This window comes from Sphaerodactylus townsendi, linkage group LG03, assembly GCF_021028975.2.
Source record: "Sphaerodactylus townsendi isolate TG3544 linkage group LG03, MPM_Stown_v2.3, whole genome shotgun sequence".
NCBI lineage: Eukaryota > Metazoa > Chordata > Lepidosauria > Squamata > Sphaerodactylidae > Sphaerodactylus > Sphaerodactylus townsendi.
This window is the reverse complement of record NC_059427.1, coordinates 10,883,445-10,955,117: the sequence shown is the minus strand read 5'-3', so window position 1 is coordinate 10,955,117 and position 71,673 is coordinate 10,883,445. Positions and strand designations below refer to the sequence as shown.

General features: G+C 46.5%; 1 protein-coding gene across 1 annotated transcript; it reads left to right on the top strand.

Moving 5' to 3' along the window:
• The first annotated feature begins 13,888 nt into the window (after window positions 1–13,888).
• On the top strand, window positions 13,889–63,798 carry LOC125430056 (zinc finger protein 850-like). The gene is made up of 15 exons (XM_048491743.1): window positions 13,889–13,916; window positions 15,868–16,036; window positions 16,667–16,774; window positions 18,986–20,680; window positions 20,822–20,892; window positions 24,518–24,558; window positions 24,768–24,824; window positions 25,767–25,914; window positions 26,211–26,305; window positions 31,844–31,956; window positions 33,929–34,036; window positions 35,633–35,740; window positions 39,575–39,664; window positions 42,591–43,911; window positions 62,019–63,798. Exons 2-15 carry the CDS (start codon window positions 15,883–15,885, stop codon window positions 63,796–63,798), a joined length of 5,889 nt encoding a protein of 1,962 aa, XP_048347700.1. The 5' UTR covers window positions 13,889–13,916; window positions 15,868–15,882.
• The last annotated feature ends 7,875 nt before the right edge of the window (window positions 63,799–71,673 follow it).

The following is a 71,673-nucleotide window of genomic DNA, read 5'->3' as shown; positions in this document are numbered from 1 at the left end:
ATCATTAGCATATCTCTGAATACCGCAGGGTAGAACCAGCAACAGCAGAAAACATATTTCTGTTTCCTAAAAAGCATCTCCCTGGCCACCAGAAATGGGATCTTGGATTTCTGTCCAGCATGCCATTGATGAAAATTATGTAGCTAAAATGATGTGGAGTGTCCCTGAATCAAGTCACAATTTTTTTTTTCATTCTGGCAGGTGTTGGATACATAAATGAAAACGAGACTCTTCATCTGGAAGGACTTGAGCAAATCTATTTCACCTGGACATCAAGAGGTAAAGAAATGATGATTCTCCAGGCACCAGTGAAGCAAGATTCATATGGAAGTCAACTGGGACTCGAAGGAGGGGCACAATTTGATCCAATGAGAAGAGACTGTCTCTTAGAAGAACAAAGTTTCAGAAAAGCAATTTCCTTGTGGAGAAAAATGAGGAATCCAGAATGTGGCAAAAGTTCTGGCCTTCTCACTAATCTTCCTGCCCGAAGAAAAAAGGAAACATACGTATGCTCTGTGTGTGGGAAAAGCTTTAGTTACAAAGGTAATCTTATTAAACATGAAAGAATTCACACAGGAGAGAAACTGTGCACATGTTCGGAGTGTGGAAAGACCTTCTGTGACAGAAGCTATTTTCTTGTTCACCAAAGGAAGCATGTGAGTGAGAAAGGCCATCATGGTCAGTAGCTTGAAATATGGCAAAAGCCTCCTTTAGAAGAGGACCCAGATAATTGACCAAACAAGCATCCACAGCAGAAAGAAATTATATAGATGCTTAGAGTGAGGAGAGATTAGTGGTGGTCTTAGACAATCAACAAAGAGGGCAGCTGCCCAGGGTTCTGTTCTGGGGCCCTACTGCCCACAACCTCACCCCTGATGGAGGGGGAAAGACGAGAGAGATTTCTGGCTCCTGTCACTACCCCTTATGTTCACCCTGTCTGCTTGGGCCAACTCTGTTTTAGACTTGGGCAGCCGGCTTCTGGCAGTGGCTCCCATCTTGACCCACATGGGGCAAGAGATGCACCTTCATTGACCCCAGAAGGGTGGTGGTGGCAGTGATTCTTGGGCACCTATTATTATTATTATTATTATTATTATTATTATTATTATTATTATTATTATTATTATTATTATTATTATTATAGTATATTTCACAGATCTTTAGCTAGTTGTTGGCTTCATTACAATTTATTACAACTCGAGCCTCACCCAGAGGCCTAGGAAGTTGTAATGTATCGGCGTATCATTATTATTATTATTATTATTATTATTATTATTATTATTATTATTATTATTATTATTATTATTATCATCATCATCATCATCATCATCATCATCATCATCATCATCATCATCATCATTATCACTACTACTACTACTACTACTACTACTACTACATTAAATTTATAACCTGCCCTCCCCCTAAGGGCTCAGGACGGTGAACAACAGAAGAAAACAAAAATTTAAGCATAATAACAAGATAAACAATTAAAATAATTTCAGCATATATACAGTAAAAACCAGGAACCATAAAACAACTGATGGCGTCAGATATCCCTCGCCCCTGCACCCACGGGAGGCCAGATGAATTGGGTGTGATGCTCAACTAGGTTGGCCAAACACCTGGCGGAACAGGTCCGTCTTGCAGGCCCTGCAGAAACTCTGAAGGTCCCGCAGGGCCCTGGTTTCTCTCGGGAGCCTGTTCCACCAGGAAGGGGCCAGGGCCGTAAAAGCCCTGGCCCTTGTAGAGGCCAGCCTAATCACTTTCGGGCGGGGGACCTAGACTCAATGCATGGAAAATCACCTGGTATGGTTCCGTTCTCTGTCCTCCTCATGTTGCTTCTGCTCTGCCCCTAATTCAAAAGGCGTGAAGCAGGTCAGGAAGTTACACAGAACTCAACAGGGCCATGCACACGTTTGCGAGCTCCAAGGAGGGAAATTCCCGGGGGTTTGGAGATGGAGCCTGCAGGGGGAAGGGTTTGGGAAGAGAATGGACACCAGCAGGGTACAGTGTTACAGAGTCTGCTCTCCAAGGCAGCCATTTTTTTCTAGGGGAACCGACCTCTGGAGCCTGAAGATCAGTTGCAATTCCTGATCTCCAGGTGCCACCTGGAGGGTAGCATGACTTATGCATAATTATGCACAGAAAGATTCCCTGTAACTTGATCAGGATCAGTTTAGTAGCTTAATACCGGCCAGGAGACAACACAAGGCAGGAATCTTAACACCAGGTTTTATTTTTTTGCCCTCCCCCACCCCCCCCTTATAGCCCCCTGCTTTACTTTTTCTCTGTTCCACTCAGCTTTCCCCCTTTAGTGTACAAGGACCTTGTCTACTCAGCAACAGATTACGGTCTCCCTAATGGAACAAACTTCTAAACTTCAACAATAAGATAACTTGCAAAACAGCTAATAGAAACACAACTTCCAAACTTTCATTGAGTAGCCAAGGGCTAGAGTTGCAGTTTCTGATCTGCTTTGGTTCTTTATGAAATAAAGTAAAATTATGCATTTCTAGAATACTATCAGTAAGAATTAATAGTATCTAATAATTAATTGTATGGTGGACCAATCCTCTCTGTGATGTTTTGCTTTTCAAGATTGTCATGTAAAATACTGTTTAACCCTGGATTTATTGTTGTTGTGGGTCATGGTGGTGGTGTTGAAAGAAGAGATGTAGTTCTTAGCTGAAATAAATGTTTAATTTTATGTTTGTTCATGCCGTGTCTTTACTGTACTTCCTCCCCCCACCCTTTGAAGATGTTAAGAAGAGCCTGTTAACCTAAGACAGAGGTTCCCAAAATGAGCGGTACACCACCCCTGCAGGCATACCTTCAAATATTTAAACATAGCTATCATGTTCCCCCTTAACCTACGCTTCTTCAGACTAAACATCCCCAGCTCCCTAAGCCTCTCTTCGTAGGGCATGGATACCAGACCTTTTACCCTTTTGGTTGCTCTCCTCTGGACCCGTTCCAACTTCTCAATATCCTTCTTGAATTGCAGTGCCCAGAACTGTACACAATATTCCAGGTGAGGTCTAACCAATGCAGAATAGAGAGGTACAATTACATCCCTCAGTCTAGATACTATACTCCTATTGATACATCCGAGAATTGAATTGGCTTTCTTCTTCACACTGCTGACTCATGTTCAGTTTGTGGTCTACTGAGACTCCCAGATCCATTTTGCATGCAGTGTTGTCAAGCCAAGTATCCCATCCTATATTTGTGCGTTTCATTTTTTCTGCCTAAGTACAGTATCTTATATTTATCTCTGTTGAAATTCATTTTGTTTGTTTTGGCCCAGATCTCTAATGCATCCAGGTCATTTTAAATTCTGACTCTGTCTTCTGGGGTATTATCTACCCTTCCTAATTTGGTGTCATCTGCAAATTTGATTAGCATGCCTTCTATTCCATCATCCAAGTTGTTGATAAAAATATTGAATAGCACTAGGCCCAGGACAGAACCCTGTGGCACCCCACTAGTCACTTCTCTCCAGGATGAAGATGAGCCATTGATGAGCACTCTTTGAATTCAGTCTGTCAACCAACTGCAAATCCATCTAACAGTAGCATTGTCTAGTCCACATTTCACTAGCTTACTTGCAAGAATATTATGGGGCACCTTGTCAGAAGATTTACTAAAATCAAGTTACGCTGTGTCCACAGCATTCCCTTCATCTACTTGTCACTCTATCAAAAAAAGAGATAAGATTAGTCTGGCATGACTTATTTTTGAGAAACCCATGTTGACTTTTTGTGATCACAGTATTCCCTTCTAAGTTCTGGCAGACTATCTGTCTGCTCCAGAATCTTCCCTGGTATCGATGTCAGGCTGACTGGACGGTAATTATTAGGGTCCTCCTTTTTTCCCTTTTTGAAGATGGGGATAACATTAGCCCTCCTCCAGTCCACTGGGACTTCTCAAAGATTAGAGCACAGGAGTCTCAAAGATTAGAGCAAGTGGTTCTGAGAGTACTTCTGCCAGTTCTTTCAATACCATGGGATGTATTTCATCAGGCCCTGGAGATCTGAATTAGTCTAAAGTACCCAGGTGTTCCTGCACTGCCTCTTTATTTATTCTGGGCTGAATTTCTCCTACGGTACCTTCTGTTTCATTTTCTCCTGGATGAGCACCATTTCCTTTTTGGGAAAACACTGAGGAAAAGAAGGTGTTGAGCAGTTCTGCCTTTTCTCCATCCCCTGTTAGCATTTTGCCATCTTATCTCCATGCAGTGGTTTAATTAACTCAAGTTCCCCTCATACCCTCTCTCAGCAGCCCCTTCTAGCTCTGCCCAAAACTGGATTTTCTCTCCAAAATTCAAACCTCAACTGATATCAATTTTGATTGGGCCACCCTTGGGACTCAGACATCAACTTGAGACCAGGCAAGAACTCTGTCCCTTCAAGAACTCTTCCTCCCCCCATCTGTAAGGAGTAAAAAAAAGACCCCTCCTCATCTGACAGGAGAGTTTAACATTCTTGCCTTATATTCCCCTTTCAGGCAGCACCCCTGCCCCTAAGAGTATCTTTCCACTAGACGGAGTTACTAGCTGCTTTTGTGCTTAGATGATATTCTACCTTGTTTTGAATTGGCTGAATCCCTCCCTTTTTCCTAATGTTGCCCTTAAATTCTAAACAAAAGTGTATTTCAATGCAGTGGCGTAGGAGGTTAAGCGCTCGTGTATCTAATCTGGAGGAACCAGGTTTGATTCCCCGCTCTGTCGCCTGAGCTGTGGAGGCTTATCTGGGGAATTCAGATTAGCCTGTGCACTCCCACACATGCCAGCTGGGTGACCTTGGGCTAGTCACAGCTTCTCGGAGCTCTCTCAGCCCCACCTACCTCACAGGGTGTTTGTTGTGAGGGGGGAAGGGCAAGGAGATTGTAAACCCCTTTGAGTCTCCTACAGGAGAGAAAGGGGGGTATAAATCCAAACTACTACTACTACTACTACTCCCCCCCTCCTCCTCTTTGCCTCCTTCTGCTTCCGGGAATGGAGTGCCAGGTTTGACTCCCATCTGTCCAAAGACCCCAAACTACCAAAAGAATCCCAGACTGCTTTAGGTGCACTTAAGAGCAGCTGTGTCCAAACAACAGGGAGCACGTTGTGTAACAAACTCGTTAAGCACCAGCTTGATACATTCAACGATGCAGAAACCCCATAGTAAGCTCATATTTAGAACAACAGGCAACACGTGCTATGTACAAAATTATACCTCACAATCCTTATCCCTTTACTAAAACATTTCTTTATAGTATGAAAAGCCTCCGATCTTCACGAGGCCATTGAAGATGGTCTCATTTAGGAATACATTTGGTTAAGTTTACCAGCAGTCCTGAGTTGGGATTTTCAAATTCTAGTTTTATGTTTTCGATATATTTTACTATGTTTTATTTATGTTGTAAGCCCCCTTGAGCTCCGTAAGAAGGAAAAATGGCTTCAGCAACTCTTCTGAAAGACACCCCGGGGCTTGTACCCCATCCCCATTTCAAAAAGAGAACTGCAACCTCCCACCTCCCCCCAAAAAACCCCACCTTTATCTGAATCTTTAATTGTGCTCCTGAATTCCTAAGAATGGGTATAAAGACCACCCACCGCAAATTCCTGGATGTAGAAGAAAAGTAAGAAAGGAGGGTCAGGAAAGATCCTAAAGCCAACAGATACTTTTGGTTTCATTGCTGCCTTGTCTCCCGGTTGCGGGGAACTACAATTCCCAAAAGCCCTTGCAAGAAAGCGGGCGGGGGGATTAAACAAACAAAAACCACATGGCTGAGCGGGTATTCACGTGTCTTGGGCGGCGCCTGGAGAGGGCGGGAAAGTGGAGACGCGTGGTTTGAATCTGCCGCTCGTGCTTATTAGGAGGGACGTTTGAGCCACTTTCGCCTGGAGCTGTTCCGCAAGTCGGAGGAAGAGCTTGGCTTTGGGGCGATTGCAGGAAAGGTGCGGTGGGGATTTCTTAAGGGGAAGTTGGGCGCGAAGGGGGTGAAGAAGTGGGGATGAGTTTTGGGGGCTCCTTGGAGGGAGCAGCAGAGAGCGAGAGAAGCTTCCAGGGAAAGATCCCATTCCCGGCACAGGGAATGGGGGACTTCGATCCACTCCGCGGGTGTTTTCATGATTTGTTTTTCAGTCTCCCGGTTGTCCAGAATAAGTCCTAAGCTCAGCCTTTAAACCAGAAGGTGTTAATATTGCAGAAAAGAAGCGAGCAGGAATTGTCCCAGACCCCCTTTTTCGCTTCTTTCCGTTCCTGATGATGAAGAAGAAGAGTTTGGATTTATATCCCCCCTTTCTCTCCCGCAGGAGACTCAAGGGGGCTTACAATCTCCTTGCCCTTCCCCCCTCACAACAAACACCCTGTGAGGTAGGTGGGGCTGAGAGAGCTCCGAGAAGCTGTGACTAGCCCAAGGTCACCCAGCTGGCGTGTGTGGGAGTGCACAGGCTAACCTGAATTCCCCAGATAAGCCTCCACAGCTCAGGTGGCAGAGCTGGGAATCAAACCCGGTTCCTCCAGATTAGATACACAAGCTCTTAACCTCCTACGCCACTGATGATTGCAACCAGCCTGTCCTGCCTTCTCTTCCCCGCCCCCCCATCTCAGCTGGCTGGATCCCCAGGCAGGGTTGCCAATGTCCAGGTGAGTCCTGGAGATTTGCTGCTCCTCACACTGTACCCCACTAAGGTCCCTGAGCGCAATCCAGCCCGTTGCCTTGAAAGTTTCTTCGGCCAGAGGGAATCTCCCAATGCTAAACCCTCACCCTCGCTCCTCCTAAGCCAGTGGTGGCGAACCTTTGGCACTCCAGATGTCGTGGACTACAATTCCCATCAGCCCCTGCCAGCATTGCCAATTGGCCATGCTGGTAGGGGCTGATGGGAATTGTAGTCCATGACATCTGCAGTGCCAAAGGTTCGCCACCACGGTCCTAAGCCTTTCCTGCTTCCTTCATCTCTGTCTCTCAGACAGTTGGGTTCCTTGGAAGGGTTGCCAATCTCCAGCTGGGGCCTGGGGATTTATTTCCCACAGTTGCAACTAAATCTCCAGGGATTTACCAACCCAGAACTGGCAACTCTCCCAGTCCTTAAACTGCCTGAGGTGAAGAATTTGCGCCAGGGATCACGCCCATTGCCAGAAACCTTTATTGGGGAGGGGGGACGTCCATCACTATTTACTATATTTATAGTAAATAGTATCCCACAAGTCTACTTAAGACTCGTGGGATAAAAGCAATGGGGAAAAAATAGCATGAGAGCTCTCTAAAGCAATGCAACAGGACTAGGGTTAGAATTTTTTAAAAAAATATATCACACATCCTATTTTAAGCAATGCAGAAAATGGAATCACAAAATAAAAACAGGCCATGGTGGGATAGCATACACTACATGGCATAGGTTGCAGTCCTGTCCTCTATTAGCCCTATAAAAATGTTCTCCCAAACAACCATTTTACATAGTTTGCAGAATTAAAGAAGTGTGTGAGCTTTTCTTCCAGTAATTGACATCTGAAGCTGCAAATACAACTTTCTTTTCTCCTTAATTTTCTGCAAAGGAAACAGAAAGTACAGTCACTCAAAATAGTTTTCAGACCAAAAACACCAGTCTGTTCATCTGTAGCTAACTGGTCAGAGTTCTTATTTTGTTTTGGGGTAGACAAGCTGAGGTTATGATTTTCTGTACCTAAGTCTGTAGAACAGATTAGTTCAGTTCTCTGAAAACTGTTGGCCTCTGCTGCAGTTCTGTGCTATAATCCAGGTCTTATTGCATTGCTTATTAGATAGCTCATCTGATGGATTGCATTGGCCAGTTCTGCACAGGATAATATTGGGCTGCAGCCGTTATTTTTTAATCAGAGTCCAGGTTTGTTTGTTTTTTGCTTCACACGAGTGCCCATTTTTGAGGGAAGTAATGCATTTTCTTTCTGCCCCCTTGCACAAAACCCATTTATTTATTTATTTATTATTAGCCATTTGCATGTAGCTACACAGGCGCAAACATCCCATTTTTCCTGCATACTGATTGGCTGTTTCTGTTTGTCTGCAGCTTGCTTGATAGTTTCCAGCTTCCAGTTCCTCCTGCCTTTTGATTGGTTGTTAGTGGCCTGGGCCATTTTCCTTGGCTTCCGTCCTCCTGTCTCCCAGCCAGCATTATACCTGCTTTGCGCTTCTCTGATAGGAACGCATTTTCAGAGCCAGGTTTGTTTGTTTTTTTGCCTCATTTCAGTAAACATGGAGATGGAAAGGCTGCTGAGTTTGTTTCTGGTGCTGTGCCTGCAGTTTCTGATCCAAACGCAGGTGGCCGTCGCTGTGTGTGCCTGGTATGACGAAGAACTCAAGCGGACTGCCCCTTCCAAGACCAGAAGCTCTCGGGCGGCTGACAGGAGCCGTGCCAGCCCTTATCGGAGAACGAGAAGGGGACGGGTTGCCCTGGCAACCACCCGCACCCTGCCTCATTACTGGGTTTATCCCAGGAGTGGGGACTGGTGGAACAACTCTGTCATGTCTTCCTGGGATGACGAGGAATGGCTCAGGAACTTCCGCATGACCAAGGGGACCTTCATGTGGATCGCCAGCAGCCTTAGACCCCAGCTGCAACGCCAGGACACAAACACGCCGGCTGCGTTGCCAGTGGAGAAGAGGATGGGCATTGCCCTCTGGTACCTGGCCAGCGGAAACAGTTTACATGAGGTGCAGCACCGGTTCGGGGTCGGCCTGACAACTGTTGCGGAAGCCGTGCAGGAGTTCTGCCGGGCCATGGAGAGTGTGCTCCTCAATACGGTGGTCTGTTTTGAAGGAACTATGGAACAGGTAGGTGGATTCTCATGTCTATCCAGCCTATCCAGGAGCAGCAGTGGCGTAGGAGGTTAAGAGCTCGTGTATCTAATCTGGAGGAACCGGGTTTGATTCCCCCACTCTGCCGCCTGAGCTGTGGAGGCTTGTCTGGGGAATTCAGATTAGCCTGTACACTCCCACACGCCAGCTGGGTGATCTTGGGCTAGTCACGGCTTTTCGGAGCTCTCTCAGCCCCACCTACCCCACAGGGTGTTTGTTGTGAGGGGGGAAGGGCAAGGAGATTATAAGCCCCTTTGAGTCTCCTACAGGAGAGAAAGGGGGGATATAAATCCAAACTCTTCTTGTTCTATTCCGCCTACGCTAAAATCCTGATTTATTATTATTATTATTATTATTATTATTATTATTATTATTATTATTATTATTATTAATTTAATATACCGCCCTATCCCCGAAGGGCTCGGGGCTGTGTACAGTATAAGATATCACACATAAAAACATACATACAATTTAAAACAATTAAATCCTAAGCACTCTTCCACAAAGTGATGCTTTAATCTGTATTTCCTGATTTCACCCTGCCCCTGCTGTGTGTTAATGAGGGGAAGGGGGGCAGAATGTGAGCTGAAGGGGGCCTCCTGGAAGGATCTGGAAAAGTGGAGGGAAGGTCACTTTCGAAATAGAAAGCGTTATGAAGCACATTTATCAAGCCTGTTTTTACTTTATGTATTAATGCTATTCGTCTCCTGCATGTGGTGGCCCACCTTAAACTGTCCACATTGAACTGTCCACAGGTGGCCCACCTTAAACTGTCCACATCACAACCCCCCACCTGCAGTGTAGGACAATGCCTTGAGGAAGTGTTCAAAAAATTAGTTCTCCCACTGGAGTAGCAACTGGAGTGGGAGAACTAATTTTTTGAAGTCTTCATTGTTAGCCTGTGGGTACAAGTTTTCTTCATTTTCACTTTTGTGTGTACCTTCCCCTCTTGCTTAGCACTGAGGAAGTGTTCACACATCACCTCCTTTTCTGCCTTGCACTACAGGCCTCCCAGCATCAGAGAAATCATCACGCGATGCTCAACCCACGCAGCTAGCCTGCAGTATTGGGTGCCCACTGGGAAAAGGAAGATCTTGCTTTGTGTAGTAATGATTGTTTTTCCTTCTCTCTACAGGTCATGGCGGGATTTGCTCACCTGGGCTTCCCCCAATGCATAGGAGCCATAGATGTCTGCTATATTCCGATCCAGAACCCGGAGGGTGCCCCAGGGGAATTATTTAATCGGAGGAGGACCTATCCTATGCTCCTCTTGGCGACCTGCGACCACAAAGGCAGGTTCTACAATATGGAGGTCGGATACACTGGTAGTTACAATGCTTCCTGGGCCTTCGTGAACTCCCACTTCTGCAAAGCTATGGACAGGGGTGTGTACTTTCCTGATAATCCGACACTGACTGTAGATGGGGTAAACATTCCAGCTGTGGTTCTTGCTGATAACACCTTTCCAATGAGAAGGTGGCTTGTGAAAGAATATGTTCCAGAGCGTAATGCGAGGGAAAAGCACTTCAACCGCAGACACTGGCTGGCCAGGTGTGTGGTGGAGCAGGCGTTTGACAGACTAAAGGCCAATTGGCGTTGTCTTCTGTCAGAGTTCAAGGAGTTCCGGGGAAAGCCTGACAATGTGTCCCAAATCGTGCTCGCTTGTGTTGTGCTGCACAACATCTGCGAGAGCGAGGGCCATGATGCTCCGGAGAGCGAATGTGGGAGTGGACCACTGTTTTCACAGCTGCCAGAGCAAGAGGAGATTGTGGTGAGGAGAGAGGAAAACCGCAAGTGCAGCCCCCAAGATGACACCGATCTCAGGGAGGGCAAGGCCGTGCGAGACGCTCTGTCCTGGTTCATGCAGGGGAGCAGAGACCGATGAAACCTGTCCCATTTCTGGACACCGGCGGTATTGAACAGTGGATTGTGGCATAACGCTAACTTCCTGCAGTCCCTTGTCTTACTGCCACCTGTAGACAGTTTCAATAGTTACCTGTTCTCGTTCCATATTTTCTAGTTTTTTCCTGTTTTTGGTGTTTTACCGTGTTGCGTTGCAATAAAGTTTATTTGGTCTGTTCGTTCACATTGGTCTGTTCATTCTCTCTAGAGGTGGAACATTGGTCATAGGGTGCGTGGGAAGTTGGAGTACCAACCACGGTCCAAACAGCTGTGATTACAAATCCCATTTGAGAATCATGGGCCTGTGGTTGGCGGGCTGGGGGCATGTGGAATGGACAAGGATGCGAGGAGGGGGATGCCACTGTCAGTTATAACAGCTTCCCAGCACACACCTGGGTCTGAACTGGCCACAGATTTCCCTGGCAGAAAGTGCGGGAAAGGAGGGAAAGCGGCACCAGCACAAAGTTCAGAGGTGCAGGGATCCCCCATGGAAATTCTCCATTGACAGACCCGGTGTTGATGGGGCACTTTGGGATGGAAAGGATGCCGCCTCTTCTCTGCCCGCGGCCCAGGAGGTCCTGCACGTGGACGTCAGCCAACCTCCCATAGCACTGAGTTTCAAGATGCAACATCCTCCAATTCTACCTCCACTTTTTCCCCCAAGCAACACTCTCTCTGGCCACTCACAATGCATGTATCCATGACATAGGGCAGGACTCCATTCTCAGACAGCATCCGTATCTGCTCTAAGGTTTCGTGGAGGGCTCATCTGCCAGGAAAGCCTTGCAATCGAGCCCACATTCACGCACAACCCAACCATAATCCTAGCAAGGTACCACCCCAAACGCCACCCTCAAACTCATCCGCTGTGCTCAAACCCAAAAAAGTCACGACAGAACCTTGGACACCTGTTCTTCCAGCTAGGCATCCAGATGGTGTGCAGTGATGCATTGGAGCAGCACCAACCCCGCCTCCTACCCAAGGGAAACCAAGCCGGCCTTATCACATATCTTGCTTGTTGAATGTCTTAACACAGCAAATGAAAGCATGCAACTTTAAGTTTTTTTCTGTCTTGTGCAAAGAAGGGTTGGGAGGCCAATTATTTTTATTTATTTATAATTTAAATTGAATAGACCGCCCACTCCTGAAGGGCTCTGGGCAGTATGCAACATTTTTAAAACCAACAGTATAACAGTTAAATAATATAAAACCTTAAAACCATCATTTAAAATCCCAAAGTACTAATTTTAACATATAATAATAATAATAATCAGATGGCACTGATCATACAGTATGTTACGGGAGCTGGTTAAGATGATATTCCAGCATGTCAATTGAACAACAGGAATGGCAACCTTTCTATGACTGCCCCCCCTTCTCCCCCCCACCACCAAAGGCCTGCTGGAACAAAGCCATTTTGCAGGCCGTGCGGAACTCCTTAAGGTCCCACAGGGCCCTAATGGAAGATAGTAGTGAGTTCCACCAGATGGGGTCCAGAGCACTGAAGACGCTGGAGGGTGGAGGCGGGCCATATTGTAGAGGGGTCAGGTACCACCATTAAATTGGTTAATTATTGCCTGTGGCCTCACCTTGGCCCCTTAGGTGACTGACTAGCATACTTTTGGAACCAGGAACCAAGCATACTTTTGGCTAGACCACCAGTGTTGAAAGAAGCAGGTATATTCTGGGTACTTCTTATTTATTGACAGATTCATCCTGGAAGGAGATACCAGGGATGCTGCCAGTTGGTTTTTAATTTGGCTGCCCTTAGAGAAAGTTTCGGTCCCCAGACTTGATGCCTGTCTGGGGAAATCTTTGTGGTCTGCCCCTTTTGCAACTAGAACAGGGGTCTGCAACCTGCAGCTCTCCAGATGTTCATGGACTACAATTCCCATCAGCCCCTACCAATTGGCCATGCTGGCAGGGGCTGATGGGATTTGTAGTCCATGAACATCTGGAGAGCTGCAGGTTGCAGACCCCTGAACTATAAGAAGAAGAGTTGGATTTATATGCCCTCTTTCTCTCCTGTAAGCAGACTCAAAGGGGCTTACAAACTCCTTTCCCTTCCCCACCCAACAAACACCCTGTGAGGTAGGTGGGGCTGAGAGAGCTCCAAAGAACTGTGACTAGCCCAAGGTCACCCAGCTGGCATATGTTGCAGTGCACAAGCAAATCTAGTTCACCAGATAAGGCTCCGCAGCTCAAGGAGCCATCTCAAAACTTCACAGCCTGAAGTTGGCGAGCCTAATGGGTGACCCTTCATGAACTTGGTTTGCAACAGGCTCAGGATAGCCAGAAATAAATCCTACAGTTCCACTTCACCTATTGTGTAGCCAGTTTAACAACCAGATGTGACAGCCCCTTGGTGATAGTTCTTTAAGAAGGGAATGAGTCAGAGCCGTGAAGGTGCCAAGATCTGTGAGTGGCTGTTAGTTAGGGCCATGCTAGCAGGGGCTGATGGGAATTATAGTCCATAACATCTGGAGTGCCAAAGGTTCGCCACCACGGAGTCAGGACATCTGATGAAAACCTCCATGTTCAGAGGCAGTCTACCACTTGGCCGTTGCGTGCTGGGGCAACTCTGCGAGATGGTTGTCGTTTCCTTCCTCTGTGGTGGACTTCCTGGATGTGGCCACAACACGATGCTGGAGGAGACGAGCGTGGCGTTTGACCAAGTGGGGCTCCAGTGATCTTGCTGAAAGGCACCTGGGGCTTCCACCCCATCCACATTTCAAAAAGATAATTATGTGCCTTCCCCCCCCCCCCCAAAAAAAAACCCCTTTATCTGAGTCTTTAATTGTGCTCCCTAATTCCAAAGAATGGATATAAAAAAGGCCGGCCACCGCAAATTCCTGGAAGCAGAAGAGCAGTAAGAAAAGAGGGTCACGAATGATCCTAAAAGGAAAGGATACTTTTGGTTTCACCGCTGCCGTTTCTCTTGGTTCCGAGGAACTACAGTTCCCAAAAGCCTTTGCAAGGGGGCGGGGGCGGCATTGAACCACCAAAAAACCACATGGCCGGGAGGGGCGTGTCTTGCTGTTTGCAGCTCCTGGAGAGGGCAGGGAAAAAGAGACACGTGGATTGAAGCCGCCGCCCCTCATCTATCCCGGGCGGGACGTTTGAGTCTGTCTCGCCTGGATCCCTTTCTGAGGTTGGAGGAAGAGTTTCGCTTTCGCTCGATTGCAGGAAAGGTGCGGTGGGGATTTCTTCTGGAGATGCTGGGCACGAAGGGGGTGGCGGAGGAGAGGTGGGCATGGACTTGGGGGGCTCCTTGGAGGGAGCAGGAGAGGGAGGGAGAGAGATCCTTCCAGGGAGAGATCTCGGCACAGGGGTGAGAGATCCCCGAAGCACCGGGGGCGGGGAAGGGGGATCCTGGCACGCGGGGTGTTTTCGTGATGTATTTTTCACTCTCCCGGCTGTCCAGGATAAATCTTCCAAAAAGCAGATTAGTCAGAAGGCTTAATATTGCAGAAAAGAAGCGACCAGAAGTTGCCCCCCAGTCTCTTCAGTTGGGGTGAGATTTACCAGTATTAAATATTCCCTTTTTTTGCCTCTTTCGGTGCCTAATAATTGCCGGCAGCCTCTTCCTCCGCCTCCCCTTCCTCCCCCCCCTTTGCTTCACATCTGGCTCGGTCTCCAGTTCCGGTTGCCAATCTCTAGACAGGACCTGGAGATCTCCTTGTGCTACAGTTGGAGCCCACTGAGGCTGGGGCCCTTAGCCACGATTTGTTTTACTGGGAGGTTGGGGGCAAGTGAGTATATCTGCGGGGGACCATCCATTACTATTTACTATGTTTATAGACCCATTTTCTACTTGAGATTCAAGGTGAATTACATGGGATAAAGTAATGTAATCAAATAGCACAAGAGATCTCTTAAGCAATGCAACAGGACTGGGGGTACAAGAATTCCAAAAGTGCAGAAGCCAGGATCACAAAAAATAAATACTCTTTCAGGAAGGCTAGATTGGAATCCTCTTCCTTGAGCTTTTCACTTTTCAACAGCCAAAAATAAAATCCCATCCCTAGTTCCCCTGCATTGCTAAGGGAAAACTTTACTCTCCCTATTTTCAAATGAGCATAATTTGCTCAGTTTAGGTAACCAAAGAATGTTCTACTCTCTTTTGAAACTTATACCCTTCACATTTTCAGCAACCCCCAAATTTTTCTGTTCCTAAAAATCAAAGCGTGGTCTCTAGCGATTTTTGAGGGCTGGAAACTTTTGTTTCCCTTTTCTCTAAAGAATAGAACTTGTTCAGTTTAGAAATCAAAGCAGTATCTAGAATTATGTTAATAGTCATCCTTTTGATATTTGCATTCTTAACATTTTCAGCAAACCCTATTTTGGCTGGTGTATGGCCCAAAGGGACAAACTCAGTTACAAGGTTCAATAAAATAGCATTGGGACCTTCAGAAATTTTTCAAAAAGTCATGTGATAGATTTCACTACTAACAATATCCTCCAAATTTTGAACAGAGCTATTGCTTGTTTGTTTTCTCTTCCTTTTTGTAACCTTGTCAGGCCTTTTGCTTTTCCTAAATGAAATTCTCCCATCATAAACAGCTAGTGGATTTTACAGCGTTGGCGACAGGCTCAGAGTCACCCAATGAGTTTCCATGGCAGTGCGTGTATCCAAACCCAGATTTCCCAAATCCTAGTCCAGCAAATTGATTGCATCACTACGCTGGCTCTCAGTCATGCATACACACTCTTGTTTCTGTGAGGCCGAGTCACTTCATGCAGGTTAAAAAAACCAGAGCAAAAATGCAGCAGATTTGAAGCTGTAATGGGAAGGGGGAGCTCCTGTGCTTGATACATTATGCAGGTGCTTTTCTTCGTGTTTATTCTGGAACTGTTAACCCGTATTGTTGTGGGCACAGTATCTATCAGTCTGTAGCAGCTTGCATTGAATTCCAGGCAGGTTTTAAGGAAATTGGACCCAAAAGAAGCCTGGTTAGGAACGTTTTCTGAATGGTGTTCATAGGTGGCCCCCCTCTGATTTTCCATGATTACCTGTGACTTGTGGGATATTTTTCAGAGTCTAAAAATACATATTTAACTTTTCTTGCCATTCATTTGATGTATTCCCCCCCACCCAATTGACTCACCTATTGGATTCTGCTTCCTCGTATGAATCCCCAGGGACAGCGAGAGAAGATGAACGGTGGAAATCCTCCTTCAGGACCCCCCAAGTCCTTTGTGGAGGTGGCCGTCTTCTTCACGAAGGAGGAATGGACTCTGCTGGATCCAGCCCAAAGAGTCCTGTACTGGGAAGTCACGCATGAGAATTACGAGACAGCAGCCTCTCTGGGTAAGGATCTTGCCCCTTTTATCCTGTGGGTGGGAGAGGGGGGAGCATCTGTTGCATGCAGTCCTTCATTAATGGGGCATGACATTACTCAGGTTTTCAGGGTCGTGAGTTACTGGTTGGAAGTTGTAAGGAGGGGAAGGGGTTAATTTACCAGGAGTGGAATTTATGAAGTCTTCTGGAGGTACCAAACTTTGGCTGATTGGGGAGCCAAGTGTACTGAGACATTACACAGTGAATGCAAAAGAACTCCCTCCTAGAATAAGCCACATTGAGTATACTTGAATAGGATTCTGAGGAGACGTACTTTGTAGTGTCTGCCAGGTGTAATGGATAACCAAGTTGCAGCAGGGTGCTGTGTTGATATGTTGGAAACCTGTTGGACAGAATTGAAGACCTAACCTCTCGCAACTCCTGCTTGATGGGTAGTACTGACCTCAGAGCTTTTGCTGAGTAAACTATGGGCCTGGTATTTTTTTTCCTAATAATGTTTGCATTGTGTCTGCATCAATCTGGAAACAAAGTTCTTATAGCTGATTGAGTGCTCCGCCATCCCCCAAAGCCTAGATGTATTCTCAGCTGCTGGAATATTCTTGGAAAGTACCTTCATGTTATCTTCGGTTCTCTTTGAAGGACTTTGGGTTCCTGGACCATTTGTTGGTTCTCAGCACCATCCAACAGGAAAGTGGTTCCTCCAGAGTGATGAAGAATCGGACAGGTGTGCTGTCGTCCCCTTGTCAGGTAAGGGGCAGACAGCAATGTATGCAACAGGGGCATTTATGTTTAGTTTGCAGGATTTTTTTCTGTGGGCACCCCACATATTTCCATCTTGCCTAATTCGGTACACCATCCATGCAGTTCTGTTCCCACTGTGCTCATCCTCGTGGGTGAAGCCTCCCAGACCAGTAGCCAACTGAGGGCCAAACTAGATTTGATAGAAAATGTACAGCAGCTCCAAGAAACAGCTGCCACTCATCTGGTTCCTTCTTCCTCCCCATCTGATGTTCAGCCATACAGTAAGCATGTCTTGACTGAATCGGGCAGGAGCTACTCTAGGGAGCACTGGGAGTCCATCCAACGAGTTGTGTAACAGTGGAATCAGTGGAGTTGTGTAACAGTGGAATTGGTACCTAGCGAGGTAATGAACTCTACCTCACTGGCAGTGTTTAAGCGGGGGCAGGTGGGACAAATACTTGTCTGGAAAGCTCCAGGCTGTTGCTGCATTGAACAGGATTGGTCTAGATGGCCTGTATAGCCCCTTCTAACTCTATGATTCCTCAAGCCCTTCTGACCCCGCCCCAGTTCCCCGTGTTTCTCAGTGGATCCCATCTTGTTACCACAGAAGCAAAATAGGCCAACTCTATGATGTAATTTGGTAGTGTTTCTTGATTTTTGGGGATGCCTCTGAAAACAATCCAGAGACTTCAGCTAGTCCTAAATTCGGCAGGCAGGCTACTGTCAGGGTAAGGATACAGGGATAATATCACCCTTGTGCTGAAAGATCTGAGCTGAGTGCCTATTCTGGGCACAATTCAGAATGCAAATTCTTGCTTATAAGGCCCTAAAAGGTTTGGGGGCAGGTTACTTGAACAAAGCTCCTCCCCACCCGTCCTGTCCATCCCTCCAGCTAAGATCTTCCTCACAAGCCCTGCCTTTCCTTGCGAGGTGTGACGGGGTGGTGGCCAGAGTGATGGCTGGTAGCCTATTTGTCCCTTTGATAGAGAGGATAAAGAGGCCTCATTGAGGAAAAGTAGGAGGTTATTTTCTGTACAGAGAATGTTCCAATGTGTATAAGAGCTTATACTCTCAAGGTCTCCCAAAAATCAAAATACAATTCAGGCAATTGTAGAAAGTTTGACATCATAATAAGGTGGTGACATAGAGACCAATACATTTGCATATAACCAATAACTATTAAGCAGGGTGAGAAGAACCAATTACAGAGGAACACTAGAAGTACTGTTTTCTTCCATTGGGATTGTGGCAACCATTAAAATAGGCTAGCTGACTATAAAGTAAACAACCTTCTTCAAAGAAGTCACTGTTCCCAAAACCAAGAAAATAGAATGCTGTTAAAGAGACTCTCTTTCAGAAAGATATAGCCGGGCAAGGTACCCAGAGTTGCTGTAAACACTCTCCTGAGCCATAAAAATAGGTCATATAAATGCTGTCATTTAGTTAAACGATGAAGTTTTAGTACTGTAGTTTTTCCATGTCAGTATTGCTGTGTATATTAGTTGTATTTCTTCCACCTCACCCCAGCAAGTAACAGGCCTTTTTCGTTGCTTGATTGCTCTTCCCTTTGAGGTTAATCTGGTGCTTATACTACTTTCCGTTATGTTCTCTTTACCCAAGTTTTAGTTAAGAGTTTAAATCATTGTGTTATAGTCTACTTTTAGGCAGGAGAATCTTTAAAATCCATTTTCAGCTGCTGCTGTTTGAATTGATGGCCTACCTGTGTTTTTGAAAGGCTGTTTTTAAGATCTTCTCTATTTTTGTTACATTTGATTTCACAAACTATCTTGGGAAGGTTTCCTGGGGTAGCAGTATAGATATTTTCAAAATTAATAATATAACATTTGCAAATGTATGTCTCCTAAAGAGGCAGAAAAAAGGGCAGACCTCCTCCCATGTCTCAAAGGACCAAAAACTACTTAAACTAGGAGCATGAAGAAACTAAGTTTGGGCTGCCATGGAGTTCTTGGAGCAAAAGGCCTGTCCAGTAGCCACTTCATTGCAGAGAAGCAGTTCCCCTTTTGTCTTCCCTTCTTGTCCCCTCTGACCCCCTAATTTGTTTCCCTGCTCTTTCCCCTTACTGGTAGTTAGAGATAACAGACGCTTTTCCTGGCCTCCAGTTCTCACTGGGGAAAATACCATTTGGTAATGATAGACCGTTCTAAGTGGTTTGTTTCCTGGAGCTCTTATTTGATTTCACTCTTTCTGTTCCAGCAGGAGATGCACCAGAGACTGAGAGACGGGGGCTACTAGGAGGAGTGTCTTTAGAAAGAGACCACGATCTGGAAGTGGAACGTTGGGATGGAGGTGGACCACAGGGGCAGCTGACAGTAAAGAGGGAAGGAAAACAGAAGCGGGGGAAGGAATTGGTTGCTTGTCAGGGCAGAAACATCTACAAAATCCCAGTGCAAAGCAAAATACAAAAAGAAAAGAAAGGGGATAAGTGCCCCATGAGAGGGAAAAGGTTCAGCCCCATATTCAGTATTAAGGTAAAACAGAAAATCCACACAGGCAAGAAACCACATAAATGCTTGGAGTGTGGCAAGAGCTTCTCTTGGAATTCTCACCTAATGATACATCAAAGGGTGCACACAGGAGAGAAACCATATGAGTGCTTGGAGTGTGGGAAAACATTCTCTGACACAGGATCCTTTATTAAGCATCAAAGAGTGCACACAGGGGAGAAACCATATAAATGTCTGGAGTGTGGGAAGAGCTTCAGTCAGAGTAGCAACCTTAGTTTACATCAGAAAATTCACACAGGAGAGAAGCCATATAAATGTCTGCAATGTGGGAAGAGGTTTTCTACTAATAAGTACCTAACTGCACATCAGAGGATTCACAAAGAGGGGAAGAAACATAAATGCTGGCAATGTGGAAAGAGCTTCAGTCAGAAAGGAGAACTTACTTCACATCAATGTGTTCATACTGGGGAGAAACCATTTAAGTGCTTGGAGTGTGGGAAGAGCTTCTCTCACAGTAGCAATCTAACTAATCATCATAGGATTCATACAGGGGAAAAGCCATATAAATGCTTGGAGTGTGGGAAGAGCTTCAGTCAGAGCACACATCTTTCAACACACCTCCTGCTTCACACAGGTGAAAAACCGTATCAGTGTTCAGAATGTGGGAAGAGCTTCACTTGCAGAGGCAACCTCACTAAACATCAAAGGATTCACACAGGGGAGAAGCCATATAAATGCTTGGAGTGTGGGAAGAACTTCAGGCACAGCACAAGACTTTCATCACACCTCCGGCTTCACACAGCGGAGAAACTGTATCAGTGTTTAGAATGTGGGAAGAGCTTCTGTCAGAAATACCACTTTACTTCACATCAACGTATTCACATTGAGAAGGGTCCATTTCAGTGCTCTGATTGTGGTAAGAACTTTTGTAATAAATCAGTCCTTAATCAACATAATAGGATCCATACAGGAGAGAAGCCATATACATGCTTGGTGTGTGGGAAGAGCTTCTCTTATAGTGGAAACCTGAGTAAACATCAGAGGATTCACACAGGGGAGAAATTGTATGAGTGCTCAGAATGTAAGAAGAGCTTCAGACAGAGAGACCATCTTACTTCACATCAATACATTCATACTGGGAAATACCCATTTAAATGCTCTGATTGTGGAAAGAGCTTTTCTAGTAAATTTAGTCTTAATCAGCATAACAGGATTCATTCAGGAGAGAAGCCCTTTACATGCTTGGAATGTGGGAAGAGCTTTTCTGCTAATAAGTACCTAACTGTACATCAAAGGGTTCACACAGGAGAGAAGCCATATACATGCTTAGAGTGTGGGAAGAGCTTTTCCCATCGTGGTCACCTCACTAGACATCAGAGGATTCACACTAGGGGGGGAAATATCTCATCTAGACGAGTTGTTCACACAGTAGAGAAGCCATCTAAATGCTGAGATTGAAGCAAGTATTTTCTCATAAATCTGATGTTACTGTCATTGGAAAGGTTCCTGCAAAGTCTAGATGTCTTTCACACTGTTCCCTCTTCCTCCCAACACGATCTTGTCTCCCCCTCCTCCTGTGCCCAAACAGTTAATCAATTTACGATGGAATGGAGAGGGATAGAAGTTTTAGGTTGTGTTGGGGTCTGTTATGGATACTCGGTTAGTCGCCCTCAAGGATGGAATGTATGTTGTGTTTTTAAAGTTTTAATGTATAATAAGTTATGTATATAAGCCACCCCGAGCCCAGCTTTGCTAGGGAAAAGGTGTGTGTTCAATTTAATAAAATAAATAAAGAATAAAATCTGCTCAGCCAATCAACTGTTCAGTAGTGAATCAGAAGCCTCTTGGGCAAAAGCTCTACATAGACTAACCCACTTCCCAAACACCACGGTGGATAAAAATCAATGATTTTTTTAAAGTCAGAAATCAAATTTCAAAAAATTAAATTTGATTTTTTAAAATGTAAGTTGGATTTTTTAAATAAAATGCTTTTTGAGGAAAAAACTTTATAAAGATAGTTTAAATAGTTTTCTGTTTAAGATACATTAGTGTCCAAAGGAAAACCATAATGAAAACTCAGTTTTGGAATATTTTTCTAAAAGTTCCTCTACCAATCGATAAGGCAGACACATGTGCAAGATGCAGCCACTGAAACAAAACTAATGCAAAAAGTTATACTAAAAATGAAACATTCATTTGGTTGGAAATATCAAGATTTTACCAGCAAAATGAGTTCTTTAATGTAGAAACCCATGATTTAAATCAAGTCTTAAGCTGTGATTTAAATCACCCTGTTAAATACACTTGGAATGTGTCATAAAATGTCTCGCCGGGTTACATGGCACCCCTGGGTTCCACGCCCTGGTTTTCAATAAATATTCAAGCTAGGAGTAGATTTTTCTGTGCACACCTGAAAAACAATTCTTGTCTCCAAACTGCCGCTGTAAGTGGGAAGACATTGAAGTTTTTAGACAAGAAGCTGCACTGGCGTAATGCCCATTGGGCAAGGTGGGCAGCTGCCCAGGGCATCACCTTGTGGGGGGCATCAAAATGCTGGGTTCGTTTTTGGGTATTTTAGTGGTTTTCCATTTTTGGCCTGCAGGGGGCACAGTTTTTAGGCTAGCCGCACCAAAATTTCAGCATGTCATCAGGAGACTGTCCTTATGCTTTCTCCCAAGGGTTGGTGAGGTTTGGTTCAGGGAGTCCAAAGTTATGGACTCCCAAAGGGGGTGCCCCCATTCCCCATTGTTTCCAATGGGAGCTAATAGGAGATGGGGGCTACAGTTTTGAGGGTCCATAACTTTGGCCCCCCTCAACCAAACTGCACCAAATCTGTGGGGTATCATTGGGGCAGTCTCCTGATGAGACCATGAAAGTTTTGAGACTGTGCCTTCAGAAACGTGCTCCCCCAGCCTGCAACTCCCATTGACAGCAATGCAGAAAACTCAATGCAGAACAAAGATTCTTGGGCAAATTTCTGGGAAGTTCCTGCAGGGGGTGCATTTTTGGATGTATCAGCACCAAAATTTCAGGGTATCATTTGGAGACTGTCCTGATGGCACCCCCCAAGTTTGGTGCAGTTTTGTTCAGGGGGTCCAAAGTTATGGACCCTCAAAAGGGTAGCCCCCATCTCCTTAGCAAAGAATGGGGGATGGGGATCCCCTTTGACCCTAAACCAAACTGCACAAAATTGACTGATACCCAGAGAGATTCCATGAGGTTTGATGGGGGGGGGGGGGCAGAGGTGGCATCATCTTCTGGATGAGCCCTTGGCATGCCAGAGAGGCCACCAATATAGCTAGAGAAGCGGTTCTCAACCTGTGGGTCGCAACCCCCTTGGGGGTCGAACGACCCTTTCACAGGGGTTGCCTAAGACCATTGGAAAACACATACTTCCGATGGTCTTAGGAACCGAGACACAAATAATGTTATGGTTGGGGATCACCACAACATGAGGAACTGTCTTAAAGGGTCGCGGCACTAGGAAGGTTGAGAACCACTGAGCTAGAGGCTTTGTGGCACTTCAACAAGTAGCCATCAAATTACTGTGGCATAAGTCTTCACGGACCAGAGCAGGCTCCATCAACTACACAAACCGTGTACTATAATACACTGGTATTTGATTGAATCCACCTTACAGAATATGACTTACAAAAATGTTAATTAGTAGAGTTGTTCCCCTGATGTAGCTGTCTCAGGGTAGCCCAAGATCTCCTCAGATCTTGGAAACTAAGCAGTGTTGGCCTGGTTTGTCTTTGGAAGGGAAACGACCAAGGAAGTCCAGGCAATAGTAAACCACCACTTTCTCTGGCCTTGAGTCGGCTATGACTTAACAGTGCTTTCCATCACCAGCAGAACCATTAAGAAAAATGTACTTTTATTTCTGGTTGTTGTGGGTTTTCCAGGCTGTGTGGATGTGGTCTGGTAGATGTTGTTCCTAACGTTTCGCCTGTATCTGTGGCTGGCATCTTCAGAGGGTGTATCACAGAGAGAAGTCTGTTTCACACTGTGTCTGCTGCAGACCCCTGCTCAGTGTAACAGACTTCTCTCTGTGACACACTCTGTGATATACACTGATATCACAGCCCGGAAAACCCACAACAAGAAGTTTAATCCAGCCGTGAAAGCCTTTGGCTAATTTTATTTTGTTTAAAAGAACTTCCTGCTCCAAATAAATGATCCCTCTTTGTTAAATTCTGCATTTTAATGCTGTTATGTTAAACACCAGGGGCGTAACGCCCATTGGGCAAGGTGGGCAGCTGCCCAGGGCACCACCTTGTGGGGGGCATCAAAATGCAGGGTTCATTTTTGGGTATTTTTAGTGGTTTTCCATTTTTGGCCTGCAGGGGGCGCAGTTTTCAGGCTAGCGGCACCAAAATTTCAGCGTATCATCAGGAGACTGTCCTTATGCTACCCCCCAAGTTTGGTGAGGTTTGGTTCAGGGAGTCCAAAGTTATGGACTCCCGAAAGGGGTGCCCCCATCCCCATTGTTTCCAATTGGAGCTAATAGGAGATGGTGGCTACAGTTTTGAGGGTCCATAACTTTGGTCCCCCTGAACCAAACTGCTCCAAACCTGGGGGGTATCATTAAGGCAGTCTCCTGATAAGACCATGAAAGTTTTGAGACTGTGTCTTCCGAAATGGGGCTGTTTTCAAAATGAAACACTTTGTTAGCCTTTAAAGCACTGCTGGACTCTGATCTTGATCTTCTACTACAGACTAGCATGGCTACTCACCTGAAACTAAACTTATTATTACACAAGAGGTTATATCTTCTAGAATCCCATTTTGGAAAGCATATTCTTTGCCTTTAAAGGCACCTTCACAAGTAGCCCACATAAGCAGGGGAAATAAAAAGCCAAACAAACCCAGAAGAGCCCCCAGGCTGTGATTATTTGAGTCCTACCTTGGTAATCACTTCAGCTCCACCCAGCCAATAGCTAGGAATGCACCCCTCCCAGAGTGGTAATTCGATCAGCTGCAGCAGAAAGAAAGCAGGAATCCTGCCTTGCCCAAAGAAACCGGACCTTCCCTAGGCCAATTTCAGCCACCTCTCAAGCCAATCCTTTGTCTTTTCATTTTAATTCAATTTAATTGTCTTTCCATTTTAATCCAGGTCCCCACATTCCCTCTCAGCAGCCCCTTCTAGTTCTGCCAAAAATTGGATTTTCCCTGCAAAATTCAAACCTCAGCTGTCCAACAGACAGCAGCTTGGATTTGACCACCCTTGGGACCCAGGCAAGGACTCTGGGCCCCCAAGAACGGTCTCCCCCCAATCTTTAAGGGATCCTTGAAAGCCGACCCCCTCCTCTTCTCATCAGACAGGCAAGTATATCTATATAGAACTACATTCATCCCTTTTATTACCTTTCAGACTGAGTGACTGTTGCCTCTGCGCATAAATTATATTCTGCTGGATCAATTGCTTAGTGTTGAGTTGAGTGTATCCCTCCGCTGTTCTTTATGCTGCCCTTTTACTCTAAACAAAAGTGTATTTAAATGTTCTTTGTCTGCTTCTGGGACTGCGCTGCCAGGTTTGACTCCCATCTGTCCAAAGAACCCCAAAGAATCATTGACTACTTTGGGTGCATGTAAGAGAACCTGTGCCCAAACAACAGGGAGCAGTTTGCGTAACAAACACATTAAGCACTAGTATGATACATTTAGTGATGTAGAAACCACGTAGTAAGGTCATACTTAGAACATCAGACAGCATGTGCTATACACAAAACTGCAGTTCACAATTTACTAAAGTGGTCCATATTTACTAAAACATTTCTTTATGGCATAAAAGGTGTATGAGGCAAGCATTTGGTTTGATCCAGGGGAGCTCTGTTAATTCTTCTGAAAGGGATGAGGCTTGTAACTGGATCCTCAGGTTTGCAAAGAGAATTCAGTGCCTCCCCCCAAAAACTCCCCTTCGGCCTTCCCCTAAATCTTTAAGTAGGCTCCTGAATCTTTATATGTGGGGATAAGGACCAGCCACCTAGCTATTCCTGGACGCAGAAGAGAGATAAGAAAGGAGGGTCAGAAAATACCCTGAATAAAACGAGCAGCAGTGGCATAGGAGGTTAAGAGCTCATGTATCTAATCTGGAGGAACCGGGTTTGATTCCCAGCTCTGCCACCTGAGCTGTGGAGGCTTATCTGGGGAATTCAGATTAGCCTGTGCACTCCCACACACGCCAGCTGGGTGACCTTGGGCTAGTCATAGCTTCTCGGAGCTCTCTCAGCCCCACCTACCTCACAGGGTGTTTGTTGTGAGGGGGGAAGGGCAAGGAGATTGTAAGCCCCTTTGAGTCTCCTGCAGGAGAGAAAGGGGGGATATAAATCCAAACTCTTCTACTCTTCTTCTTTTTTGTTTCATTGCTGCCTTTTCTCCTCGTTGCGGTGAACTACAATTCCCAAAAGCCCTTGCGAGAGGAGGGAGCGGGAGGGTTGAACGGGGTGTGTTTCTTGGTGTTCCGGTGGCTCTTGGAGAGGGCAGGAAAGTGCACGCGCATGGTTTGAGCACGCGCTCCTCATTTTTCCTAGGAGCACTCTGGGCTGGAGCCTGTTGCCAAACTTCAGGAAGAATTTGGCTTTTTCGGCGGTTGCAAGAAAGGTGCAGTGCAGATTTCTGAAGGAGATGGCGGGCACGGGGGAGGGGGCGGGAACTGGCGTCCTTGAAGGGGTCTGGAGAGTGCGGAGGAGTCCTCCAGGGAGAGATCCGCGAAGCACCTGGCACCAGGCGCGGAAACACCAGGTGTTTCCTTGATTTATTTTGCTATTTTCCCTGTGCGGTTGGCCATGATAAGTTGGCCGTACTCAATAGATAACTCAGAAGGCGTTGCACTCCGAAAGAGAAGAACATAAGAAAGAGCCTGCTGGATCAGACTAGAGTCCATCTAGTCCAGCACAAGAGAGCAGAGATTGCTCCGAAGTCCCAATCCAGTGGCTATTCATATTTTCACTTTTCCCCGTTCCTGATCATTGCAGCCAGCCTGTCCTGCCTTCTGCACCACCCTTTCTTCCTTTCCCCCGTCTCTGCTTCTCATCTGGCTGGATTCCCAGTTAGGGTTGCCAATCTCTAGGTGAGGCCTGGAGATCTACTGCTCCCTCGCCTGTACCCCACTGAGCCCTCACAAACGTGCCCACAACTGGAGTGTGGCTCAGCCTGTTGCCTTGAGAGTTTCCTTCTTGGGCCAGAGGGCATCTCTCAGTGCCACGCACGCACGCGCACACACATTCCCGTTTGGGGTTCTTTTTGCCCCTGAGAAGTGCAAACCGCCTTTGCAGTTTGCATTTGAAGGGATCAGGAGCAGCAGTGGCATAAGGGTTAAGAGCAGGTGCATTCTTATCTGGAGGAACCGGGTTTGATTCCCCGCTCTGCCGCTTGAGCTGTGGAGGCTTATCTGGGGAATTCAGATTAGCCTGTGCACTCCCACACATGCCAGCTGGGTGACCTTGGGCTAGTCACAGCTTCTCAGAGCTCTCAGCCCCACCTACCTCACAGGGTGTTTGTTGTGAGGGGGGGAAGGGCAAGGAGATTGTCAGCCCCTTTGAGTCTCCTGCAGGAAAGAAAGGGGGGATATAAATCCAAACTCTTCCTCCTCTTCTTCTTCTTTGTCGCCTCACTTGTCTCCTGGTTGGCTCACTTCCATCTCAGCTTCTCAGCTGGTGGGTTCCAAGGCAGAGTTGCCAACTTCCAGGTGGGGTGGTGACCTCCTGCAGTTACAACTTAGGTCCCTTTCCTGGACCCCCCCCCCACTTAAAACTCCAGGAAGTTGCCAACTCAGGGGTGTAGCACTGATGGGATGTCCCTCCAAGCCAAGGGTTTCCTCAGGACAGGAAACTTTTTCAGGAAGGCTACATTGGAATCTTCTTTGTCATTGACCATCCAAACCAATCAACCATTTATAATACACATGCTATATCGCCCCCTGTTATTTCCTTTTCTACTTTTATACATCCTTAAATGTTTCTGTTTCCAAAAGAGCTTTCTCAAAAGAATGGCACTTCCTCAGTTTAGGATATCAAAGCATTTTGTAAAAATATGTTACTAGTTTGTGTAGTCATGCCCGCGAGGTCAGCGCAAGAACGAGACGGGACGCGGTGATAACATCTGGTGGAGAGCGCCAGCAGCGGGAGCGCGGAGGTCCGTGATCCTAGCGACTCTGCCGCGTGCTGGTTCCTGGCACCTTTTATTATGATTCTAGCGGGGGCGTGTAGAAGGGCGGATCGGGGGGAGAGCGGGAGAGCGGGAGACTGAGAGATGATCATGTGATGCATGATCTCATCTGGCTGCTACGTGCGGAAAGGAGCATCAGCGTCTGGGCCTAATCCTCACCTGGGGGCAAGCATGACCTGTGACTCATCGGGGGTGCGGGGCAGGGGAGCAGTGCGACCAGAAGATCGTAGGAGCGCTGGCATCCCGGCGCTCTACGTACGGTGCTGCTGGGTCAGCAGCTCATCCCTACATCTCCTCCTTTTTTACATTTTAGAGGGGAGGCCGAATTGTTAGGGGGCGATTTAAAGGGACGCTTACCTCCTCCGCCGTTTGGCCAAGCTGGCCGAGTTGCTTGTGCAACATTAGAACTTGGTTGCGATGTAAGGGAAAGTCGAGGGGTTTCTTACACACGTTACAGGCAATATTGGAAATACATTGAATAAGACAAGATCCGATGATAAGGCACACAATCAAACCAATGCAGAGTTGAACAATATAACTCAACCATCCTCCCGGTAGCCAGCTCCAGAGGGCTGACCACCAATGGGGCAGCACGTCATATTTCAGATTGGATACAACTTCTTGCAGCTCACGCACTTTCATATGAATCAAATGGGAATTATCAGAAAGATTAAAACAACACCTATTATGTACATTCTCACAACCTTGGTGATGCAATAACAATAAGTAACATACAGTACTCAAGGATTCCTTTGGAGGTCGGCTCCAAAGGGCATAAATGGGGCAAGGCATAAATGGAAACAATAAATATTGATAAACAATACATAAGCTAGATGATGCAATGAAGGGAGGCAGCCCGTGGCTGCATAATTGTCCAATGCATGGCTCTTGCTGTTTGACTACCAAAGCTACGGAGCAATGGCGTTAGTCCATGGATTTCTCAAGAGCGTAGGGAGAGCTACTGATAGTCTCTAGCATTGCAGGTCCAGTGATTCTCACGAGCAAGGTTGTGAGAGAAGGCGTGTTCCAACGATATTCAAGCGGCTGAAAACAGCGGAGAGTTCCAAGGGTTAATCTATCAGGAATGTTTCTGGCTGCAATTCCAAGTTTCAGCCAGGGAGCGGCAGAGAGGGAGAGAGAATGGCGATTGTAGGTGAGGGGCAGCGACACACAGTATCAAACTCTGAGCCGTAGCTGGCCCAGGCTGCCGTTCCCTCCTGGGGGGGCCCCAGTGAGGGCTGCGATCTCCGTGGAAGAATGGGTGTGCTGGCTCCAGAGAGATCCCTCCCATCTCGGCCCAGGCTGGGGGGCAATCGGGCCCTCTCAACGGGGCGGCTGGGTCGGTTCTTCCAGGGAGGCCCGCTCCATATCCGGGATGGGGCTGGCCTGGCATGGCGAGCTGGATTCCTGCACAGAAGAGAAAAACAGGCAAACGCTTTTCCCCCAGGGGGTTTGTGCGCTGGCTGAGTTAGTTTTTGTTGAGTTATTTTTCATAGATGACAATGGAAAACCTGAGCCCTGAGTGGGGCGGGCTACTCCCCTTTCTTTGTTTGTTTGGCCAAGATTTTCTTAGGTGCAGTTGGCCCATTTGAGAGAATGCAAAAGGCAATGAAAAGGAAAAGGGAGGGGGGGGGGCTTGGAAGTTAACCTTACCTTGCCCTCCTGTGAGGGGGATCGAGCTGGTTGGAATTCGCTTCCTATCTTCACAGTGGAGACTGTGTGAGATAGGTGGGGCTGGGAAACCTGTGCTACGCCAATGTGGCAGTGTAGGCTCGGATAGATGAAAGGAAAGGTTCTCAAGGAAAGGTTTGAAGAAGAGTTTTGAGGGTTTAAACTAAGATGGAGGCAGCCTGAAGCAGGTCCCATCGGCATCCTAGGGAGTATGCACGAGCTGTGCCCCGTTTAAGGTTGACGCTGTAATGGGTGAAGCCTTTCAAGGCATTGGCACACATAATCAAAATGAGAGAAACTTTAATTGAAGCACAAGAGCGTAGCTTAGAAGCAATGGAAAAATCCCTCTTATGAAGGGAAAACTTTAGGGGTCTCTTGAAAGGGGGCAAGACATACAGAACATATATAGGCATACAGAGCACGTATAAAGTAATGAGGAGGATCGCAATTCTGATTTGAGATCTTGCTCTCTGCATCTTGCAGGGCGGTTCCTTTGCAGGCTGCGATCCTGCTCTCCCTGAGGTACTGACGATTTTGCTGCCACTGGGAGCTTTGAGCTTAGGGCTTTGCACAGGCTCAGAGGCTACGAGATCTGGTTTGAACCTTACAGCTGGAGAGGGCCAAGGGGGCTTCTTCTTCATGAAGTACTTTGGGCTTAAGGCCATTGTGCGAGCATTTTTCCCTTTCCATGCCTCATTGTCCTGTAGATTGGCTATGGGGCATTCTGAGGAGGGTTCAAAACGGCAGTCCTCTTGGTTAGTGAGACGGACTGGGCATAGTGCCAGAGTGTTGGCGTTTTCTTCCGTCAGCATCTCTTTCTGCTGCAACTCAGTGGTTATGGATTCTGCAGAGATTTTGAGATGCGCGCCATTCTGTGGCACTGGCGGAGGCATGGTGACTTTGGAAATGGAAGGGGCTAGCAGAGCAGGAAGTATAGACGTAGGGGGGGAGCAAGCAACGAGATTTAGATTAGCTGAACTTAGATTAGACTCGAGGGAAAGCATAGGGGCAGGATGATCGGATGAACTTGGCAGTTCCTGTGGGATGTTTGTCCACACCTGGATGTGGATGGCTTCCTGGTGCTGGGAGTTTATGACTCCTGGGATGATGAACAATCCCCGGCCAGCGGCGGAGGCATGGCGAGACTGGGCCTAATGGTCTCCCCGTGGGGATGGGATCACTATACTTAACTGGAGCATGCCACATCTCGCGGGGAGCTCCGGGGGAAGTGCTTCTGAGGTGCGGGCCTTGGTTCCGGGCTGGGGAGATGCCCAGGTGCGGGCCTCCCCAGCGGGCATTGGGAGCATCCGGTCTTAGACCTCCCTGGGGGTCTTCGCCCTCTGGGGGGAGACCCCCCTCCGCTCGGGCTGTAGGCCCCCCCGCCGGGCAGTCTACAATCCCCTACGGAAGTGTCCTGGCAAGTTGCAATTGAAACACTTGTTTCAAGCTGTCTCATGGCAGCCGGGAGGGCCATGCGGCTAGGGGTTGCTGGTTTGATGTGGGCTTAAAAGACCCGGGATATCCTGGCAAGCTTTGAGCATGTCGGGTCAGTCTCGGGGTTCTTTCCTAGGCCTGTGACCGCTTTTCGGCACTCAGCGGAGGCGCTCTCCTTGGCAAGGCGCTTAATGAGCACGCTCTGGGCCTCTTCGTCCAACCTGCCTCCTGAGGCCCCTCCCTGAGCCTGTTCACAAACTCAGCATAGGGCTCCTGAGGCTCTTGGGCTCGAACGCCAGAGAAACTTTGGGCTGGCTGTCCAGCATTGGGGACTTTCAGGAAACGCCTCAGGCGCACTCCAGAGGCGATTGCAAGGCAGTGGCCTCCGGCAAGTGGACCCATTTAAGCATTGGGGTTGGCGATAGTGCCACAAGAGCCATGCCAAGCTGCATGGCGGTGTAGGCAATCACAGAGGCTGCCCCTCTGCCTATGCACTGTTGGCGGTACGCACAGATTGTGCGGGATTCAAGAGCATGCGAAAGGTGGTTTTCCAGTCCTCCGGGACCATTAGGTGATTCCTCGCGGCTGCTCTTGGCATGCCTCTCACATAGGGGCTGGTGATTCCTACGTCCCGCATCGCCTTGCGGAGCTCAGTGAGGATGTTGTAACCTAGGGGGCGGTACTCAACAACTCTCCTAACGATGCCATCCTCCCCCTCATGATCGGTGTAGTGGATGGGGCACACAGCAAGGAGATCGGCATCGTCTTCCGTCAGGGTCTCCTTTTTTTGCAGATCGTGGCTAATACGCTCTGCTAGGGTTTTGAAACCCGCGCCATTACGTGGCGCTGACGGAGGTGCAGTGGCTTTAGAAAATGAAGGCGGAGCGAGGGGAGGAGGCGGCTGAGCCGCGGGAGAATTTGACGGAGGCGGGGAGGCAAGGGGGGCAGAAGGAGGACAGGCGTCCAATTTAGCGGATAGAGAAAGTTCCGGGGGTGAAACTGAAGCTGAAGGGTCGAAAGGAGGGCGATCTACAGCAAGGGAGCCGTAGACCTGCAGGCTGATGGCGACATAACATTGCCTCCACGTCAGTAGCAGTGACATCGGCGCGCGAGGCTCTGTGTGAAGAGTGCGCCCGATGTTTTCCCAATCCTTAAGATTCAATGTCCCCCTTTCTGGGTACCATGGACATTGAGCTTCAATCTCCTCAACCAATTTGCGCAGCTCCCCTCTCTTTATGGAGACCCTGCCGCATTTCGCTAGCGCTTTCAATTCGCTAACGTGCTTGTCATAAGCCCTGCTTTTGCAAGCTCCCATACTTACCGTTGGTTCGGCCAGAGACAGAGAGTGTCCTGGTAGGAACTTCGAAGTCCCTGGATCTCGCCGATCCAGCCGGACGGGCGGTACCGAGATGAGGGGAGTCCCTGGATGCGCTGATCCAGCGGACGTCGGTACCGGGCCGCGTCCTTTCCCAGGCGACACGGTGCAGCAGGGTGGGAGGTTCGAGGATTCCCGGGTTTACGACACCAGCGCTTGTAGTCGTGCCCGCTGCAGGTCAGCGCAAGAACGAGACGGGGACGCGGTGATAACATCTGGTGGAGAGCGCCAGCAGCGGGAGCGCGGAGGTCCGTGATCCTAGCGACTCTGCCGCGTGCTGGTTCCTGGCACCTTTTATTATGATTCTAGCGGGGGCGTGTAGAAGGGCGGATCGGGGGGAATCCGGGAGAGCGGGAGAGCGGGAGACTGAGAGATGATCATGTGATGCATGATCTCATCTGGATGCTACGTGCGGAAAGGAGCATCAGCGTCTGGGCCTAATCCTCACCTGGGGGCAAGCATGACCTGTGACTCATCGGGGGGTGCGGGGCAGGGGAGCAGTGCGACCAGAAGATCGTAGGAGCGCTGGCATCTCGGCGCTCTACGTACGGTGCTGCTGGGTCAGCAGCTCATCCCTACAGTTTGTCTTTTTATATTTACATTCTTAACATTTTCAGTAATTGCCATTTTGGCCGGTGTATGGCCCAAACTCAATTAAAACATTTGGTAAAATAGCACCAGGATTTTGGAAATTTCAAGATCAGCCATGTCGTGGATTTCAATAAAAACGATATCCTCCAAATTTTGAACACAACCATTGCTTGTATGTTCATCTTCCATTCTGTAACCTTTTAAAGGCCTTTTCCTGTGTGAAATTTTCCCATCATAAAGAGCTAGTAGTTATAAAATGGTGGTATAGGCCCAGGGTCACCCAGTAAGTTTCCATGGCAGGGTATGGATTTGAACTTGGGTCTGCCAAATTGTACGCCATGTTAACTGTCCATTGCGTACACTCACTGTTTCTGGAAGGGCAAATCGCTTCACACAGGTTAAGAATCAAAGCCCAAAGACTTCAGCAGAAATGCATCAGATTTGAACATTTAATCGAAGGGGGAAGAGCTTGTAGTTGATCCATTGCACAGGGTGCTTTTCTTTGTATTTATTGTGAAACTGTTCAACAGTGTAATTATGGGTACAAAAACAGTCAGTTTGTGTCAGCTTGAATTTAGTTCCATGTAAGCTTTAAGGAAATTGGACCCAAGAGACCTCTGGTCAGGCACGTTTCTGAATCTGTACTGCTTAAGAACATAAGAACAAGCCAGCTGGATCAGACCAGAGTCCATCTAGTCCAGCTCTCTGCTACTCGCAGTGGCCCACCAGGTGCCTTTGGGAGCTCACATGCAGGAGGTGAAAGCAATGGCCTTCTGCGGCTGTTGCTCCCGAGCACCTGGTCTGTTAAGGCATTTGCAGTCTCAGATCAAAGAGGATCAAGATTGGTAGCCATAAATCGACTTCTCCTCCATAAATCTGTCCAAGCCCCTTTTAAAGCTATCCAGGTTAATTTGGGCCATCACCACCTCCTGTGGCAGCATATTCCAAACACCAATCACACGTTGCGTGAAGAAGTGTTTCCTTTTATTAGTCCTAATTCTTCCCCCCAGCATTTTCAATGAATGCCCCCTGGTTCTAGTATTGTGAAAAAGAGAGAAAAATGTCTCTCTGTCAACATTTTCTACCCCATGCATAATTTTATAGACTTCAATCATATCCCCCCTCAGACGTCTCCTCTCCAAACTAAAGAGTCCCAAACGCTGCAGCCTCTCCTCATAAGGAAGGTGCTCCAGTCCCTCAATCATCCTCGTTGCCCTTCTCTGCACTTTTTCTGCTTGGAACATTGTTCCAAGATGGCACCTCTCTGATTTTCCCAGGTTATATAAGACTGGTGGGATACTGTTCAGAATTGGAAAAAACACATTTAATTTTTCTTGAAATCAGTTTCATTTATTCAGTTTTCCCCAAATGACCTGCTTTCTTGTGTGAATACTCAGGGATGAGAGAAGATGAACAGTAGAAATCCCCCTTCAGAGCTCGTGATGTCCTTTGCAGAGGTGGCCATATTGTTCACAGAGGAGGAATGGTCTCTGCTGGATACAGCCCAGAGAGCTCTGTACTGGGAAGTCATGCAGGACACTTACGAGACTGTGGACGCTCTAGGTAAGAACCTTGACTGTTCTACCCTGAATACAGAAGAGGATGGAGTATTTTTGATTAATCTAGACCAGGGGGTCTGCAACCTGCGGCTCTCCAGATGTTCATGAACTACAATTCCACCAATTGGCCATGCTGACAGGGGCTGATGGGAATTGTAGTTCATGAACATCTGGAGAGCCGCAGGTTGCAGACCCCTGATGTAGACCATCAGTAATGGAAGATCTTGTCAGTTGGGTTTTGAGTTACTCATTGGATGTCCTAAGAGGTGGAGAAAGGGATGAGTTATCAAGAAGCAAGCCTTTATTGGCATAGACAGCAGCACAACAATAATAAAAACAGATTAAAAAACATATACAATACAGGATATACATGTTAGGACGAAGGAAATCTACTGGCATTTAGTAATTTCCAGGAGAAAGTCTGCCACTATCATGCAGAGAGAAGGATCAGGGTTGTCCAACAAGTAGTGTAATCTAAATAAGTCGGGGAGATCGGGTAAATGTAAAGGAGTGAGATTCACATACTTGGATCTGATTTCCTTGAATCTGAGACAGTGAAGTAATTGGTGGGCCAGAGATTCAACTGAGCCATCATTACATGGGCACAATTTTTTAGCCTTTTCTTGCTTATTAAATCTGCCATGTAACAAGGCAGAAGGCATAACATTGAACCTGGCGAGCATTATGGCTCTCCTTTGAACAGGGTTTATGGGATGAGTTATCCAGAAGTGGCATGTGGAGGTATCAGTCCGTTGGAGGTATCAGTCCATTGCTGAAATTTCTCTGATTTGGGAGCCAAGTACACTGAGGCAGTACACAGTGGATGCCAAATAACACCTTCCCCGAATAAGCCCCATTGAGTAGACTTGAATAGGATTCTGAATGGATGTCTTTAATACTATTTGCTGGGTCTAGCGTATAAGCAAGTTGCAGCACAGTGCTGTGTTTACATATCATATAAACCTACCCAGCTGAAGGTTTTCCTTAAGCTTGCACTGTTTAAGACCTAACATTCAGTGGTGGGATCCAAAAATTTTAGTAACAGGTTCCCATGGTGGTGGGATTCAAACTGTGGCGTAGCGCCAGTGGGGCTGGGCGGGGCACGACAGGGGCGTGGCCGGGCATTCCTGGGGCGGGGCTGTGGCAAGAACACAGCCGCTGCGCCGGTCCTTGGGCGGGAAACGAATGCACGCAGGCGCAGGCTGCCACGCACGCCGGTGAACCTCCTGCTAGACTGCTTCAAGTTCTGCGCACTACTGCTGAGAGGAGGGGCGTAACTAAGGCAAAAATCACGTGGCAAAATCACCAGTTAGTAACCCCCTCTCGGCACACACAGATAATTAGTAACCTACTCTCGGGAACCTGTGAGAACCTGCTGGATCCCACCTCTGCTAACATTTCACAACTACTGACTAATGGTCAACATTTTCCTCATTTCCCCCCCCCCAAATATTTGCTTCCTAGTAATGATTACATTGTGTCTGCATCAAGCTGGAAGCAAAGATCTTGTAGATCCCCCAAACTCTAGGTATATTCTCAGCACAACAAATATTCTTGGATATTCTAAATCCCTTCATGCTGTCTTTTGTTCCCTTTGAAGGACTTTGGACTCCTGGACCACTCCTTGATTTGCAGCACCATCAGAGAGAAATGTGGTTCCTCCAGGGCACTGAAGAATCAGGCGGGTGTTCTGGTGTCCACTTGTCAGGTAAGGGGAAGACAGCCATATAGGGAAAGGGGGGGAGTAAATTTATTTTGCAGTATTTTTCCTGCCAGAACTCCATGTGCTCCCATTTGATCTTATCAGGGACACAATAGATGTAAAAGATATCCTGTTCCCACTGTGGCACTTCTGAGGGTGAAACCCCCAGAAGAGTAGCCAGCTGTGGACCAAATTAGATATGCAGCAAATGTAGAACAACTCCAAGAAACGACCATTGCAGGTCTGGCTCTTTGTGGCAGAGCTGCTCCCGAGTCCATTTACAGGTCCGTTGTTGGGTAGTCCTTCCATTTCAGTTCCACATTTCTCTAACAGACAGTCGGAAGAATGTAGAATCAGGGTCTGAGGGAGGAAGAGAGGTTGCTAATGGGCAATCTTCTGAACAGAAAGAATCACATGATACGTGTGTCAGGACAAAAACTTCTCCCATGAAAGGGGGTGGACTCCCATGAAGGAAGGCCTCCCTCTCCTTGATGATCTCAGCCTATTTTAATTCTCCCAGGATAGATCTCTGGTGCTGTTGGTTTTCCTCATAAGAACATAAGAACTAGCCTGCTGGATCAGACCAGAGTCCATCTAGTCCAGCACTCTGCTACTTGCAGTGGCCCACCAGGTGCCTTTGGGAGCTCACATGCAGGAGGTGAAAGCAATGGCCTTCTGCTGCTGCTGCTGCTCCTGAGCATCTGGTCTGCTAAGGCATTTGCAATCTCAGATAAAGGAGGATCAAGATTGGGAGCCATAGATCGACTTCTCCTCTGTAAATCTGTCCAAGCCCCTTTTAAAACTATCCAGGTTAGTGGCCATCACCACCTCCTGTGGCAGCATATTCCAAACACCAATCACACGTTGCGTGAAGAAATGTTTCCTTTTATTAGTCCTAATTCTTCCCCCCAGCATTTTCAATGAATGCCCCCTGGTTTTAGTATTGTGAGAAAGAGGGGAAAAATTCTCTTTGTCAACCTTTTTTTACCCCATGCATAATTTTATAGACTTCAATCATATCCCCCCTCAGACGCCTCCTCTCCAAACTAAAGAGTCCCAAACGCTGCTCCTCTCCTCATAAGGAAGGTGCTGCAGTTCCTCAATCATCCTCGTTGCCCTTCTCTGCACTTTTTCTATCTCTTCGATATCCTTTTTGAGATGTGGTGACCAGAATTGAACACAGTTCTCCAAGTGCGGTCGCACCACTGCTTTACACAAGGGCATGACAATTTTTGCAGTTTTATTCTCAATTCCTTTCCTAAATATCCCCAGCATAGAGTTTGCCTTTTTCACAGCTGCCATGTATTGAGTTGACATTCCCATGGAACTATCAACTAAGATGCCCAAATCCCTTTCCTGGTCTGTGACTGATAGCACTGACCCCTGTAGGCTGTATGTGAAGTTTGGATTTTTTGCCCCTTTCCATTGAACTGCATTTGCCATTTCTTAGTCCACTCACCTAATTTATAAAGGTCTGCTTGGAACTCTTCACAGTCTTTTGCAGTTCTCAACACCCTACATAATTTGGTATCATCTGCAAACTTGTCTACCACCCTACCTACCCCTACTTCCAAGTCATTTATGAATAGGTTAAAGAGAACTGGTCCCAAAACGGATCCTTGGGGGACACCACTCCCTACATCTCTCCATTGTGAGAACTTCCCATTTACACCTACCCCTTGCTTCCTGTTCCTCAACCAGTTTTTAATCCATAGGAGGACTTCCCCTCTTATTCCTTCATTCCTGAGTTTTCTCAATAGTCTCTGGTGAGGAACTTTGTCAAAAGCCTTTTGGAAATCCAAGTAGACAATGTCCACTGGTTCCCCCTTATCCACATGCCTGTTTACACCCTCAAAGGACTCTAGTAAGTTTGTAAGATAGGACTTGCCTCTGCAAAAGCCATGCTAACTCTTCCTCAGCAGGTTTTGCTTTTCTACATTTTTTATGCTTTATAATTTTATCTTTAATGATATATTCTACTAATTTACTAGAAACAGGTGTTAAACTGATTGGCCTGTAATTTCCTGGGTCCCCCCTTTCTTAGATCCTTTCTTAAAGATTGGTGTGACATTGGCCATCTTCCAGTCTTCAGGGATGGAGCCTGATTTCAGGGATACGTTCCCTATTAAATGGGGAAGATCAGCAATTTCATGCTTGAGCTCTTTAAGAACTCTTGGGTGAATGCAATGTGGGCCAGGGGATTTGGTAGCATTTAGTTTATCAATGGCTGCCAGAACCTTGTCTACCACTATCTTCGCTAGTTCCTCGGATTCGCCTCCTAAGAAGCTTGCTTCAGGTGCAGGAATTTTCCTCACCTCCTCTTGGGTGAAGACAGATGCAAATAATTCATTCAGCTTCTCTGCAATCTCCCTGTCATCCTTTAGCACACCTTTTGTTCCTTCATTATCTAATGGGCCCACCGCTTCCCTAGCTGGCTTCCTTGCGCTTTTGATGTGCTTGAAGGCCGACTGTTTGCTTTCAGTCTTGATGTTCGCATGACCATTGCATTCCTCATGTCCTTTTTGGCTGCATACAGCTAACTGGCGGCTCTTCTGCCACCATTTGTGAACCATTCTCATATTCTCCATCAATTCGAACTGGACTGCCATTTTCTAAAAGACATCTTTTTTCTGATGATTTTCCTCAATCTCCTTATTGTTAACCATGGTGGCTTTCTTTTGGACTGGAGTGCTGCCTTTTATAACCACCGGAACACATTCCAGCTGAGGTTTCATTACTGTGTTTTTAAATAACCTATGGCATCTTGAGCAGTTTTGACTTTGCTTGATTTTTCCCTTTCAGCTTCCACCGCACTATCCCCCTCATCTTTGAAGAACACCGCTTCAGAAGGCAAATGTAACTTCTACGATGTAGTAGTTGACACTTGCTCACAAACAGATGCTCCTGAATCTGACAGCTTTGTGAATTAGAAACGAACCTATTGGCTCAACAACACTGACTTCCCGTACCAGGTCCTGGGTCCCACATAGAATTAGATCTAGGATCACCTCTGATTGGTTCCGCAACCATCTACTCTAAGCCACAGTCATTTAGCATATCCAGGAATACTCCCCTTGCTATGACCTGAACATGCATTTTTCCAGTTGATGTGGGGATAGTTGAAATCGCGCATTACCACTACGTTTTTGCTTTTGTTGGCCTCTCTAATTTTTTTTTCCATCTCAGAATCCTCTTGTGCGCTTTGGTCAGGGGGACAATAATATATTCCTAATATTAAACTGTCCTTCACCCCTGGTATTGATATCCACAGTGCTTCTGTAGGGGAATCAGCTCTCCTTGCATTGTCTATTTTATGTGACACTATGCTCTCTTTGATGTAGAGGGCAACCCCACCCCCAATATGCCCTGTCCTATCCTTCCTGTAGAGCCTGTAACCTGGGATAACAGCATCCCACTGGTTCTCCTCATTTCACCATGTCTCTGTGATGCCCACTATGTCAATGTCCTCCTTCAAAACTCTGTACTCCAGCTCCCCCATTTTATGTTGAAGGCTTCTATTATTATCATAGAGACACCTGTATACCTTGCACTGGCGTACCTGCCTAGGGACATGGGGTACCCCTTGTCCCCGGGCGCATCGATTGAGGTCACGTGGGGGGCGCCAAAACATCCTCCTACACAGGGAGGGATTGAGCAAGCCCTAGCAAGCAGGCACTGAAGCAGCCGACTGCTCCCAGTGACTTTTGTAGCCCCGCCCACTCTGTACGGTGGCCTGGAGTGTCCAAGGGGCGGGGGAGAAATCCCACTGGGCTCCCAGGAGCAGGACTGGGGAGCTCTGCCTCCCCTCCCTCTGACCCAGCATGCCTTATTCGCCTTAAGGCAGCTGGGCGCTGGCGGAAACGAGGAAAGACCGACTGAGCAGGGAGCGCGGCAACAGCGGCGCGGTGTGTGATGCTGGCGTTTGGCTTGGTAAACCTTCAGGTGGGGGTGACCTGTGAGAGATTTACATGCTTAGCTGTGAGGTAATTCCCACTTGTACTGGCTTGGAGCTGTTTCTCAGGCCTTGGCTACATCACAGGGTTAGTGTGAGTTACAATTAGAGAAGTGGTGGGAGGAGCCATGTATGCAGCTGGGGTGAGGAGGAGGTGATTTGTGAGAGATGATGCTGGCGTTTGCTTAGTAAACCTTGGATGGGGAGTGACTTGTGAGAGAGATTTACATGCTTAAAGTTAATTCCCTTGCACTGGTTTGGAGCGCAAACACCAGAATAGCAACCTACCTCACAGGGATTGGTCGTGAGGGACACAATTAGAGAAAGTGGTGGGAGGGAGCCATGTATGTTTGCTGGGGGTAGGAGGAGGTGATTTGTGAGAGGATGATGCTGGCCGTTTGCTTGGTAAACCTTCAGATGCAGGGTGACTTGTGAGAGATGTACATGCTTAAAAGTTAATTCCCCTTGTACTGGTTTGGAGCTGTTTCTCGGAGCTAACTGGCCTACCTCACAGGAAGTTGGTGTGAGGACACAATTAGGAGAGAAGTGGTGGGAGGGAGCCATGTATGTGTTTTGCTGGGGGTGGGAGGAGGTGATTTTGTGAGATGATGCTGATGTTTGGCAGTAGAAGCAGGATGGGGAATTGACTTGTGAGAGATTTACATGCTTAAAAGTTAATTCCCCTTGTACTGGCTTGGAGCTGTTTCTCAGGCTAGCAGCCTACCTCACAGGGTTGGTGTGAGGACCCCATTAGGAGAGTTGGTGGGGAGAAAGCCATGTATGCTTGCTGGTGGTGGGAGGTGTTTTGTGAGCTGGTGCAAAAAATCATTGTTTGGTCGTTGTGGGGGAGGGTGGTCGTCCATACCTGGGGTGGGGGTGGGGGGGCACCAAACTCAGATTTTGTCCCCGGGCTCCAGTTTGCCTAGATTCGCCACTGATACCCTGTCTCTGTGCCTAACCTGGGATTTATGTGCTTTGCCCTCTAGCCCTTTGTAGACACTATCATTTCGCACATGCACATTGCTATGATCCACACTTGTATGTGGTTGATTTAGAAAAACCTCCCTCTCTGTCTGCATCTCCATAGATACTGTATTCCGAATCGAAGTCACCTCAGCTCCTGTCGGCTTTCCCCCAGGGATCAGTTTAAAAGCTGTTCTGCCACCTTTTTAATGTTAAGCGCCTGTAGCCTGATTCCTTTTTGGTTAAGATGAAGGCTTTCCCTTTTGTATAGACCTGCCTTGTCCCAAAAAGTTCCCCAGTTCCTAACAAATCTGAAACCTTCTGCCTTACACCACCTTCTCATCCACACCTTGAGACCCTGTATCTCCACTTGCCTAGCTCGCCCTGCAAATGAAAGGTAGCATTTCTGAGAATGCCACCTTGGAAGTCCTGGACTTCAACCTGTTATCCAGCAGCCTAAATTTAGCCTCCAGAACCTCCCGGCTACATTTCCCAATGTCATTGGTGCCAATGTGGACCACAACTGCTGACTCCACCCCAGCACTGTCTAACAGCCTATCTAGACGAAGCGTGACATCCGCAACCTTCGCACCAGGCAGGCAAGTCACCATGTGGTCATCATGGCTCTCACAAACCCAACTCTCTATATTCCTAATGGTCGAATCACCCACTACGAGGAGCCCCCCACCTCCCCGAGGGGTATCCTCGGTTAGAGAGGATAGCTGATCACCAGCTAAGGAACGGATCCCATCTAAGGGAGCATCTTCCACCACCTCAGACTGGCACCCTCCGTCCCCCAGACCGTCATTCTCCATGACATCTGAAGAGATGTCATCCTGGGAGTGGGACCCGGCTGTTACGTCCCTGAAAACCTTGTCTGTCGCCCTCTCTGCCTCTCTCAGCTTCTCCAGGTCTGCCACCTTGGCTTCAAGAGAACGCACATGTTCCCTGAGTGCCAGGAGCTCATTGCAGCGAGGGCACACCTATGATTTCTGTCCTAGTGGTAGATAGTCATACATATGACACTCAGTGCAAAACACTGGAAAGCCCCCACACTCCTGCTGGCTTCCTGCCTTCATATCTAATTCTGTTTAGATATTCAAATATTAAACTTTTAATGAGTGCCTCCCCCCTGAGCTTTCTGTACCTTCTACTACTATCCCTCAAGATACATTCTTAATCAGTATAACACCTGGTGCGCGCACCCCTGCTTCCAGAGACTGAACAACACAGCTAATAGGAAGCCCCACCTCTCAGCAGCCCGCCTCTCAGAAGCCTGGGGGAAGCACACGGCCAGGACAAAGAGAAAAAAGAAAACCCCTATTAACCCCTGTTAAAAAACCCTGTTTTTAAAACTCCTGTTAAAATCCCTGTTTTTAAAATTCCTGTTAAAAACACACTGTTAAAAGATGTGGCTTTGAGAAAAGCCCTCCAAAAAGAAAACCAGAGCTCACTTAGCTCTTTCTGCTCCACTCCTCTTCTCCACTTCTAGTCCTCTCTGCTGCTTCCAGAGACTGAGCAACACAGCTAATAGGAAGTCCCACCTCTCAGCAGTCCCACCTCTCAGAAGCCTGGGGAAAGCACATGGCCAGGACAAAGGGAAAAAAAAGGAAACCCCTGTTTAAAAAACCCTGTTTTAAAAACTTCTGTTAAAAATCCTTTCCTCCTCTGAAATGTTGTTGCCATTTTTCTACTTCTACACATACTTTATTCACCCCACCCTTCTTTGTGTTTCCCAGTTCTTCTTTCATCTACCCTTCTGGTTCTTTCTGTCCCCCATTTTCTTTCCTTTCCCGTTGCCCTTGTTGGTAGTTAGAGATTATAGAGACTTTTCCAATCCTCCAGTTCCCATTGTAGAAAATAGCGCTTGGTAATGATAGGGGGTTCTAAGTGGTTTTTGTTTCCTGGAGATCTTACTTGATTTCACTCTTTCTGTTTCAGCAGAAGATGCACCAGAGTCTAACAGACAGGGGCTGTTAGAAGGGGTGTCCTCAGAAAGAGACCAGGTTCTGGAAGTGGAACCTTGGGACAAAGATGGACCACAGGGGCAGCTGAGAATAAAGAGAGAAGGAAAGCAGATACGGAGGAAGGAATTGGTTGCCTGTCAGGGCAGAAACATGTATGAGATCTCAGCGCAAAGCAAAACACAAAAAGAAAATGGAGGGAATAAGTGCTCCATGAAAGGGCAAAGCTTAAGCTGTATATCCAGCATTAAGACAGTACAGAAGATTCGCACAGGCAAAAAAACATATAGCTGTCTGGAGTGTGGTAAGACCTTCTCTTGGAATTGCTGCCTAACTGAACATCAGAAGGTTCACACAGAGGAGAAGCCATATAAATGTTCAATGTGTGGAAAATCCTTCAGTCGGAAGGTCCACCTTAGTGTACATCAAAGGATGCACACAGGAGAGAAGCCATATAAATGTCTGGAGTGTGAGAACAGCTTCAGTCGGAAACACCATCTTATTACACATCAACATATTCATAGTGGGGAGAAGCCATACGAGTGCTTGGAGTGTGGGAAGAATTTCCGGCAGACATCCAGTCTTATTGTCCATCAACGTGTTCATACTGGGGTGAGACCATATGAGTGTTCGGAGTGTCAGAAGAGCTTCTCTCAGCTTGGCAGCCTCAAAGAACATCAAAGAATTCACACTGGGGAAAAGCCATATAAGTGTTCGGAGTGTGGGAAGAGCTTCTCTCGGCTTGGCATCCTCAAAGACCACCAAAGAATTCACACCGGGGAAAAGCCATATAAGTGTCTGGGGTGTGGAATAAGCTTCAGTCATAAAAGCAACCTTACTATGCATCAACGTGTTCATACTGTGGAAAAGCCATACGAGTGCTCAGAGTGTGGGAAGAATTTCCGGCAGACATCCAGTCTTACTGCACATCAACGTGTTCATACTGGGGTGAGACCATATGAGTGTTTGGAGTGTCGGAAGAGCTTCTCTCAGCTTGGCAGCCTCAAAGAACATCAAAGAGTTCACACCGGGGAAAAGCCATATAAGTGTCTGGAGTGTGGGAAGAGCTTCAGTTGGAAAAAGAGCCTTACAACACATCAACGCGTTCATACTGGGGTGAGGCCATATGAGTGTTCGGAGTGTAGGAAAAGCTTCTCTCATCTTGGCAGCCTCACTAACCATCAAAGGATTCACACTGGGGAAAAGCCATGTAAGTGTCTAGAGTGTGGGAAGAGCTTTAGACAGAAAAGTACTTTTAGTAGACATCAAAGGATTCACACAAGAGAGAAGCCATGTGAGTAAGGAAAGAGTTTCAGCTACAGTACAGCCCTAGCATCACCTTTCCTGCTTCATACACATGAGAAACTGTGTCAATGTTCAGAATGTGGGAACAGCTTTTGTTAGAAAGACTACCTTACTTCCCATCAACGTATACATACTAGGGAGAAGCCACATCAGTGCTTGAAGTGTGGGAGGCACTTTTCTAATAAATTGCATCTTAGCAGGATCCACACAGGAAAGAAGCCATATACACGCTTGGAGTGCAGGAAGAACGTGCCTTGTAATGGCAACCTGATTAGACATCAAATGATTCACGCTAGGGAGAAAACAACACCCTGAGGTGTTCACACAGCGGAGAAGTCATCTAAATGCTGAGATTGAAGCAAGGTTTTTCTCATAAATCAGTGTTACTAAACTTAGGAAGATTCATGCAGTTATTAGTTATTATACAGATAACTTTTTATTCTCGTTACACCGATGCCTTTTTTATTCTCAATCTGTGAATTAAAGCATAAAATGGAAAAGCATTTTCTAATTGTCTTTCATGCTTAAATAAGATGTTATATTAATTATATCACTGATAGGTATGAAATGCTGCTCTTCATGTGTCGATGTTTTAATAATGAATTGTTTTGATGTTTGCCATCTTAGAAACACTGTTTGGGTGGAAGGGCAGCATAAAGATTTTTGAAATTAGGGATCCCCAACTTCTGGAAGTCTGCGGGATCATTTGGTATACACACACCGGATGGTAGGTACACCAACAGAATGTTTGCGAGATGTTACCCAAAATGGTGGGATGCAGCAACCCTCTTTGGTTGGGGAAATTAGCTGTAGAGGTCACTTAGCACTGCTTAAGGAGCGTTGGATAACTTGATCAATATATATGGGTTTCAGCTCACTATAAGAAACCAACAGAGAAAATAAATTCTTTTCAATGGTTTTATTTGGAAAAGTTACTGGAGGTAAAAACACACACATACAAGGTTTCCTACGATGTAATTTAGAGATAAAAGACAGGTTTAGGATATATATATAGAGAGAGAAGGGATGAGGCATCAAAGATTATATTTACCAGCAGAGGCGTAGCTAGAGAAAATGGAGCCCAGTGCAAAATATGAGTTTTGCTGCCCCCCCATTGTGTTTTTTGTATTTTTCAGTGTTTTTTCAGTTTTTGGCCTGCAGGGGGCGCAGTTTTTAGGCTAGCAGCATAAAAAATTCAGGGTATCTTTAGGACACTATGAAATAGTGTCCTATAGGTATGAAATGCTGCTCTTCATGTGTCGATGTTTTAATAATGAATTGTTTTGATGTTTGCCATCTCAGAAACACTGTTTGGGTGGAAAGGGCAGCATAAGTGGGTCCTGGGATGTTGGTGGTCAGTGCGACCCTCTTTGGTTGGGGAAATTAGCTGTAGAGGTCACTTAGCACTGCTTAAGGAGCGTTGGATAACTTGATATACGGGTTTCAGCTCACTATAAGAAACCAGCAGAGAAAATAAATTATTTTCAATGGTTTTATTTGGAAAATAAGAAATGGAATAAAATAAACTCCCACAAACGATCACTCAGTTACCGAGGGTAAAAACACACACATACAAGGTTTCCTAGGATGTAATTTAGAGGTAAAAGACAGGTTTAGGATATATATATATAGAGAGAGAAGGGATGAGGCATCAAAGATTGTATTTACCAGCAGAGGCATAGCTAGGGAAAATGGAGCCCAGTGCAAAATCTGAGTTTTGCGGCCCACCCATGTTCATTTGTGTTTTTTGTATTTTTCAGTGTTTTTTCAGTTTTCGGCCTGCAGGGGGCGCAGTTTTTAGGCTAGCAACATAAAAAATTCAGGGTATCTTTAGGACACTATCCTGATGATACCAGCCAGGTTTGGTGAATTTTGGTTCAGGGGATCCAAAAAGTTATGGACTCTCAAAGGTGTAGCCCTCCATTTCCTATTAGCTCCCATTGGAAACAATGGGGGATGGGGGCACCCTCTCTGGGAGTCCATAACTTTGGACCCCCTGAACCAAACCTCACCTAATTTGGGTGGTATCATCAGGAGGTCCCCTGAAAACTCCCTGAAACTTTGGTGCTGCTAGCTTAAAAACTGCGCCCCTGCAGGACGAAAACTTAAAAACACTAAAAAATACAAAAAACCTGAAATTTTTGCTGGCCCACCCCAGGTGCGAGCCCGGTGCGACGTGCACCCCCAGCCCCCTAATGGCTAGGCTCTGGATGATCAGCGCTGTTGGAACAATATTATTGGCACTGTGGTGGTGTATGATAATATTGAGCACCTGTCTGGGGTGGGCTTTTATAGGGAAAAACATTTCTTGGGGGCAAAGGAAATCCTTTAACAAAGGATTTTCCCTGCTATTCCAGGTGATGTAATGGTCAGAGTGTCAGACTATTAACCTGATGGCTGACCCATTATTTTGATGGTTTTTGCAGCTGTTGGACAATACAGGTAATGACCCTTAATGGGTGCTGCAACATAGATGGTCACAAGGAGGATGAGTCAGAGACACAGACAACAGAGAACTGGTTTCACCCAGGTGTGCTGTTAATTTTCAAATGCTGTTTCCTACATATGCGCCATGCATGAGGTGGGGGAGGGGGGGCGCGTCCTTTAGGCGTTCTTGCTCACTAGGTCAGACACAGTCCCAAGATGGAGTTTCTGAACCCAAACAAACTCTTTTCAGTGCACTGTTCTGCCAGGTCTGACAGGGCAGCATTCCGGGAGAAAGACTATTGTCTCCCCCTCCGCACCACCCAGGTCAGGTTGGCTACACAGAGGAAGAGAAGCCAGCCACAAAATGGTTGCCACAGCTTAACTTCAGTAACAGTGCAAATCCTTTTGCTGTGGTGGAATTAACTCTAGGAACAGCAGTGGCGTAGGAGGTTAAGAGCTCATGTATCTAATCTGAAATGGCACCTGCCATGGCTCCCTTACTTCCTGAACATGGGCACCCTGATTGGTATTCTGTTTTAAGATTTTTCTTTGCACACATGGGAAATCTCTCCAGTCTCCAAACTGCAGCTGCAGCTGGGAGAATGCTAAGGTTGTAAGAGAAGGAAGTGTTGAAAGTTTTTCAAAGAATGCGTTTTGTTTATTGAACAGTCAATGGATCTCTAATCTTAATCTCTGTAGCTCTCAGCAGCCCATTTCCATAATTGGTTTTACTGATTGAAATTTGATATTTTAATGTATTGTTGTAAGCCACCCTGAGCAAAGAAGGGGAACAGCACTCTAGAAATCCAATGAATAAATATTAAATTCATACTAGATGTTCACTTGAAGTCTTCGGCTCAAGGAAGCTGTCTTTTGTAATAGAAAAGAGAAAGCATTTTCCCCCATTCAAACCCAGACTCCACATATTTCTATGTCAGAAGACTGAAAATGCCTGGAAGGGGTCACGCAGAGATACAACAGGCAGCTTCAGGGACGTGTTCGGGGGTGGGGCCACACCCCCACCTGCCCTGGGGCAGCGCCTCCCCAAGCCCGCCCTGGCACCTGGCTTATAAAGCAGCTCTCAGGGTCTGGGGACCAGACTCCCCTGCCCTGCCCTGCCCTACCTTTCCCCTCTGGGAAGAGCATGGGAAAAATGGGAGCCTGAGTGCAAAATCAGGCCCCAGCAGCCTGTGATGCCAAGATCACCCCCCCAAACATGCCTTCCAGTAGATTGACAGCTAGAGAGCCCAAATTCTCCTTTTAAATCCACCTTAAAGGGAGAATCTGGGGTCCCTGGTTAAACAACATTGAAAGTGATGCTGTTTTATGAATGAATTATCCCCTACCTGAAACAGCATCACTTTTGTGTGGCGTAGTGGTTAAGACAGGTGCATTCTAATCTGGAGGAACGGGTTTGATTCCTGCTCTGCCATGGCTGTGGAGGCTTATCTAGGGGCATTCAGCAGGGGTGACCTTGGGCTAGTCACAGCTTTTTGAGACTCTCCTCATCCCGCACCCACCTCCTGGGGTGTTTGTTGTGAGGAGCAAGGTCCAGAGATTGTAAAAGCCTTTGGAGTCTCCTGGGATATAAATCAAACTCTTCTTCTTCTAAACTGAGGCTCAGATTCTCCTTTAAATCCATGCGAAGGTGGATTTAAAGGAGAATCTAGAGAGAAGTGAAGTGTGTCTGCTGTCAGGGGTGCAATGGTTAAGCTAGAAGCACTAAACTTTCAGGGTATCTTTAGGAGACTCTCCTAAGGATACCACCAGGTTTGGTGAAGTTTGGTTCAGGGGGTCCAAAGTTATGGACCCTCAAGGTGTAATACATGTCCTATTAGCTCCCATTTGAGAGCAATGGGGGGATGGGAACACCTTTGGGAGTCCACGGCACGGACTCCCTGAACAACCTCTAAATCCTGGGTGGTATCAATAAGAGACTCTCCTGATAAGACATCCCAGGTTTGGCAAAGTTTGATTCTGGTGGTCCAAAGTTACGGACCCTCAAAGGTGTGGCCCCCATCTTCTATTAGCTCCCATTGGAGGATGGGGCTTGCTAAGAGTCCATAACTTTGAGACCCCTGACTCAAACCTACTGAGCCAAGGTAGTATGAAATCAGGAGGAGTCCCAAACTAATCCCTGAAAGTGTGGTGCTAGCCCAAACAATGCGCCTGCAGGCCAAAAACCGAAAAAGCACTAAAATGTTTTAAAACACCACTTGGTGGGCGGAGCTTAGGACATGATAGGGGGGTTCAGAGCCAGGAGACCCCTTACCTACGATATGGGCAGCTTCCTCTCAGGGTGACTTATTCTGAATCAATGATGGCTAAGTCCAACTTGGTCTGAGATACTGTATAATGAACATAATCTAACATAAGTTGATCAGAGGGAACAGGGACAAGATCTGTGTTTTTCATGGCTGTTTCAGGTTACCAGACATTTTATTTTGATTTATATATTGGCTGTGCCATAAGTCTTGTAGATCCTAGTCAAATAACCTAAGCATCAGACCACACAGACTCTGACAGGTCAGGAATGTTGCTAAACCCCTTTTGTTTTATTACAGAGGGGATATTTCTCACCACCTCTGTTCATGCTGCCTATACCTTGGCTTCTCATGAGTAAACTCCATTGCAAGTACCAAAGGGATGCTGTTGAGCTCCGGTGGTGGCGAACCTTTGGCACTCCAGATGTTATGGACTACAGTTCCCATCAGCCCCTGCCAGCATGAAAGCCCAATTGAGGGCAGAAGGGGCCAGTAGAATATGATCTATAACATCATTGGACCACCCTAAGAGTGAAGCAAACTATGTCAGTCCAGATGGTACAATTTCCTTCATTTTGGACACAGCATCATCCCAAAGTTCAGCACCAATGTTGAAACCCCTAGCTTAGTTTACTATCAAGTTGCACCTGCCAGAGTAAACTATACTGCCCAAAGAAAAAAAGCAGGAGGTGGTGTAGGGGGTTCTGGTGTACGGAGTTGCACAGTGGCCGAATAGGAAAGAAGCTCTCCCAAGGTGATCACTACCACAAGAGGATTATCGCGGTACCCTCTAACCTCCTTAGGAAGGAATCTATGATTCCCGAAGCTCTAAATAAAAGAGCCGCAAAATATTCTGAGCCGGTGGACCCGTCTCATCGGAATTCAGATCTCTCTTTTAAGCTGTTACCATTCCCTGGCAGATACAGGGCCGCTCAGAACTGGAGTGACCTTGGGGCTTAGTCACAGCTTCTATCACAGAGCTGTGGCTATGCTAAACTCCGCTACCCCACAGGGTGTTGATGTATGCCAGAGGGCTGTGTAGGGCAAGAATCTGAAATTGTTATTGCATCGAGGAATGCCCCTGTAAATTGAGATTTCTCCTGCAGGAGAGAAATGGGGGATATAAATGTCCAAACTACCTTATGCTCCTCCTTGAAACCCCTAGCTTAGTTTACTATCAAGTTGCACCTGCCAGAGTAAACTATACTGCCCAAAGAAAAAAAAAGCAGGATGTGGTGTAGGGGGTTCTGAAGATTGTGAAGTTCAGGATGTTCCAATTCCCTTGATATTTGGCCCAGAGTGTCCCATAATTATCCTGGCCAAATTTTGAGACTCCTAACTTCCATTTTCTGGTGAGTAATGCTTGCCACTGACAGATGGACAGATTTTCAATGAAGACTCAAATGGCTTGCATTGTTCTCCATGCTACCACTTTCTCCTCACAACAGCCCTGTAAGGTAGGTCAGGTTGAGTGGGTGGCTAGCTCAATGCCACCCAGCAAGCTTCCATGGCACAAAGAGTAATAGAACCTGATTCTCCAAGTCCAACAATAGTCACAACAGTATGTTTTGAAAACCTTGTAGAGGAAAAGTTGAGTCTAAAGAAAGCAACGGAAACAGTAGAAGCAAACACTATCACTGCAAGTATCCCTCTTGTTTTCAAAATCCCAGTGTCTCCCTCTCCCCTATTTAAAAACTGAGCCTGAATGTCCCTTCTGTCTCCCCGTCAAGGCCCCTGGGATTGCTTTTCTCATCCACCACCTGTTTGGTTTGCTGTCTTTTCTGTGGTGAAATATCAAGGACCAAACCTGTGACAATGTGGTCCATCGGGCTATACTCACCTGGGGATGTGCATGCACACTGGCAGTGCTCTTCTCTGTGGCTCTTGTTGCTCCCGCAAATGCAGAGGTGTTCCCATTGGCAGCAGAGTGGATCTGCACAGTTTTCTTTATTTGAGAAACCTCACCTCATTCACGTTGAGAGCAGAGGTGGGATCCAGCAGGTTCTCACAGGTTCCCGAGAGTAGGTTACTAATTATTTGTGTGTGCCGAGAGGGGGTTACTAATGGGTGATTTTGCCACGTGATTTTGCCTTAGTTACGCCCCTCCTCTCAGCAGTAGCGCGCAGAACTTGAAGCTGTCTAGCAGGAGGTGCACCGGCGTGCGTGGCAGCCTGCGCCTGCGTGCATTTGTTTCCCGCCCAAGGACTGGCTCAGTGGCTGCGTCCTTGCCACAGCCCCACCCAGGAATGCCCCGCCCCTGGAATGCCCGGCCACGCCCCCATCATGCCCCAACCAGCCCCATTGGCGCTACACCACAGTTTGAATCCCACCACCATGGGAACCTGTTACTAAAATTTTTGGATCCCACCACTGGTTGAGAGCATGAATGGACAAAGAGGGAGTGTAAAAATGTTCAGAATTTCTGGGAACATGAAGGCAGAAGAGACTATCAGAAATACTATAAGAGCAACACGGGGCTGCCCTTGAAGGCAGGAAGCAGACACCCAAATCTTGATCAGGAAAAGCCACACACAGCTGGGATGAAGACGCTTGGACAGCTACTGGTTAATGACAGGATTTCTGTTGGGTGGATGTGTGAGTGATGGCAACTAGCTTCCAACTGATGGCAACCCCATGAACGAATGTCCTCCAAAATGTCCCATTGTTAAGTGTTCACTCAGGTCTTGCAAACTGAGGGCCATTCATTCACTTTCATTATAGAATCAATTCCTCCAAAACACCCTATCCTTAACAGCTTTGTTCAGCGCCTGCAGAGATCCTTTATTAAATCAATCCACATCATGTTATTTCTTTCTCCTCTCTTTCTGCCTTCAGCTTTTCGTAGCATTATTGTTTTCCCCAGTAATTGTTATTTTTTTGTGGGGCGACCAAAATGCATAGCCCAGGTTAGACATTTTAGCTTTTAGGGAGAGTTCAAGCTTCAGGATTCTATTTGCCAGTTCTGAAATGTGTTAGATTTAGAGTTTTTTATGTCTGCCTCCTTCCATGTGATCCTTTCCCAGTATCTGGATACCTTTGATGTTGGGAGTTTCTATTTGTAAATACCTGAGGCGTGGCCTCCTCTGTGCTACCACCGTATCTGGGCATCTACTTATCTACAGATAAGGCATTATTTTCGCTTGATTTTTCAAAATCAAGTGTGTAACAGACTTTTCTCTGTGATACACCTCTAAAGATGCCAGCCACAGTTGCAGGCAAAACATTAGGAACAAGATCCACCAGACCACAGCCACACAGCCCGGAAAACCCACCAGAACCAGTTGAATCCAGTCGTGAAAGCCTTCGACAATACTTCGACTCCACTCCACCAATAGCTATGAATGAAGCCTGGAATCCTGCTTTGTCGAGAGAAACAGGACATTCAATTGGGCCAGTGTCAGCCAATCCTTTGTCTTTTCATCTTAATTCAGTCCAATTGCTCTCTCAGCACGCTGTCTCAGCAGCTAGCTCTGCCAAAAACTGTATTTTCCCTGCAAAATTCAAACCTCAGCTGTCCAACAGACGCCAGTTTGGATTTGGCCACCTGTGGGACCCAGACATCCACTTGGAACCAGGCAAGGACTCTGTCTCCCCCAAGACCTGCCTCCCCCCCTTTAAGGGATCCTTGAAAGCCGACCCCCTCCTCTCATCTGATAGGCAAGTATATACATATCTTTTAACATCCCCCCCCCTATTTCCTTTCAGGCAGCAACCCCTCCCCTCAATGAACTTGCTTGGCTCAGGATAGCCACAAAGTCAAATACTGTATAGTTAACTGATGGCAACTAACAGCTAAGAGATGTGGGGGCCACTTGATGATGTTGCTTTAAAAAGGGAGTGGGACAGACCCATGGAGCTGGCAAGACCCATCAGTGGCCATTGGTTTTGATGGCTAAATAGAACTTCCATGTTCCAAGGCAGTCTACCACTGGTCGTTGTGTGCTGAGGGCAACTCTGTGAAATGGCCCTTGTCTCCATCCTCTGTGCTGGGCTTCCTGTGCTGGGCTTCCTTTCAACAATGTTGAAAGTGATACTGTTTTTTTGGGTGGGCGTCAAAACAGCATCAATATTGTTTAGACTAGAGAGCCCAAATTCTCCTTTTAAATCCACCTGACCGGCCTCAACAGGCGGCTGGAGGAGACAGGCATTTGATTTGATCCAGTGGATCTCTGGTGATCTTTCTGAGAGGCTTGTAAACCCATCCTCATTTTAAAAACAGAATTCAGTGCCTCCGGAGAGCATAGAGCTGAAAACTGGCTGGCCTGGTGCAAAATCCTGAAGTTGGATGCCCCATGATGCTGGAGATCCACTCCCACCATGACAGCATCGCTTTCAATGAGGTGTTTACAGCACAGAGCCCATTGAATTCTGCCTTTTTAAATCCATCCTTAAAGGAGAAATCTGGGGTCCCCAGTTAAACAACACTGAAAGTGATGCTGTTAAATGAATTATCCCCCACGATGAAACAGCATGCAAGCTTTCAATGTGGCATGTAGTGGTTCTCAGAATCTTTGTTCTACGCTGAGTTGCCTGCATTGCACATCAATTTGGGGGGTGCCTGCAGGCTATGGGGGCACATTTTCTGAAGAGCACAGTCCTCAAAACTTTCAGAGGTCTCATCAGGAGACTGCCCTAATGATACCCCCCATGTTTGGTGCAGTTTGGTTCAGGGGGGCCAAAGTTATGGACCCTCAAAACTGTAGCCCCCATCTCTAATGGCTTTAGCATTGGAAACAATGGGGGATAGGGGCACCCCCTTTGGGAGTCCATAGCTTTGGACTCCCTGAACCAAACCTCACCAAACGTGGGGGGTAGCATAAGGACAGTCTCCTGATGATAGGCTGAAATTTTGGTGCCGCTAGCCTAAAAACTGCGCCCCCTGCAGGCCAGAAATGGAAAACCACTAGAATACCCAAAAACGAACCCCGCATTTTGATGCCCCCCACAAGGTGATGCCCTGGGCAGCTGCCCACCTTGCCCAATGGGCATTACGCCAGTGGTCTCTGGTGATCTTTCTGACAGGCTTGCAAACCCATCCTCATTTTAAAAACGAGTTGATTTCACCTCAAACAACCCCTAAACCAGTGCTTCCCTAAACCGGAAATTTCCCTCGGGGTCGGAAGCCGAGAGATAAGAAAGGAGGCTCAAGACCGATCCTAAAAAGTGTTTCGATTCATTGCTGCGTTTTCTCCTCGTTGCGGTGAACCACAATTCCCAAAAGCCCTTGCAAGGGAGAAAAAGAGGAGGAGAGTACAGGCATGAGTGGGGGTTCACGTGTCTTGGAGCTTGAGGGGCTCGTGGAGAGGCCAGGGAAGTGGGAGGCACGTGGTTTGAAGCCACCCCTCATTTTTCCCAGGCGGGAAGTTGGAGGCGCTCTTGGCTGGAGCCTGTTCCCAGGTGGGAGGAAGAGTTTGGCCCTTGCAAGAAAGGTACGTTGCAGATTTCCTTGGAGGGGGCAGAAGCCGGAGAGGCTCCCAGTGAGAGATCCAGGCTTGAGGGAGCGGGATCTCCGGAGGGGGAGGGGTCATCCCACGCCGGGCGCTTTCTTGATTTATTTTTCAGTCTCCCGGGTGCCCACGATAAGTTCGCAAGGAGCGGCCAGGCTTAGCAAATAACTCAAAAGTCTTTATGCTCCAGGAAAGAAGCGACCAGAAATTGCCCCTGAGTCCCAGTCTGGGGGCTCTTCAGCCAGGGGGAAAATTCGCAGCACTAAATATTCCCTTTTCCGGTTCTTTCCGTTGATGATATTTGCAGCCAGACTCTTCCTCCTCCGTTTCCTCTTCTGTGCTTTTCCATCTCTGCTTCTCAGCTGGCTGGATCCCCGGTTAGGGTTGCCAATCTCCCGGTGAGATCTGCTGCTCCCGCAGTTGAACCTCACTGAGGTCAACCCAGGTCGTCCAGAAGTCGTTTGCCTGGGGTCAGAGGCGTAGCTAGCTCCCTTCCATGACCAAAGGCCACCCTCCCCCACTACGACCAAAACCCCAATTTTTTTGCACCAGGTCATCTCAAAGTCACCATCGCATTATAGAACATGCCCCAACTCACAAATCTGAACACACCCAGGGCTCCCTAGTTTAAACAATGTTGAAAGTGATGCTGGTTTTTGGGGTGGGCGAGGGGTGGGTGGGGGAAACCACCCTGAAACAGCATCAATATTGTTTAGACTAGAGAGCCCAGATTCTCCTTTTAAATCCACCGTAAAGGGAGACTCTGGGCTCCCTAGTTTAAACAATACTGAAAGTGATGCTGGGGGGAGGGGATCCACCCTGAAACAGCATCATTTTCAATGTTGTTCAAACTACGGATCCCTAATTCTCCTTTTAAATCCCCCTTAAAGGGAAAATCCACCCTGAAACAGCATCACTTTCAGGGGCGTAATGAGGCAAACTAGCCCTGGGCAAACTGGAAATACCTGAGTTGGATGCCCCCCCCCCCCTCATGGGCGGCCACTACACAACAACCAAATTTTTTTTTTTGCACCAGGACATTGGTGCGTGCAGGGGGTGCATTTTTAGACATATCAGCACCAAACTTTCAGCGTATCACCAGGAGACTGTCCTTATGCTACCCCCCAAGTTTGGTGAGGTTTGGTTCAAGGAGTCCAAAGTTATGGACTCCCAAAGGGAGTGCCCCATCCCCCATTGTTTCCAATGGGAACTAATCCCCAAATTGCGTGCCCTATGCAGCCCTTTGTCTGGAGTTAGGTCAAAACTCCCTTGGAATCAGCCAGCTTGGCTGGGGGCTTGGAGATTCTGGCTGCAAATTCATTTTCTCTTGGACTGTAATTCCCTAGTCCCGCGTGCCCCGCTCTCTGACACCCATTTCAGCCCCTGGTTTTCCATTATTGAGAAAGAAAAAATGGCCTCTATTGGACTGTCAGTGGATTCACTTTGCCCTTTGTCCTATTCAGAAGTTTATAGAAAATTAAAAGATCAACTATTGGATAGAGAGTTCTCTACCCTAATTACCATCGCCAAGAAAATATACTCCCCCCTGTATTTTTCTCTCCCATTTGAGCGGGGCCACTTGGCACACTACCTGTATTGCTTAATAAACCCTACTCAAGAGGAGAGCCATAATGCTCGCCATGGAGTTAATGTGGTGCCTTCTGCCTTGTTACATGGCAGATTTAATAAACAGAAAAAAGGCTAAAAGATTGTGCCCATGTAACGATGGCTCAGTTGAATCTCTAGCCCACCAATTACTACACTATCTCAGATTCAAAGGAAATCAGATCCAAATTATGTGAATCTTACTCCTTTACATTTACCAGATCTCCCCGATTTAATTAGATTACACTGCCCATTTGGACAATCCTGATCCTTCTCTCTGTATGATAGTGGCAAGACTTTCTCCTGGAAATTGCTAAATGTAGTGAATTTCCTTCCTTCCTAACACCATTTATTTCCTGTATTGTATATGCTTTTTAAATCTGTTTTTATTATTGTTGTTGTACTTTATTTGTCTGTATACAGTAGAGGAGCTAATAGGAGATAGGGCTACAGTTTTGAGGGTCCATAACTTTGGCCCCCCTGGTCTTCTGCACCAAACCCTGGGGGGTATCATCAGGGCAGTCTCTTGATGAGACCCTGAAAGTTTTGAGACTGTGCCTTCAGAAATGTGCCCCCCACCAGCCTGCAACCCCCATTGACAGCAATACAGAAAACTCAATGCAGAACAAAGATTCTTGGGCAAATTTCTGGGATGTTCCTGAAAGGGGTGCATTTTTGGATGTATCAGCACCAAAATGTCAGGGTATCATCTGGAAACTGCCCTGATGGGATCCCCCCCCCCCCCCAGTTTGGTGCAGTTTGGTTCAGGGGGGCCAAAGTTATGGATCCTCAAAGGGGTGCCCCATCCCCCATTCTTTGCCAAGGAGATGGGGGCTACCCTTTTGAGGGTCCATAACTTTGGACCCCCTGAACCAAACTGCACCAAACCTTAGGGGTGCCATCATGACAGTCTCAAGATGATACCTTGACATTTTGGTGCTGATACGTCCAAGAATGCCCTCCCTGCAAGAACATCCCGAAATTTGCATTGAGTTTTCTGTATTGCTGTCAATGGGGGTTGCAGGCTGGGTTTGGTGAGGTTTAGTTCAGGGGGGCCAAAGTTATGGACCCTCAAAACTGTAGCCCCATCTCCTATTAGCTCCCATTGGAAACAATGGGGGATGGGGCACCCCCTTTGGGAGTCCATAACTTTGGACTCCCTGAACCAAACCTCACCAAACTTGGGGGGTAGCATAAGGACAGTCTCTTGATGATACGCTGAAATTCTGGTGCTGATATGTCTAAAAATGCACCCCCTGCACGCACCAATGTCCTGTTGCAAAAAAAAATTTGATTGTGGTGTAGTGGCCGCTATCCTAAAAACTGCGCCCCCTGCAGCCCAAAAAGGAAAACCACTAAAAATACCCAAAAACGAACCCAGCATTTTGATGCCCCCCACAAGGTGATGCCCTGGGCAGCTGCCCACCTTGCCCAATGGGCATTACACCAGTGATCACTTTCAATGTTATTTAGACTAGAGAGCCCAGATTCTCCTTTTAAATCCACCTTAAAGTTTAAACAACATTGAAAGTTATGCTGTTTCAGGGAGGATTCCCCCCACCACCACCCCCCAAACAGCATCACTTTCAATATTGTTAAGACAAGGGAGCCCAGATCCTTCCTTTAAATCCACTCAGAAGGGATGGAGGTTTAAAGGGAGAATCTGGGGGAAATTTGAGGGTGCCTGTCAGGGGAGCAATGTTTAAGTTAGCAGTACCAAAATTTCAGGCTACCTTCAGGAGACTCTCCTGATGATACCTCCCAGATTTGGTGAAGTTTGGTTCAGGGGGTCCATATGGGCCCTCAAAGGGTAGCCCCATCTACTGTTAGCTCCCATTGGAAACAATGGGGGATGGGGCACCCCTTTTGGGGGTCCATACCTTTGGACCCCCCAAACCAAATTTCACCAAACCAGGCTGGTATCAGCAGGAGACTATCCTGATGATACCACCTAAGTTTAGTGAAGTTTGGTTCAGGGGGTCCAAAGTTATGGACTCTCAAATGTGTAGCCCCCATCTCCTATTAGCTTCCATTGGAAACAATGGGGGATGGAGGCACCCACTTTGGGAGTCCATAACTTTGTACCCCCTGGACCAACCTTCACCAAACCTGGGTGGTGTCAGCAGGAGACTATCCTGATGAAACTACCTAAGTTTAATGAAGTTTCGTTCAGGGGGTCCAAAGTTATGGACCCTCAAAAGGGTAGCCCCATCTACTATTAGCTCTCATTGGAAACAATGGGGGATGCAGGCACCCCCTTTGGGGGTCCATAACTTTGGACCCCCTGAACCAAACTTTACCAAACTTGGCTGGTATCATCAGGAGTGTCACCTGACGATATCCTGAAATTTTGGTGCCGCTAGCCTAAAAACGCGCCCCCTGCAGGTCAAAAACCGAAAAAACTCTTTAAAATACAAAAAAATCCACAGGGGGGCGGAGCTTCGGACATTCAATGGGGGGTTAAACCCAAGAACCCCCCCCCTTACCTACGTCCTTGTTTGTGGGACACTCTTCAGAGTTGGAAAAGACCCATTTAATTTTTCTTCAAATTAGTTTGATCTATTGATCCCAAATGACCTGTATATTGAATTCTTGTTTCTTGTGTGAATCCTCGGATGCAGCTAGAGAAGATGAATGGTGGAAATCCTAATTCAGGGCTCCCCAAGTCCTTTGAGGAGGTGGCCGTGTTCTTCATGGAAGAGGAATGGGCTCTGCTGGATCGAGTCCAAAGAGCTCTGTACTGGGAAGTCATGCTGGAGAATTACAAGACGTCAGCCTTTCTAGGTAAGGACCTCGTCTCTTCTATCCTGAATACAGGAGAGAAAAGAAGAGGGAGCATATGTTACACATTCAAGCCATCAGTAGGGGAGAACTTACCAGTCTAATTATATCTCTTCTTGTACCATAAAACCAAAACAATTCAGTTGTCCATAACAAAATTCCAATTAGGCACAAAACTTGGAGATGATCCAAATAGATAGCTTCTCTCTTCTTTCTGTCTGAGCTACTAAAGCAGTGATGGCGAACCTATGGCATGTGTGCCAAAGGTGGCTCTCGGAGCCCTCTCTGTGGGAACGCGCACATAGAGTTCGTCATGTGGGGGGCAGAAAATCACCCCCCCACACACACACATCTAGGCTGGCCTGGGCCACTGAGCACGACGTGTGCGCACCGCAGTGAGCAAGGAGGACTCAGCTGGCGGGCCTGGTGCCTGTGCTCTGAGTGGCTGCTGCCCGGGGGTGGGGGGGTGGGGTGGGGGGTGCAGAAGAGGCCGAGATGCTAGAGAGGCACAGAGTGGTGCATGCGGGATTTGCTGGAGGCTAGAGCAGGCTGGCCCCTGCTCGAGCGGGTGGGGCAGAGGAAGAGGGAGCCAACCGTTTTTTTCTAAACTAAAACCTCAGCATTCAGGTTAAATTGCTGGGTTGGCACTTTGCGATAAAGAAGTGGGGTTTGGGTTGCAATTTGGGCACTTGGTCTCAAAAAGGTTCGCCATCACTGTACTAAAGGTAGTCAATCATTTGAAAAGGGTATCACGAGCTATTAAGCTGCCTGTCCCTCTTGGCTTGAATCTGAGTTACTTAGACTGTATAAACTGATGAGTTAAGGGTTAACATTCCCCAACTTCTATATCTTTTATGGTTTTCTGTATGTCCAATTTGTATGTCTAATTGTATGTTATGAGTAAGAGTTGTGTGTTTAGTAATAAGTAATTGTTATGTGTTGGAATTAGGCAGTAGAATAAATCGTGGTCGTCTGTTAGGTATTGTTATAAGTGGATGTTTGGAATCACACTAGCACAATGAACGCACTGTGCACTTTATATTGAGGCTTGTGTATTAGCTGGATATATCTTTGTGCTTTGGACCAAAGAACATGTTCCCAGAATAAGAATTGTGTAGACTTGAGTAGGATTCTGAGTCGACATCCTTAATAGGGTCCAACGGGTAAGCATATTGCAGGAGAGTGTTATATTTATATGTTGTAAACCTGTCTGATAGAAGGGTTTCCTTGGGCATGCACTGTTGAAGACCTAATGTCTTGCACCTCCTGAGTGATGATTAATGTTTACCTCACAAATTTTTCCTGAATAAGCGATGTCTCCGGTATTTGTTTGGAAGCAAAGATCTTGTCATCTGTTTGAATACCCCCAATGCCACAAAGTCTAACTGTATTCTCCACACGATAAATATTCTTGGAAAGCCTAAATCGCTTCATGCCATCTTCTGTTACTTTTGAAGGACTTTTGGTTCCTGCAACCTTCTTGGATTTGCTGCACCATCTAAAAGAAATGTGGCTGCTCCAGAGCTCTAAGGAGTCAGGCAGGTGTGCTGGTATTTCCTTGTCAGGTAAGAAGGAGACAGCCGTACAGTGGAAGGGTGTGTGTGTTAAGTTTCTTTTGCAGGATTCTTTTCCATGGGCATTGGGGACACCATCCATACAGATGGTGTCCTGTTCCCACTGTGCCACTTTTCGAGGGTGAAACCCTCCCAGAAGAGTAGCCAACTAAGGGCCAAAGTAGTTTTGACAGCAAATGTACAACTCCTCCAAGAAACAGCAATTGCAGTTCTTGGGGCAAAGCTGCTCGTGATAATCCTTCCATTTCAATTCCACAATTCAAATCCACAGACAGAAGAAGGAATGCAGATTCAGGGACTGAGGGAGGAGGAGAGATGATGTAGGGTAGTGGGCAATCTTGTGGGCAGAAGGGTCAAGATGGAAATTTCTCCCGTGCAAGACGAGCAAGAAGGCCTCCCCTTCTTTGATGATCTCCGCTTATTTTGATTCTCCCAGGATGGAACTCTTCTGCTCTTGGTTTTGCTCCTCTGGAAGGATTTCGCTGCTGTTCCACCCTATATGTGTCTTTCTGAATTCATAGCAGAGTCCCACGAGACCGCATCTCCCCCTGACATCCTTGAAGGAGAGACTTGACTCAGGGGATACATTTCCAAGCCCTTCTCACCCCACCCATGGTTCTTCATGTTTCCCAGTAGATCCAAACTTGTTACTATGTAGCAAGATGGGCCAGATTCATGATGTAGATTTGGTGATGCTTGTTGGCCTATTGATTTTAGGGGATCCTTTTTAAATATCCAGAGATCTCAGTTGGTTCTAAATTTGGCAGGCAAGCGATTGTCAGTCAGGATACATGGATAATATCATCTTGGTACTGAGAAGTCTGTGCTGAGTGCCTATTTTGGGCACAATTCAAAATGCAGGTTCTTACCTATGAGGCCCTGAATGATTTGGATCCAGGTTACTTGAAGAAATACCTCCCCGCTCCTCCTGTCTAGCCTGCGAGATAAAATCGTGCTCACAAGCGGTGCCCTGCTGTCCAAGGTGTGGAGGTGATGGACAGAGGCCAGTGTGGAACTTGCCTGCTTTGGTCTGATGCTGTAACTTTGATAGCTGGTTTTAAAATTTTTGTGACGTTTTATTTTTTAAGCTGTCTTCGGGAGGTTTCTGAATTAAAATCAACTGCAATAAAATCAACTGATGATATCAACTGCAATAAAAAGAAAACATCTGGCCTCCCATGGGTTCATAAAAGGGGGAATAGAATAGCTGAAGCCATCTCCAGTTTAATATTTTATGTATTTTAATTAACTTATATATATGATGTTTTAAATTTTATTCTGTTGGAAACCGCCCTGAGCCTTCGGGGAGGGCGGTATACAAATGCAATCAATCAATCAATCAATCAATCAATCAATCAATAAATAAATAAATAAATAAATAAAAAATATTTGCAAATGTTTGCTTCTTAAAAAAGCAAAAATGGCTGAGCTCCTTCCATGTCCCAGGGCCAAAAATCTTCATTAACTAGGAGCACAAAGACACTAGGGTTTGGCTGCCTTGGAGTCCTTGAAGCAAGAGGCCTGTCTGGTAGCCAGTGCAGTGCAGAGAAGCAGTTCCTTTTTCATCTAACCTTCCTCTCCTTTCCCTTGCTGGTAGTTAGAGATTACAGAGGCTTTTCCCAACCTACAGCTCCGATTGGGAAAGAAGTGCTTGGTAACGATAGGCCATGCTGAGTGGTCTTTGTTTCCTGGAGATCTTACTTGATTTCACTCTTTCTGTTTCAGCTGAAGATGCACCAGAGACTGACAGACAGGGGCTGTTAGAAGAGGTGTCCTCAGAAAGACACCACAATCTGAAAGTGGAACCTTGGGACAGAGATGGACCACAGGGGCAGCTGAGAATAAAGAGGGAAGGAAAATGGAAGCAGACGGAGGAATTGGTTGTCAGTCTGGGCAGAAACATCCATGAGATCCCAGCACAAAGCAAAATGCAAAGGGGAAAGAGCTGCATATCAAGGATTAAGATAGAACAGAACATCTACATAAGCAAGACAACATATAGTTGCTTGGAGTGTAGCAACTGCTTCTCTTCAAATTGCCACCTTACTGAACACCAGAGAATTCACACAGGGGAGAAGCCACATAAATGTCTAGAGGGTGGGAAGAGCTTCAGTTGGAAAGAGAGCCTTACTACACATGAACGTGTCCATACTGGGGAGAAGCCATATGAGTACTTCAATTGTGGGAAGACTTTCTCTAACCTTGGCAGCCTCACTGAACAACAAAGAATTCACACCGGGGAAAAACCATACAAATGTCTAGAGTGTGGGAAGAGCTTCAGTCAGAAAAGCCACCTTATTAGACATCAATCTGTTCATACTGGGGACAAGCCATATGAGTGCTCAGAGTGTGCGAAGAACTTCTCTCACATTAGTTACCTCACTAAACATAAAAGAATACACACAGGGGAGAAGCCATATAAGTGTCTGGAGTGTGGGATGAACTTCAGTCAGAAAAGCAGCCTTAATAGACATCGAAGTGTTCATACGGGGGAGAAGCCATATGAGTGCTTTGATTGTGGAAAGAGCTTCTCTGACCTTGGCAACCTCACTAAACATCAAAGGATTCACACTGGGGAAAAGCCATACAAGTGTCTAGAGTGTGGGAAGAGCTTCAGTCGGAAAACACACCTGATTACACATCAACGTATACATACTGGGGACAAGCCATATGAGTTCTCAGAATATGGGAAGAGCTTCTCTCACCTTGGCAGCCTCACTGAACATCAAAGGATTCACACCAGAAAGAAGCCATATAATTGTCTACAGCGTGAAATGAGCTTCAGTCTGGAAAATAGACTTATTACACATCAGCGTGTTCATACTGGGGAGAAGCCAGCTAAATGTGTAGAGTGCGGAAAGAGCTTCTCTTGCCTTGGCAGCCTCACTAGACATCAAAGGATTCACACCAGGGAAAAGCCATATAAGTGTTTAGAGTGTGGGAAGAGCTTCTCTCAAGTTGACAAACTTACTCATCATCAAAGTATCCACACTGGGGAGAAGCCCTATAAGTGCTTTGAGTGTGGGAAGAGCTTCAGTCGGAAAAGCCACCTTACTACACATCAACGTGATCATACTGGGGACAAGCCATATGAGTGTTTAGCGTGTGGGAAGAACTTCTCTCACATTGGTTACCTCACTAAACATCAAAGAATACACACTGGAGAGAAGCCCTATAAGTGCTTTGAGTGTGGGATGAACTTCAGTCGGAAAAGCAGCCTTACTAGACATCGACATGTTCATACTGGGGAGAAGCCATGTAAATGTGTGGAGTGTGGGAAGAGCTTCTCTTACCTTGGCAACCTCACTAAACATCAAAGGATTCACACTGGGGAAAAGCCATACAAGTGTCTAGAGTGTGGGAAGAGCTTCAGTCGGAATAGCCACCTTACTACACATCAACGTGTTCATACTGGGGACAAGCCATATGAGTGCTCAGAGTGTGGGAAGAACTTCTCTCAACTTGGCAGCCTCACTGAACATCAACGGATTCACACCAGGAAGAAGCCATATAAGTGTCTACAGTGTGAAATGAGCTTCAGTTGGAAGCAAAACCTTATTTCACATCAACGTGTTCATACTGGGGACAAGCCATATGAGTGCTCAAAGTGTGGGAAGAGTTTCTCTCGCCTTGGCAGCCTCACTAGACATCAAAGGATTCACACCTTGGAAAAGCCGCATAAGTGTCTAGAGTGTGGGAAGAGCTTCTCTCGAGGTTACGAACTTACTCATCATCAAAGGATCCACACTGGGGAGAAGCCGTATAAGTGTCTAGAGCAGTGATGGCAAACCTTTTAGATACTGAGTGCCCAAACTGCAACCCAAAACCCACTTATTTATCGCATGTGGAAGAACACCGACACTTGTACAGCGCTGTTCCTTCCCCGCTCACGCCCGTTCTGATTCTGTTGCTCCTTTTTGAAACGGGGTCCGTGGCACAGTTGAACCCTGAAGCCGAGTTTCCTAAACCCAAGACAGGTTCTGTCAACATTCCTGTGAGGAGCACACACTCCCTGCTCACTGCGGTGCGTGCACATCGTGCCAACACAGCAATTTAACCTGAATACTGTGGTTTTGGTTTAGAAAAAATGGTTGGCTCGGAGGTGTGTGTTACTCAAAAGTAAGCTTGGTGGTAGATGGTGGCTTTGCTTTGATGCAACCATACAACGCTTCGAATGGGTGAATCACTAACCCAGGAGGGTTTACTCAGAAACAAGCCCCATTGCCAGCAACCAAGCTTACTCCCAGGTAAAGGATCGCACTTTTGTTCTTCCCATGAAAATCAGTGGAGCTTAATCTACACTGCTTCCCCAAAATTAGGCGTTAGGTTTAATGCTAAAAATCTCCCTGAAATAATTACAGTATCACACTGGGGGCATGGTGGGGGAAGGGATGTGGGGGGGGAGAGGGAAGTAAAACTTTCGCTTTCTGAAATCCAATGACCCCCCACCACAAAATAGAAGTAAAAAGGCAGTCAAGGAAGTCAATCCTACGCAAGAATGCTGTACATGGGGTGGAATAACTTCAGGAAAGCTAAATTGGTGGAGCAGCCATCTGATCTGCAGTTTTTCCTTCACATGTCATCACAGAACTTGACTTCCCACAAAAATGCAACAGGAACAGAAAATAAAAGCAGTTTTAGCTTTGGTTTGCTTTTTTAAAAATCCTAAATGCATCTCAGTTCCTCCTCCCTAGGCTTGATTTGCCCAGGCGATCGGCAAAAATCTTGGGTCTGAGCATTTCCCTGGTGTTTGGAAAGGCACATGTTTTGTTTGTTCAACCCCTTGAACAGCAGCAGCCAACCTGCTCCAGCTTCCAGCAGGTCCTGTGTGCACCCGCAGCTCTGCCCTGCGCTGCTCCAGCACCTCCACCCCACCCCTCTGCCTCCGCCCCACCCCCTCAAGCAGGGGCGAGCCTGCTGTAGCCTCCAGCAAGTCCCCCGCACGCCACTCTGCGCCTCTGTAGCATTTCCGCCTCCTCTGCCCCCCCCCCCCTCGGGCAGCAGGCACCAGGCTCCCCAGGTGAGTCCTCCCTGCTCACTGTAGCGTGTGCCCAGGCCAGCCTAGATGTGGGGGGCCCCTGATTTTTCGCCCCCCCCTACATGATGAACTCTGTGCACGTGTGCCCACAGAGAGAGCTCTGTGCCACCTCTGGCACCCATGCCATAGATTCGCCACCACTGGTCTAGAGTGTGGGAAGAGCTTCAGTTGCAAAAAGAGCCTTACAGATCAACATGTTCATACCGGGGAAAAGCCATATGAGTGCTCAGAGTGAAGGAACAGCTTCCATCAGAAATACAGTTTTACTGTACATCAACGTGTTCATTCTGGGGAGAAGCCATATAAGTGGTGTGGGAAGAGCTTCTCTCACCTCGCTAGACATCAAAGATATTCTCACTAGGGAGGGAACATCTGTTCGGGGCATTCACAGAGCAGAGAAGCCATCTAAATACTGAGATTGAATACTGAGCTTTTCTTATGGATCTGGTATTACTGTAGCTGGGAAAATTCATGCAAATATATTACACAGATGTCTTTTGTTTTCTCAATCAGTGAATTATAGCGTAAAATGGGGAAAGGTTTTCCTACCTGTCCATCATGTTTAAATAAATGTTTTAATTATATCACTGATAGATATTAATGCTATTCTCAATGTGTTGATGTTTTAGTGCTGAATTGTATTGTTTTGATTGTTTTCTGTTTGAGGAACCCTATTTGGGTGGAAAGACGGCATGGGAATGGTTTAAGTTAGGGTTCCCCAACCTTTTTCAGACTGTGGACACATTTGGTATTCAGACATGGCATGGTTGGTGCAGCGACATATTGTGTAAAAGTAGCATGGGGAGAGATTTAGAGATGTAAAGATGTATCAAAAATATTTCCTTAGTTAATATTCAGAAATTCTTTTTTAGTTCTTTCTCATGTGTTTTCATAGAATGTTTTTAATTGTTATTCTTAATTATTCAATAGTTATAAATTGTTTCATTTTATTATGGTTTATTATTTCAATCTTAAATATTCAGAAAAGAATTAAAATTTCAAAATATGGTGTGTTCTATGGTGCTCACAGGCACCCCATTGGCGACCCCTTTTATAAATACCTATTCAAAACAGGAACAGATTTATTTGTCCGCCTGAGAAATCATTCCAATTTCTCAACTGCCAGCTGTAACTGGGAACACATTGAGGTTATTAGACAAGAAACTGTTGAAAGTTTTTCAAAAGATGTGTCTTGTTTATTATAGAGCCAGTGAATCTCCCGTCTTAATCTTTGTAGTTTTTGGTGCTAGAGTTTCTGTAATTGGTTTTTATTGACTGAAATTTGATTGATTTTAATGTATTGTTGTTTTAGTAAGCCTTCTGATCCCAGAGGGGGAAGGGTGCCTTAGAAATCTGATCCCTAAATAAATCATGTTGACTTGAAGTCTTCTGCTCTAAGAAGCTGTCTTTTATAATAGAAAAGAGTAAAACTGTCCCTCATTCAAAACCCCACTCACCATATTTCTTTGTCAGAAGGCCTGGAAGGGGTCACTCATAGATTAGGGGGCTTAGGGTACAATCGGCAGCTGCCTCCCATGTTGGCTTATTCTGAATTAGGAAGAAGAGTTTGGATTTATACCCCAGTTTCTGTTCTGTAAGGAGACTCAGGGGCTTTCCGCACTACAGAAGGGAGCTAAGGTCAACTCGGTTCCCTTCAGTGGAGGGCGATTCTAGGCTGTCCGCACAGCAACTTACTTGGCCCCCTGGAACCGAGCTAAGTGGGCGGGATCATCTTGGTGCCTGTCTCGCTTCTTGATCGTGATTGGAGCTTGTGGGGTTAAATTTCAATGTGGGAAACGGGAGCAGTCTTCTTTTTTTTTTTACAGTTTGTACAGTTTACAGTTTACAGTTACATGTGCTTTCTGCCCGCCACGACTCTCCCGTTCTGCGCATGCCACAAAAGCGGCTCCTGATTGGTTGAACGGATGAGGTGTCGTTTCGATGTGTCCGCACTTCGAAGCTTCGAAGCGGTATCGACCTTGTTCCAGCAGAAAGGTGCAGTTCATAACTGCGACAGGGATGTCGCAGTTCTGAGGGGAGGGAAACTGAGACAAAACAACGTTGAGCTCGGTTGCAGTTCGGATTCACTGAGGCAAACCTAGGTAGAAACCAGTACAACTCTGTCAGTGCAGAAAGCCCCTCAGAGGGGCTTACATTTCCCTTCTTCTCCCCCCAACAGACACTTTGTGAAGTTGGTGGGGCTGAGAGAGTTTTGAAGAATTGTGACTAGCCCAAACAAGTCCAGTTCACCGGATAACAGTCCACTGCTCATGTGGAGGAGCAAGGAATCAAACCCAGTTCCCTAGATTAGAGTCTACCTGCTCTTAACCACTACATTACGCAAGGATGAGTCAGCCTAACTTGGTCTGAGATATTGTATCATCCACAAAATCTGACATGAATTCGCAGAAGGAAGAAGGCAGAGTTTCAGCTGGCAGACTTGTGTCCTTGAAGTTTTAGGTTCCAAGAAATTTTAATTTGATTGATATATTGGTTGTGCCATGTGTCTCTTAGATGCTAGTCAGACAGTCTAAGCATTAGAACGTGCAGGCTTTGACAGGTCAGGGATGTTGCTAAACCCCTTCGTTTTACAATAAAGGAGATATTTCTCACCGTCTCTGTTCGTGCCCTAAGTGCTTTGTCAGATGCATCTGCATGGACCGCAAAAGGCAGCGCAGGATCGGCGTGTTTCAGCACGGGTTCTGAGGTGAATGCCCATTTAAGGGTGTCAAAAGCAAGTTGGCAGGCATCAGACCATCCAAGGTGGTCTGATTGAGGCATGAGGCAGAGGAACCCTTTCCTTTGATACAGAGCAAGTATGTGAGGGGCAAAGCAAGTTCAGCAAAATTGGGGATAAAGTCACAGTAAAAGTTTGCAAAGCCCAGAAACGACTGCAGTTGCTTGCAGGTAGTGGGCGGAGGTCACAGCAACATGCCATTTCAATTCCCACCATAATAATCAAGGCAAGTGTACAACAGGTACTGTCACAAATATTACACCCATGCGTACTCCAACTCACTAGGTGAGTATCATTTTAACATTATCTTACTATCACAAATATACAAAAAAATGTTTAGTAAGTACACCGTCAGGTATGGTTATAAAACCTCTAGATTAGGTTTTTATTTCGGCAGTTCCAAGTTTCATTTGAATGGCTCTTTTTAAAATAGTCCTTCTCTCTGGATATCAGGATCTCATGTGAGAGCACCTCTCACATGAGATCCTGATATCCAGAGAGAAGGACTATTTAAAGAAGAGCCATTTAAATGAAACTTGAAATTCAGTTTGGAAACTATCTAGTGTAAGAAAAAAACAGTTGTGCTCCTAGAGGAGTAAGAAAAAGAATACTTTGTACAACAATTATTGGCTTGACAAAGGACTGCCGAAATAAAAACCTAATCTAGAGGTTTTATAGCCATACCTGACGGTGTACTTACTAAACATTTTTTGTATATTTGTAATAGCAAGATAATTTCAATTCCCACAGCAGAGACCCAAGAGCCTAGAAAATCCAATTTCTCCTGATGGAAGGCACATTTAGATAACACACAAGGAGTTGTCCAGAAGCCTTTTCAACACCTCTCGCACTAAACGCGCATGAGATTCCTCATCCTGGGAGTAAATAAGCACATCATCCAAATACACCATCACTCTCTTGAACAGTAAGTCCTGTAGGACATAATTGATGAGGCTCATAAAGACCTCAGGGGTTCCACTTAATCCAAATTACTGTGAATCCAACAGACTGACAATTAATTATGAAAAAACCAAGGTATTGGTCTTCTCTAGGCGCTTTAAGAAGCTCACATGGGCAATGAAAAGCACCCAAATTGAACAGGTTGAGTGCTATAAATACCTTGGCCTCTCATTCTCCTTTAACCTTTCATGGGCAACCCAGAGGAAGGCCGCTCTCCTAGCTACATCTAACAATATGTCAGCATTACTACGTTTCTTTTACAGCAGTGGCCACTCCTTTATCCCTCCTGCCCCCAAATTTTTCAATGCCAAAGTCGCCCCGAGATTGCTTGATGGAGTCCCAATTTGGATTTAAGCTATTAACCACTCCTTGAATTCTCTTCAATCCAAATTTCTTCATAAGATAACTGGACTTCTAAATTGCATGCCCTATGCAGCCCTTTGTCTGGTGTTAGGTCAAAACTCCTTGGAATCAGCCGCTTGGCTGAGGGCTTTTAGATTCTGGCTGCGAATTCATTTTCTCTCGGACTGTAATTCCCGGGTCCAATCATTCGCTCTGACAACTCCATTCCAACCCCTGGTTTTCCATAATTGAAGAAAAAATGGCCTCTATTGGACTGTTTGTGGATTCACCGGTTGCCCTTTCTCCCATTCAGAAGCTCATAGAAAATTAAAAAAGGTCAACTATTCGACACAGAGTTCTCTACCCAAATCACTGCAGCCAAGAAAACGCGTTCCCCCCTATATTTTACTCTCCCATTTGAACGGGGCCACTTGGCACACTGCCTGTATTGCTTAATAAACCCCGTTAAAAGGAGCGCCATAATGCTCGCCAGGTTTAATGTTATGCCTTCTGCCTTGTTACATGGCAGATTTAATAAGCAAGAAAGGGCTAAAAGATTGTGCCCATGTAACGATGGCTCAGTTGAATCTCTGGCCCACCAATTACTACACTGTCTCAGATTCAAGGAAATCAGATCCAAGTATGTGAATCTCACTCCTTTACATTTACCAGATCTCCCCGATTTAATTAGATTACACTACTTGTTGGACAATCCTGATCCTTCTCTCTGTATGATAGTGGCAGACTTTCTCCTGGAAATTACTAAGCGCCAGTAGATTTCCTTCGACCTAACATTTATTTCCTGTATTGTATATGCTTTTTAATCCATTTTTTAATTATTGTTGTACTGTTGTCTATGCCAATCAAGGCTTGCTATTGCACTTAATCCAAAAGGCATTACTTGATATTCAAATTGGCCATAACGTGTTTTCAAATCCGTCCGCTATGCGTACCCAGTAATAGGCTTCCCATAAGTCCAGTTTCGTAAACAAATGCCCCTTTCCCAGTCTGGCCAGCAAGTCTTTGATGAATGAAAGAGGGTACTTGTTGGAGTTAGAAATGGCATTGAGACCTCAATAGTCCATACATAAACGGGGAGATCCATCTTCTTTACAAAAAGCACAGGAGCTGCAAAACTACTGGCGGCCTTTCAAATAAAGTTCCGAGCCAAGTTTTTCTCCAAAAACTCCTGAAGTGCGGCATCCTCCACTGGGCTCTTGGGGTAGAGGTGTCCCTTGGGCAGTTTGGCACCAGGGACCAATTCAATCTTATAATCTGTTTTACAGTGCGGAGGCAATGCATCACACTCCTTTTCCTCAAACACCCTATGTAAGTCCCGGTAAGGTCTCGGGATGCTGGCAGCTAACTTGGACGGATCTTCTAGAGGGGTGGCCACCCCCGCCATCCCGCTGTGGTGGTCAGGGAAGGGGGGCTTGCTCCGACATGGTTACTGCAAAGAGGGTCAGTGAACAGTACTATGCGATCCGCACATTTAATGGTTGGATCATGTTCCTCCAGCCAAAACATCCCACAAATCACCAGGTACTTGGCTATGTTGGCAATTCTAAAACTGCGGTGTTCCCAATGCTGAACGCATTGAACGAGAACCTTTTCTGTTTTGAAAGTCCTTTGGGCGACCGTCCATTTGGATAAACTGGATGGTTCTGCAAACGGGTACTGGGGTGAGACCTAATCCTTCCACTACACTGGGATGCATGAGACAGTGAGAGCATCCTGAATCAACCAGAGTCTGAACCATCATCCGGGTACCTATAGGGCAGTGATGGCGAACCTTTTCGAGACCGAGTGCCCAAATTGCAACCCAAAACCCACTTATTTATCGCAAAGTGCCAACACGGCAATTTAACCTGAATACTGAGGTTTTAGTTTAGAAAAAACGGTTGGCTCCAAAGAGTGCATTACTTGGGAGTAAGCTTGGTGGTTGTTGGTGGCTTTGCTTTGAAGCAACCGCACAACTCTTCCGACGGGTGAATCACAAACCCTAGGAGGATTTACTCAGAAGCAAGCCCCATTGCCAGCAACTGAGCTTACTTCCAGGTAAAGGGTTGCGCTTTAGTTCTTCACATGAAAATCAGTGAGGTTTAACAGCACTTAACAGGGTTACCTACACTGCTTCCCCAAAATGAGGTCTTAGGTTTAATGTTAATAATCGAACCCAGTGGCCCAGGCCAGCCTAGATCTGTTGGGGGGGAGGGCGACTCTGTGCGTGCCCACAGAGAGCGCTCTGAGTGCCACCTCTGGCACCCGTGCCATAGGTTCGCCACCACTGCTATAGGGTAATTTGTGACAATCATGGGTAGTACTAGAGGACCCCGTTCAGCACTCACCCATCTGGTAGTGTTGGACGGCGGATTCAATCCGCGTTCTTCAGCCACAAATCCTATTCCGGGTGCTTCCCCCTCAGAATCTGCATCGGATGGCATTGATCCCAAAGCCATTTTTGAGGTGCCCTTCTTTGGTTTACTTGATTTGGACAGCGTAGGGCGGCTGAGTGCATATGGGGGGGGGGTTGAGTTTATAGCCCATTATTCCCTCCTGTAAGGAGACTCAAGAGGGCTG

Coding starts and splice junctions, on each gene's coding strand:
- LOC125430056 (XM_048491743.1), top strand. CDS start 15,883: ATGAACGGTGGAAATCCTCCTTCAGGACCCCCCAAGTCCTTTGTGGAG. Junction 16,775..18,985: donor TGCTGTCGTCCCCTTGTCAG/GTAAGGGGCAGA, acceptor CTGTTCCAGCAG/GAGATGCACCAGAGACTGAG. Junction 24,559..24,767: donor CTCCTCTTCTCATCAGACAG/GCAAGTATATCT, acceptor CTGCGCTGCCAG/GTTTGACTCCCATCTGTCCA.